At 40.9% G+C, this 56,048-nt stretch overlaps 2 protein-coding genes across 4 annotated transcripts; one reads left to right on the forward strand and one right to left on the reverse strand.

The window, feature by feature from the left end:
• The first annotated feature begins 21,436 nt into the window (after positions 1-21,436).
• On the forward strand, positions 21,437-38,588 carry LOC129733830 (ras-responsive element-binding protein 1-like). 3 transcript variants are annotated; one of them, XM_055695356.1, is made up of 4 exons: positions 21,437-21,707; positions 32,179-36,204; positions 36,285-37,218; positions 37,321-38,588. In XM_055695356.1, exons 1-4 carry the CDS (start codon positions 21,556-21,558, stop codon positions 37,744-37,746), a joined length of 5,538 nt encoding a protein of 1,845 aa, XP_055551331.1. In that variant the 5' UTR covers positions 21,437-21,555; the 3' UTR covers positions 37,747-38,588. The 3 variants fall into 3 exon arrangements, with proteins under 3 accessions (XP_055551331.1, XP_055551332.1, XP_055551333.1); XM_055695357.1 differs by having other exon boundaries at positions 36,288-37,218; XM_055695358.1 differs by having other exon boundaries at positions 36,285-37,229; positions 37,321-37,471.
• A 12,079-nt stretch (positions 38,589-50,667) lies between these two features.
• Positions 50,668-52,996, reverse strand: LOC129722642 (signal recognition particle subunit SRP54). Its single transcript, XM_055676254.1, has 5 exons — positions 52,589-52,996; positions 52,275-52,526; positions 51,758-52,212; positions 51,439-51,700; positions 50,668-51,375 (listed from the first exon to the last, which is right to left on the reverse strand). The coding sequence occupies exons 1-5, from the start codon at positions 52,664-52,666 to the stop codon at positions 50,908-50,910; spliced, it is 1,515 nt and encodes a 504-aa protein (XP_055532229.1). The 5' UTR covers positions 52,667-52,996; the 3' UTR covers positions 50,668-50,907.
• Between the last annotated feature and the right edge of the window lie 3,052 nt (positions 52,997-56,048).

Below are 56,048 nucleotides of genomic sequence, written 5' to 3' on the forward strand. Positions count from 1 at the left end.
AGGATGGCGAATTTCACAACGACGACGACGCCAACAAGGGAAATAGCAAAGAAAAATATGCGAAGGGGAAACCAGCTTTTCCGAGCGAAATTTATAACCCTGCGGCGGTTGTGTCACCGTGCGGAAACTCTCCCCCCAAGGGGAAAAACAGGGAAACTTTTCAAGGCATACACCACCACTCTCGTCGGTTACGCAATCCAACTCTTGGCCGTGATTGGCCTGATTTTCGAAGCCCATCAATTCCCAGTACCAGCACAGCACAAGGCACAGAATCATCCCATTGCCATGTTCCGTCCGGTTTTATCTTGCCCGGGCTCGAGCTCTACACACGATGTGAACTGGGGGGAGAAGACAGAGGGAGGAGAAAACCCAGCAAAGGAAAATCCATCGTCATCGCAAATGGGATTGAACACGCGATCCGACTACGAACTGAGGCGTACGTACGTAGCCCAGCCGAGCGAACTCCAGAGGAAAATCCATTATTCCCAGAAGACGGCTTCCTACGTCCTACCCCTTGTTACCACAGTCTTGTCCCTGTTTCTACTAGGTATGTATAATGAGATAAAAATTCTGCCGCTTTCAAATCTTGCGCGCGCATTGAAGCCGCCTCTGCGGATTGGAAAATTTTTGCACTGGCAAAGTAAGATGGCGTCCGGTCCGGTTCCTGGAAAATCATCACCTTTGATGTACACACACTCACACAAGCACAGTTCCCTCTAACCGTGCGTGGTGGCATTCGTTTCGAAACCACACCAAGGCTAATGATGATGAATGGATGAAACTTTTGGTCTGATTAATGGCCCTGCCAAAATTTATCACCACCAGTGCATGTAGTTTTCGGTCTTCGTTTTTCTCTTCCTACACATGGGCAGAGCCATGAAGCGGTCGGTGGTCGCGTCGACTGGTGAGGGGCCATCAGGGCCGCACCATATCGGAGATCAAAAATTGTTGATCATGTTCAGAGCGGGAAACTCACCAGAAGAGGTGACAATGTGCTTATTTTTACGCGCATCGTTTAGTACACAACCGTACCTCTCGCGTCCGCTTCCCCTCCCGATTGATAATTGCTATTGTTATAACACATTAAATCGTACACATACATACATTGGAACTTGGTTTGGTACTCAGCATCACCATTCACAGCAGCCATTAAATCGTGCGCACTGCCAAATCGGTGCGCCGTCAATTGCTTTTCATCATTTGATAATAATGGGGGATGCGCGAGCCGAAGCGGATAGAAGTGCACGAAACAACGAGAGAGCAGCAAAAAAAAATCACTGTTGCCACATGTGCGCCACCCGCATTCTCAGCCGCCAACAGCAGCAGCAGGCCATGGTGCGCAGTGTACGTGAGTGATTAGAAACGATCTTTGCGCCTTCCATGACGGATGAAGCTCAAGTAGCGTGCGCAGGTTTTTGAGGTGGAGGGTGAAATATTTGATTACTTTATTTGTTGATTAGCTTTTGCGTTTGGGATGTTGAGATGTTAGATTGAAGGTTTTATAAATTTGAAATTTAAAAGTTAAGCTTCTAGCTCCGTCAAATCTAATTAAAATCTCGGAAAAATCATCATTTCACCGTAATAAGTAATCATGTAAATTATAGTATTATAATCAAATTTCTATCAACAATCTTCTATACAAAAGCCTATAAAAAAAACTTTCAAAATTGCAAGAGTCTCTACTAACACCAATGTCGAAATTCCTCCAGAAAGACATCAGATAGGTAAATAACACATAAATACGCAATTACGCAACGCAATAAAAGTTCTAAGGAATCATCAAATTGAATTGAAATCAACCGCTGTGAAGTTAAGTGTTTCCAGCCAAGTCGGAAGTGCGTGAAGTTTTTAGAAACTTGAACGAAGTTTCCCCGTAAGCAAACGTAGAAGCGAAGAACCCGGTGAGAAATAACTCTGCAGCCATTTGACGCACTTCCAAGCTTGCTAGGAACACCAAAATGGTTGAAAAACTGTAATTTGTCATATTCTTCATAGTTAGGGCAACATTTTGTCGACTAGTGTAATTCATATAAAATAAAAGTAAACTTCAGAGAAGCCGCTGAGAATAATTGAAATGTTTCCAAAACTACCTCTTAGCGATACTAAAATGTAATTGGTAAACCGAAAAATGTATCGAAATAGAAAAATGTTATCAAACATAACTGATGATTAATGGAAAGGCAACTTTAGCGTTCATAAAAATAGACTCTCCAAATTTGAAAATATTTTTTTTCCACCAAGAAAACTCTCAAAAAAGTTTTTTTTCCTTATCAAAATATAGAAATTAATTTAATCAAGAAGTTAAAACTTTTCTACTAAAAATTATAATAAGTGAAAAAAAACTGAAAAGGTAGCAACAATTATTTAGTTACTCGATTATTTTGATTCGAAAAATTTTTAGTGTTGAAAAAACCATCACCAAAATTGTTTTCAGTATTATTTTTAAACCAAAAAAAAAATCTGAAAACGAGAAAAAAGGGCTCAGAACTAGAAAAGGCCAAATAATATCCAAAACTAAGCTTAAAATGGTAAAAAAACGCTTCTGAAGGCTAGTGAATCGCGTTTAAATTCCTAAAAAGGCAAAACATGATCCTTAACAGATCTCCGAACTGCGTAAAGAAAGCAAAAATGCGATCCTCCAAAGAACAGAAAAAAACACGACCAATAAAGCGCAAAGGCAAGAAGAGATCAATAGGGAAACAATTCTCAAATTGATCACAAAAAAAAAAACCCAAATTGACCTCAAAATGGTGGAAATCTGCTTCTGAAGGCTAAAAAAAACGAAAAATTGATCTCAGGCTCAGCTCAAAAAGCCGTAAAGGAAAAAAAACGTTCTTTGATACCGACTTAAACTCAGAAAAGTGAAAGTAAGGCCTGGAAATAGCAAAAATTCTGATCTCAAATAGAGCTCAGGATGGCGAAAAACTGCTAACAAAGGTCAGAAAAGAAAATAAAAAATGATTCCTAGAAGAACTCGGAAAAGGTGATTAAAAATTTAGCTCAAAGTAATGCAAAAACACTTCTTAAGGCCATTAAAAGTTCAACACGCAAAAAGAAGGCGAAATATATTCCAAATTAAGCCCAGAATGGGAATCATCTCTCCTCAAAATCGTTTTTTGTCTATAACTTTTTCTGTAACACATTTTATAAAACTGCGAAAAAATTTTGAATCATTAAATTCTAGATAAACATTTCAAAAGGTCCTATACTGCCGTTCCAAGCATAACTGTCCCAGAATACATAAGGTTTGTGTAGGACATGGGACAACTATGCTAGGAACGGCAGTATATGCTTTCATCGTTTTTCCGGAGCGTCCTCTCATTTTGGTAATGGTTTAACATTAATAACTCTCCCAAGCGTGGTTTTTGTTCAGAAGGTTAGAGGGATCCCTCCGCTATCAACTGGTGCAAATAACGTGTCATAAAAGGTGTTCAATGAATTGTGGAGGTCGAATGAAAGTGTCCGATTGAAAAATCGATCAAAGCAGATAGGACCTTTTGAAATGTTTCTCTAGAATTCCACCTTCTGTTTTTGGGTCCGGTTACATCGACGAACGCAAGATTTGTGAATGCATTTTCCAGTAATTTTTTTTTTTGTTGTTGCCAAATTCAAAATAATTTTATTCATTTTAACAAGTCACGAATCGAATTTTTTGATGTTGGGAGCGGGATTTTTGTCAATTTTCATGGTTTTTGCTCTGCACATAAATGGAAAGTCATGATCGACTTAAACTCACTTCGTATAGAGTATGATCATCGAGATGCACCGATTGAAAGCCGCTCTTTAGCTTTTTGCTGCTTCTGCTTCATGTGAACGTTAGAATAGCTTATGATTTGTAAATCCAACTTGGTATCACATCTTCTCTGCCTTATTCTGGTGTCGTTTTAATTTATGGTTTATCGGTGTTGTGGTCAATGTTTGTTTCGAGCTATTTTGACTTTTGGTTCTGGACCAAATTTGGAATCCTTTTTTGTCATTTATGATGGTTTTCTGATACCTCAAATCATTTTTGTGCAATTTTGGCCTAAATTTGAGATCATTGCTGCCATTTTTCTAATCAGTAAAAACGTTTTTGGCAATTCTAGGTTTAATTTAGAATCGTTTTTAATCCGAACTTTCACGACTTCTCATACCAATTTCGTTTTTTGTTTTGTTTTTGACCTTGGGATTTCTTTTGATATAGAATTCAATTTAGTATAATTTTTTTATTAACTTTCTCTGATAGTTGCCTATATTTTACCTTTTCTAGCTCTCAGAATTTTTTGACGGTCTCAAACTCGAGTTCTGGCCTATTTTGTCGTTGGAAGCCATTCTCTTTTCTAGCCTTACGTGTTGCTTTTTGCAGTACTAAATTTATTTTTTTTGTTTTTCTTAATATTATTCTACTATTTTTTCCTATTTTTCTGCCGTTCACAATAAGTGTTTAACATAAATTCTGGGCTTTCTTTTTAATTTTGAACTCCGCATCATTTTCCACATGCATTTTTCCGATAGTTTATAGTAAATTTCTAGCTTTTTGGGTCCTTCATAATTCTACCTTCTTTGTTTTCGTCTAATGAAATATTTTACCCTTTACGTGATCCTGTCTTCTTTTAAACACAAATTAACAATAGGTCGTCCAAAAAGGTCACGAGTCGAAATTTGTCGAAAGTTGGTGCAAGAAGCGGGATTTCCGTCAGTGATATTTTTTTTGTGAAATTCTAAAAATTTTTTGCTGTGCACAAAAATGGAACGACAATTTCAACTTCGAATCCAATTTGGGATTCTCCTCTTGTTTGGTCAGTTTTGTCGTCTTTGGTGCTATTTTTTTTATTCTCTAACCTTAAAAAGTGCTGCTTCTTGGCGTTCGGAGTTTAAATTGAAATTATTTTCTACACATGATTTTACAAGTTTTGCCCTGTTTTTGATGCTGGGTTTACTTTCTAGTTTTGATTTTCAGGAATTTTTGAACTGTTCCTCATAATTTTCTACCTGTTTTTTTTTAATTTTTGGGAAGGTTTATCACCAAATCTGATTTTTATTGACATTGAGAAGCGTTTTCTGGCTCAAATCAGACTTGACATACTAAAAGGCTAAAAGACAGTGGCTCTTTCAAGTTAATAGTGCTCTCCAAGATAAACGCTCCCAACTATTTTAAAAATGTAATTAGAAATAGAAGACACAATCAAAGACTTAAAGTTTGCTACAGAATAACGAAGTTGACATTTTACTTGTGTTCGTATTAAAGCTTTTTTGATGCCAGCAAAAGAATATTTTTTCACCGGTCCAAAGCTCTGCGCAGCCAAAAAAAGGGATTTTACCAAATGGCTAATGGTTGATAGTAAAATTCTAGTCCGTTTCACACAAATTAGCAATCATTTAATTTCAAGTCACAAATCTAAACTTGGTGGTTGGTACAGACTGTACATAAGCAGGACCTCTTGGTGCAGGAAGCGGGATTTTTGTGTGTAATATTTTTTTGTGAAATTTTTCTTTGCGCATTAGTGCAACGTTAAAATTGACACAAGCGGGCGGTGTATAGAATATTTTTAGCGCTGTGGGAGTATCGTTACCGGTTATCTAAAGTGCTGCTGCAGGAGGACCTTATAGGGTTGACCGCGTCGCCTGAACGTTCTGTTTGTTCTATGAAATATTTTTCGGTGATTTTGAGCTTATTTTGGATTATTCAATCGCTTTGAAACCCTTTGTTGATTTCTATATTCGTTTTTCAGGAGTTGGGACAAATTTGGAATCTTTTTTATGGCATTTTCTGACCTTTAGAAAAGTGTTTCGGCGTTTCAGGGTATAATTTGGGATCATTTCCTATTTTCATCTTCACTAATCGTTAGAACCATATTTGCATGATTCTATGCGCGATAAGGGGTTATATTAGGCAGCATCCATTAATTAGGTCACGCTAATAGGGGGGAGAGGGGTATCCTCGAGCGTTACGGTTTGTTACATGGGGGAGGGGGGAGATAAGATCAGCGTTACGTAACAATAAATATCTGGATAGACTCTCCGAAAACGAGCATTTGTATTAAGCAAATTCTTTTACAGCGTTGCGTAATGTTCATGAGGGGGTAGGTGTTGGCGTTACGTTTCGTTACAATAGAGGGGGAAGGGGTCGAAAAAGTTGGGTTTTTTGCGTTACGTAATTTATGGATGTCGCCTTGTTCCATTTTTTCTGTCTTTTAAACACAATTTTTGATTTCCTTTTTTTGCTTTTAGTTTGCGATTTCAATTTCAACTTGGGATCACATTTTATTCAGCATCAGGTCTTATTCAGCACGATAGAAGCAATGCCGAGCCGGATTTAGTATTTTTTACTAGTTTGTATCGGTTTTAAATTTTATTTGAGATCTTTTTTTATTTCAACCCTTCTAAATTTGAAAAGTGTTTTCCTGTCTTTCTGGACCCTGATTGAGAGTCTTTTTGGTTTTTGGAAGACTAGACTAGACTAGTAAGTTTGATTACCTTCTGCTTTGAAATTTTCTTAAACGGTAAACATTATTGTTCTATAGAACAGTGCAATTTTTGCCCTATTTCTACACCTCGAACGCACTGTGCGTCATCGTCACGGTCCTCACACAGAAAACAGTTGGAAAATGGGAAAACACGTCGCGGAGGTAAACATCAAGCAGCAGGCAGGCAGCGTAGGATTTTTCCGATCCCAACTTTGTGCGAGGGGTTGCCGGATAGACAGTTTGACTATAACACAACACCGTGTGGTGTGTGTAGTAAGGCTTCTCTTTTTCCGCCGAGACCGGCCGTGGGTGACCGGCGTGTGGGCGGGGAAATTCCAAACCCTCGTTCATACTCCCGGCCCAGGGCTGACAGGTGGAAAGAAACATTTCCTAGAGGGGTGATTTATTTCGCAAAAAAGGAAACCTGCTTCTTTTTGGCGAATCTCTTTGGCGCGGCTTTTCCACTGTGCTGTGGGGTTGGGTTTTTCCGAGAAAAGAAAATGCTCTGAACCGAGCATAAATTACTGTGTGTGTGTGGGGCAGGGGGGACGGGAAGTTGAGAAATTCAGGTCGTAAAAGTTAAGCACAGCAATCCTTGCTCCTGCTGCTGCTACTGCTGCATGACAACCTGCCACATGTATGTAGAAATCTGTATATGCGAGTTTGTGAATCGGTTGAAAAGTAGGCAGTGCCGCGCGCGGGTTTGGTATTTGTCGCCCCGTTCACTTGCTGAGGAGGAGTGAACACGAGAAAAACACGTTTCGATTCCTCAGCAGCAGAGGAAGAGCAGCACAAATAAAACTGGAATCGTAGTCATCAACGCTGGCCTGCTGCTACACACGCAAGAAGAGTCAGGTTTCTCACTGGTGCTGATGGAAAAACGTGACACCCAACGGCAGCAGCAGCAGAGGAGGAGAAGGAGGAGAACGAGGTGGAGGATTAGGGAGCGAACGAGATCCAGCGAGAGTGCTTCTTATTTATGTTTGCATATGTGTGCGCGTTTGTGTCTGTGAAAATACACATTCTCAGCTCAGCCAATGAAAGTTGAGTCGATTCGCAGATGAGGTCGAACGGAGGACACGACGAGGGAGTGAAAAACAAAATGGAGATTTCTTCTGCTGCGGCAACTGCGGTGGTGCGATACTGGGCCCGAGATAAATGGATTTCCCTATGTACAATTCAAACGCGTAATACTCCTTCTCCTGTCCGCTTCCTCCAGCGAGCAACGCGCGTTTCCACGTCAACCGGGTGAGTGTAGACAGTGCGCGCCTACTCTGGGATGGGGAAGCGATCCATTTTTCATGAAAACGAACAAAAAAAAAAAAACCGGGCCGAAATGCCACTGACAGCTACAACGGCGCAGCAGTTGAAGGATTTTCCGTCGATTCATTTCCGTCCGACGACAGGCAGCCAGAACCAGAAGTTATCTATAAACCATCTAAAACCCATTGACGGTGTTCTCTTTGAGGTTCGCAGAGCAGGCGTCTTGTCTATGTAAATTCGGCTGTCGTTTCGTCGTCGTCGTCGTCGTCGTTGGCGGACGGAGGACGACGCAGCCATCAGCGAAATTGAAATGCCCCAAACAAAACCAACAAAAAAAAAAAAAAACGTTGTAGTAGTAGAAGTAGAAGAAGTAGCTACGCTCCGGGAATAAACAAATGAAGAAACGGAACTTTCGATGAACAAAGAAGGTAAACATCGTCGTAGATGAGACGCGATTACGGCTAAAATGGCTAAAATAGTTTCAGTTTGACTCGCTGGTTGTTGGGGAGGAGGAGAAGGAGGAACCTTCAGAGATAATGGAAGAATGATAATATTGATCAAATTTCCGACGCTACTGAAAAAGTCTCGAACTAATCCTAGCATAAAACCATTACCAAGCTCGGAGACTGACAGCCAGAATAATCCCGGAAAACAAGTGGTAAAACCGTTAGGCGTCTCTAATTAGCATTCTGGCTAAGAAAAGTAACCAGAAACTGCTCTTCCTGAAAGCACAGGGCTACAGGTAGAAAAAAACAAGGCAGCTGTGTCTGAGAAGTACATTATGGGAAAATATTGATTTCTTTGGTCCTGTGCGACTTTACGACGAACGAGCTCCTCCGGGTAGGCGATAGGGTAATTAAGTCATAAACAAGCTTTTATGAGCGCCATATTCTGGGGCCCCCAGAATCCGTATCGTCGTCGCCGTTTTCGTTTATCGTCTGGCGTGGGATTTTCGAAACTGGAAATGTTTCGTATGCTAATGTCAAGAGAGAGAGAGAGAGAGAGAGCCAAGTAAGGAATTAATTGCTGTCGCTAGGCAAATATTTGTCTTTGCTTTGTTGACTGGCTGCTGTTAGCTTAGGGGCAGGTTGAAAGGGCACTTTCGAGTTGTTGTGGACGCGGAGAGGAGGGATTCATTTGTTTAGTGCATCGTTTCTGTTGGGTATGTGATGAAATGAACTTTAAAATTTATGTTCAGACGAATTTTCTCCTCAATGGGAGGTTCTCACAGAAGGAAAGATAAATCTCGAAGATATGTTAAATATCATAGAACATAATTTACTCAATTCAAGAAGGTTGCTGTTCATTAAATTTTTGACATTTTTTCACCTTGGTGTATTCCTAAAAGTACGAAATCTCTCTGATTTATGACTTTGTTTCCTCTTTTGACATTGTGACCCTTTTTAGTCAAGGGTCATAGGTTTAAGACAATGTTTCTTTAAACAATTTTGACATTCTTTGAAAAAATTTATTCTTATTTTTGGTTGCTTTTGAATGCTTGAAACTTGTTTCAAGCTCTATTTTTCGTTTTTGTTTTTATTGAATAATCTACGCTATTCGAATACTTTTTTCCGGAAAAAATAGCAGGTAAAAAATTTCGTCACACACATTGCAATTTATTCCAAAACTAGTTTATTTAGTCATTTTTTTATCTATGCGTTCAATATTCTGGCAGTTTAGGACGTTTGTTCTGATTCAATTTTGCTAGACTGTTTTGGAACTATTTTTGACATATTTCGAAATTTTTTTTCAGATTTCAAATATTTTTTTTAAATTTTTGAAAAATTATTGGTGATTTTTTCCATTTGACAGTGTTTGAGAATGTTTTCGGCTTATTAGTTTATAACATATTGTTAGAATATTACACTGGTCAACACAGATTGTGAACTAGAGCTCAAATTGAAAAAAAAAAGATTGTCGCACTCTAGCCGCCTTGGAGGTGTGTCGAGTCTTCAGAGACTTCAACAAAGTTTCTCCGTAAACAAATTTTTTTTGAAACGACGAACCCGGCGAGCAATTACGCTGTGGTCTTTTGATGCATTTCTTAGGCAACTAGGGGTCCCAAAATGCACAGGCACTGTTACAAAGCTGAAATCTTTCATTATTCACAGATTGAACTCTACTGCATTTTTTTCGTTTTTGTCGACCAATATTGGTAATCTTTTAAAACAATTTCATTTCTATCCGACACCTTTAACCTGTTTTAACATTTAGTTTCCTGCATAATGAATATTCATATTACAGAGCATCTTAATAATAATAGGACAAGCCTGACGATAAAAATACTAATACCCTATTTGACGCTCATTTTCAAAACAATACTGAGATATTTTAGACATTTTTAACAATCTTTTTAAATATTTCTGACATTTTTAACTTTTTTAATATGTTTGATAGTTTTTTTTAAACATTTTCTGCCGCTCTAGACACGTTTTTCCAGTTACGACGTTTTCAAATAATTTTAGAGACCTGTCTGTTATCAGTTGTTCAGTGGTGTGGTGGCTCTTTTGCTCTCTTTACAAGTTTACAGGCTTGGCTAACTCACAGTTTGTCCATCTTCTTCAATTTCTCTCCTGTTTCTGTCAACACCTTTTTCCTTTCCACCGTTAAACCTCCAAATGTTGAATTCAATATATGACCGGCCACCAGCGTGTCATCATTCCAGGCAGGTTTTTCTCGAAGAGCTCGACTTGTATTATTCGCCAGCCGAGTTCCACGAGAGGGTTATTTGAGTCGGCGTTTGGAAGGACCACGCATCAAATATGTCGAAGAAATTTGCTAATCAGCCTGCGTTATCGAACCGATTTTTCTCAAATACTCCGCCAATTATTTTGGCTTGAAAAAGTGCTACGCTGAAAAAAGATCTGAGAACCCCTGACCTAGAAGATGAAAAACCGGGGTTGCCGTTACATCCGCCCCCACTTCAGAATGGTGTGAGTCTTCTTGAAGAGAATAACTTACATCGACATGTTGCACTGTCTTTCTGGTTAATATCTTTTCATCAGTTCAAACCACTTTAGCAAATAATTCGTTGATAATAGAGTCAATTTAGCCTGCTTATTTAGCGCAATCATTTGACGCATTTTAGTATTCGTCCTCACGTTGTAGTTTCGTGTGTCAACCTCGACCTTAGTACTGCACCCAACCTTTTTTGACCGTCGACACCCGACCGTCCAACTTCCCCGCAACCGACTTTCTCTTCTTTGTGATATACTGGGATTCTATGATATTAGCCTTTCGTCTGCTTAAACTTATTAACTTTCTTGTACTTCTACTTAACTCTTTGCCCGTGTTCTGTGTTCTCGTTTTTTCAAGTTCGAAAAATTACTTTTTCTCAACTAAAATGTACACCGTGCTCGAAAAATTCGAATACAGTGTAACTAGCGGGCCAGTAGAGCCAGCAATGCTGAGACTCAATCAAACTTTTAAACATCATCTTCCACTTCCTTATTTTCTACTTCCTACCTCGTCTCTTCACTGCTTGTACTCTAGCCCCCTTTACCGACGTCTGTGTCTCCTTTCTCCCTTCACCACCGCTCAGCGATCGTTGCCACTTTCCTTCCCGGTGCCAAAGTATTTCCTGACGCTCTGTGGAACAGGTTCACTCTAACCGCCAAGTTGATTCTCAAAGTTATAGAGCTGGGCTCGAGCAGCTTTCATGAAGGAACCTGAGGTCCTGTGGTCCATTACAAAATAGTGTTTGGGCGTCGTTTGGAGGCTGCTTCTCTACGAAGCTACGAACCTGATCGATTAGTCTCTTTTTTTTCACGATGACTCCATTTCACTTTCCGAACTCTTTTCTCTTATTTTTATCTGCTTTTAACTTTTTTGTAACTTTGTTCCACAATGGGCAATATCGCTTCAACTTCAACTCAGTTTTCCGTACAACCCTTCTCCTCGAGTTTTTGTAGGTAAGTCAAATCCAAAGATGATTGGCGCTCTTCACCGGTTCACTCATTATTTCCGCCCCCATTCCCGAAGATTTTTCGGCTCTGCCTCCGTGGCCATTTCACTGAGTGCGTCCCCTTGTGGCGACTAGCTGCGTCTCCTAGATTCAAGGCTTACTTGACCGGTTTTTCATATCAACTAAATAATTATTCGCATTTTTGATCTGTCGGCAGTTTCACCTGTTTCAACAATTTTAAACATTTGATTCCCGAGTGTTTTTTATTGAATTTTTTTTTCATAATAATCTACAGCAGATGATTTGGAATAACTCCTCCTTTAGTCAGCTTCGCCGGCCGCAAACGCTTTCCATGGGATTCCATGGGTATTTCATTCCAGATTTTCCGGATAACCGCTCTAAACTTTTCCAAGTTGTACATCTTGTAATCAACAAGTTTTGTCATCATGCAGAACCAGAGAAAAAAATCTTTTGGATTCAGAGGATCAGAGAGAGGATCTTGGCGGCCATTTATTATTTCCGAAAAATCCGTCAAATTGTCCCTACACTAGCCTCAAACCAAGTTATGAGTTTGCGCTGGTGCACCGTCTTACTGCACAGTGGCAGGTCTCTGAACAAAAACCCAAAAGTCTTTTTGAAATGACTGGAAATTACATATTATTACAATTGCGGGGTGGTGAATTCATTTCTGATGTCAGAAAATGTTGAAAATAGCAATTAAGGCAACTAAAGTGCCGTAAGGCCTTTCTCATGATCAGATTTTTTTTTTGCTCCGATCATGCTTAAAATTCTAATTGAGAAACCGCTTTTTTATTCACATCAACAACTATATTAATTCCATTGCTCCTATTTTTCCAATTTACTGTAGAATTTCCTTTTTTTTTAAATGAAAGTGATTTTAATTTCACCTCTCGATTCAGTTCAGTAAGTAAAGAGCGATAAGAAGAGCGATGAGAAGTATATAGGGGCTAGGATAAATATCGAAGTGGTTCCCTTACTTGTTCCTCATCGAAAAACTTTAGATTTGTGTTTTTTGCTTGGTTTTTAGGGTACTCTTTTATGAATTAGGGTGGCCCAATAATCGACATATTTGAATTTATTTTATTTTGAAAAATTTGTAGCTTTCAAGCCGTTTGACCAATTCAAGATCTTTCTACGACAAATTTAAGGTCTTTTAAAGAAAACTATGAGGCCGTATGGTAGTTTATTTTGACGTCATTTAAAATATAAAAAAGACGCAAAATATATAAGATATTTTTTTTCTCATCAATTAAATTTTCCTCTCTTCATACATCTTGTATTACTAAAGCAGTTTACAAATCTATATGAAAATGCTTGAGACTACTGGAAAAACTACATGTATACTTCCCAGTCAGACATTTTGTTTAAATATACGAAACTGAATATTTTTCAACTGACCATCATACGTCTCCATAGTTTTTATTTTTCAAAATATCTCCCTATTAGCAACGCTGTGCCAAACGGGACCCAAAAATCTGGAAAGTACAGTAAATTTCCCATTGGCTGGTGGTTATCCGATCGTTCCGAACCGTTTCACAAGAAATGAAATAAGAAAGTCATGTTTTTTGGCTTCCCTACAATATGTTTTACCTGGATTGAGAAATTGGTTGTTTTTTTGGCAAGTCTTGAAAATCTACCAAAAAGTACATAAATTTCTCTTCAAAATGAAACTGGTTGTATAAAAATCGGATCATGACTATGTGAGTTACAGGTATTTGCAGTTAGGCTAAAAATTGTGATTTTCGAACATGAAAATCGTCGAAATTACCTCACATAGCAACATTCAACCAAGAATTGATATCTCAACCAATTGTCATAAAAATTTGGGCAAACGTCATTCACTGTTTGAGAAACTTCGGAAAAATGCAAAACATCAAAAATAGTGACATGAAAAATCGAGGATTTTTCCGGCCTCCGATCACTGTGTGTTGGAACGAAAAGTGGTCAACTCCGATGTTTTTTCGAAGACTCGCAATAGCAAATCTCTCAAAAACATCTCTTTTGATATTGTTGTGATTTTAACGCCTTTCACAAAACGACCTGCGGTTTGCTTTCGATGGTTTTATAAGCGAGCTTTCTCTCATTTTTTTCAATGACTTCATCGATTTACAAAAAAAAACTCCCCTCTCTCAAACCTGTGCAGAGTACGAATCCCACCGCTAACACCACACTTTGTAGCAACATTCTCCGATTGCACTGGTCGACAAAAGCGGAAAAATATTATCCTAAGGTTAAAAATAGTTGACCTCGAAAGATTTAAACTATTCCTGTGAAACGAGGTGCCTCTAGCGTCAACTTACTTCAATGTGTCGCATAGTAATTCCTCGGCGAGTTTGTCGCTTCAACGTTATGCTTACGAGAAAAATCATTTAAGTCTCTGAAAAAAAAGGTGGTGAGGGGCATCAAAATTTTCAGGAATGTTTCATTTTTCCTCTTTTTTCAGTTTGATTTATAGGACCGCACCTGTGTTGTAATCCATTTATGGTTGCACGATGATTTTGGAAGTACTATAATGTTAACTTTTGGGTCACAATTTAAAAGTAAAAAAATACTTAAGTCACTGTTATTTCACTCCAAACCCGCTACTAGTGCTGTGATTATACATAGTTACTCAATAGCTACATCGACAAAAACTCATTCTCTTAACACCCGTACGGGGTACGTATATCACCGCTGTCACCACACGTGTAGCCACTTCCTCCGATTTTCTCTAAATTTATATTTCTACGGGATGTTCAAAAATTGTTACTTTTGATATCTCCGCCGTGGCATTTTTTCTGGATAAAAAAAACTGTTTTAGAAATATTTTGAGCACGGTTTTAAATAATCCTACATCTCCTCTTGTGTTGTTATTGTATTCTCAACATATTTTAAATAGTTTTACAGTTTTAACAGATTAGTTACATTTGACATTTTCTACATATTTTTGGTAAATTTTCAAATAATTTAAGCATTTATTTAAAATATGTTTGAATAACTTCAGACATTTTTAACACAATTCATATAGTGTTTGGGCATTTTTGATTGAGTTTTACATCAGAACAATTTCCCAAAAAATGAACAACCATTTTAATCGACTGTTTTTGATCTTGCACAGATGTTACTATGAGCTGAAGATGTCATTTCGTGATATTAGTATTTTATTTTTGAATCACGATTAATTTTTGATAAGGGTTCCTTTAGAAAGGGTAATAATGGTTACACATATTTCTAGAGCTAGAACAGTTTGTTTGATCGGTGTCACATATTCAGCAAAATTGGAGATAATTAAACAAAAAACATAAAAAAAACAAATTAAAATCAATTATCTCAAAAAGCTATATATTTTTTTTTTCATAAAAACTACCAGAAGTAAGCTAAATAATGATGGCTGTTCGATGATGGAGAAATGAGAAATAAAAATGATTTTTTGTCCGTTTGCGTGTATGGAAATCTCCCATAGTACAATCCCGCCGCTGTCACCACACATGGTGCCACTTCCTCCGGTTATCTGCGTATCTTTTCAAAGAAAGATCTTCAAACCTACAATTCTGCGGGGTTCATATTCAAACACGAGTGTTTAACACTTTTAATCTCGTGGCATTTTTTATTAACAATAAATATTCTCATGAAAAACATGATGATTTTTCTCCTGTCACTGGTTTGCCAAATATCGTTTCTCATGATTTTTTATAGTTTTCGTCATAGTTTTAACATATATTCAAAATGATTTTGAACTAGTTTAGACATTTTCAGCACACATTGAAAACATTTTGGGCCAATAACTTTTAAGGTTAATAAAATAATTTATTAATAAGATCTTTCCCAAGACATGCTATTTAAAACAGTATTTCGTTCAGAACGAATTTAGTTTCCAATATAACCACCATTATTATGAAGCACTTTATGCAATTTTTTGGGCATACCAATACCTGACACGTTTTCGATTGTATTGAATACCATTCTTTCTGCACTTCCTCCCAAAATTTATCCTTGCTAGAGACAAACTGTCCTGAAAGTTTTTCTTCAACTCATTCTATTGGGTTTAGATCTGGAGACTGGCTTAGCCAAGGAAGAACTACTATTTCATTTGAATTAAACCACGATTTTAGCAGCTTCGATGTATGCTTGTTGTCGTTATCTTGCTGAAAGGCCATTTAAAACGCATATTTTTCTCTGCGTAAGGAAGCATCACCTCCTCCATAATTGTGTTCCTAATTCGGGATATACTGCCCATAAAAGCATAAGAGTCCCATATGACTTTTAGGCGAATTTAAGTTTATCCTGTCAATGAATCTAATTTTGTTCAAACTTTAGTATGGCTTGATGAAATTTTAAGGTTTGTTCTGAAAATTACTGGAAAAATACCAAACCTTGCCTCTCCCATATTGAAAATAAAGGCATACGAGTCCCAGCCTAAGTATATATTTAATTGACATTAAAAATAACATTTCACATATGTTATCAGTTAAAGAAAAAGTGTTCACATCAAAATATCATTGGCTTGAGTCATTTAAAACACAGTTCATGTTTGCAAAGTTCAATTATAAATAGGCTAGAGACATACGAACTGATTAAAACTTATGTCTATTTTCGAAGAAAATCGCAAAATAAAGTAAAGTTTGTCTGGAAACTGTTTCCAGAAATCCTTCTTAACATCTGGGATGTGTGAAAGTAAAGTGTTTAAGAGTGTGACCTTACAGTCTGCATCAATTTCGCGTGGGCTTTTTTAGAAGTTTCATTGTAGACCTTATGTAGAACGAGCTTTCGTCTATCAGCTGTGGTTGCTCTGTGATAAAAACATGCACTTATTCATGTTGCAATCCGTTGAAACCAAATCGCTATATTGCAACTCGTATGATCGTTCACATGACAGACACAATAAGGAATAACCCAGTGGTGGGCACCGCTAACCGAAAATTTAGCGACGCTTATCGCTAAGCCGCTAACCAGAGATTTTAGCTCGATAATCGCTAAAGCTAAACGCTAAACCCACATTAGCGGAACTTTCGCTAATCGATAATCGCTAACTTTTCAATATGTGAATAGTCATATCGCTATATTTATTGCTCGTGTTTTGTAAGATTTGGACCACTTTGATCTTTTTTGGTAAAACAAACGAAAACAATTACTTTTTAAAGCTATTTACAATAAGAGGTTAACGAAACGGTATTCATACTTGATTTTGTTAAAACAAGAATATCAAAAGTAATTTAGCTTGCATTAAAAAAAGATACTCTTTGGGATGTTTTCATAAAAATTCAATTATTATCTGAATCGAAAAAGTAAAACCAAAGTTGTCTAAATTTCAAGCGCATTGCAATTTACAAAAGTTCTTGGTGTGCCGAAAATTCAATCTAGACCTTGAGCTTGTTCTCCAAAATGCTCATGGGGCTTGTACGATAACTGGAACTCCATTCTAGGGTAAAAAGACTGACAAAAGTAACTTTTCGCAGTAAAGTATGTCCTTCTTTCGAAGCAACTGACGATTAGGGGAGCTCCGTAGCCGCAAGGTTGCAGAGTCCGCTTTGGTAAGCGGGTGGTCGTGGGTTCGAAGCTTAGTAGAATCAGGCCATTTGGTTGTCAAAGGACTTTAAGCATGGGTTTATTCTCAGGCTCCCCACCACGTACCCTTCCTTCAATCTGGATTCTACAGTACCCCTGTTGACTCTCCTCCTAATAAAAATAAGTCCCTATTATAATAAAACTGGTGTGAGTAACATATAAAAGTTCTCTCCAGGGAATTGTAACTAGGCGATATTGTTAGGATGGACAGAGGCTCGGTATAGTAGAGCAGTAAGCTTGAAACGGAAAGGTAATAGTTACACAAAAGCACTGATATGAATGATAAGCGTATCACTTGCTTCAATAGTGTTACTGCTAATATGAAGTGCGGAGTACAGAAAACACCTGGGCAATATCACAATAGATCTAAGCTCTGGTCGCAGTGATAAGTCCACACAGGAAAAAAAAAAACAATTTACGTACGCCATCAGCAATTCACAGTTTTTCTAAATATTTCTATTGTCGCTTCTCTACAAAATTTAGCGAATTAGCGATTAGCGTTTCGAAAGCCAAAATTTTAGCGACGCTAACAGTTTTGCTAACCAGCTCAAAATTTAGCGAAATCGCTAAACCGCTAACTGAATTTTAGCGTCGCTAATTAGCGATTAGCGAATTAGCGGAATGGTGCCCACCACTGTAAATACCTTCGCCATTATAGAATTGGTAAAGACTGATATGCTTTTATTTTTTGTGTATAGAGAGAAAATAAAGGCAAACGAGTCCCATCGTTTATTTCCAAGCGACGAATTCATGCAAAAGCATTAGAACTCATGGAACTATACAATGTTCCACCTCATGAACATACAGTTGAATAAAACCTACTTTTAGTTAAATCATAGTTATTTTACCTAAAATTCAAAATTAGAACTTCATTTGTAATTTTCTCATTTGTGAGCATTTCCATATGGGACTCTTATGCTTTTATGGGCAGTATAGGACAAACACAATACCAGGAAGAACAATCCCAAATCCTGACATTGTCCCCGCCGTTGGTCTGTTCTCGGTGTTGTTTTCCTAGGTTTGCCACGCATTTCAGTCAATTTTGCTGGCTTCAGGGCGTTGGTGTCGAAATTTTCAGATCGTCCTAGCTTTTAGAACCAAACATACACCTATTATGTTAATCATCAAAAACTATACTGGTGATGAAAATGGCGTCAGTTGCAGTTCACTTGACACCATCAGATGAAATGCCGCACACAGTGAAAAAAATCAAGAATGGATGCATGTTGTTCTGAACAACTTTGCTGAAGACCTCATCTTTCTAGGAATCGCGAAATAAGTTAACATCCAAATAAGAATAATTACGTTCACACTAGTGCCACGAGCCACAGCTTTTTGATGCAAATTCGTGTCCAAGCCCAGCCTACTCTGATCCATTGATCGAAACAAAACTGACAGCATGACGAATTCCCTTTCCTCCCGCACAAAGCCATCTACGATGAGGTTTTTGATTTTTGGTTTTTCTGAAAATCATTGTCTTCCTCCTTCCGCATCTGTGTTGCGATTATCATCATGGCGTGAATATAACTTCACCCACACTCTCGCGTTCACACACACGTCCTGTGACACAGGTGAAAGAACGAAAACCGGTGTGTTTCACAACCAAGAATCACAAACCTCCCCGATCCATTATATAATCATTCAACCGTACAACAAAAGGGAACCGGAAAGAAAGAAAGAAAGTAGAAAACACATCCACTTCCCCATATTCGAGTTGGGCTGCTGGTAAAACACATCCAGCAGCAAGTCCGCCGCAGCTTCGAGAGACAGCAGAACAAAGCCCAGAGTAGTGTTCAACCCCCGGTGGCCATTTCCTGCTTGGCTGCTCAGTTCAGTTCTGGTTTCGGAAGGGTGGCTGCTGCTGCTGTTGGTGGTGACACATACGACCCCTTGTCGAAGCTGTACATGTGCTCCTCGAAAAAAAAAACCCTCGCGTCTGTTGAGGGGTCGACAGCAGCTTGCGCCGTTGGAAATGATTCGGAAATAACCTGAATCCGAGAAACACACAACACCTGAACATGCATTATTTTCTGTTGTTATCACAGAGCTTTGTTTGGTTGATTTGTTTCTGTGTCCGAAGGGGGGTAAAAACCGGGGGGAGGAAGGGGTACGATAGACAGCTCTTCTAAAACAGATAACAGATAGAACAATTTTTCGGAACGTCAGCACGAAATCAGGGAGGGAAAAAAATCTGCTTTCGCGTGATTTTGAGCCCTCTTCTCATGCCCCCACCGTCTCTGTTGGCTGTCTCGTATAGAGCAAACACACGCGCTTGACGGGGCTTCAGCCGAAATCCTATTATCGAGCGCACGGAAGATACGAGGGAGAGAACGGAAAAAGCAGCCACCGCCGACGCCGCCGCCAACGCCATCGATCGGTACACACTCTCATGGGGGGACGGCAGTTCGGCGTCCGTGTCGTGATATCATGATATGTCAATATATCTTCCGTTGTCAGCTCTGCCAAACAACTCTCGGGGCCAGAAAATAGGCACACTTTTTTCCCCCTACGACGACGGTTTCAGAACGTTTTCGGCTAGAGCGCCTTTGGTCTTTGTAGTGCTGCTGCAGGGTGGCATGATGGCGGCAGACAGAAGAGGGAAGCCCCAAATGCTCTGACGTCCGTACGGGATCGGCTCTTCCAAAGGACAGCATTCCCACATGGGAAGGGAAAAAACTTCCAAACACTAATTGAATTAAATGATTAGTAGACCAAGTTGACGGGAAAAAAACAATCCACTAAGAGAGCAGGCATGTTGTGATCTTGTTGTTCCGTGCGACAGCAGAAAAAAAGCTGCTGTCGCAGCAGGCGGATATTGATTTTCTCATTCTGCGCAAAAGGAATACCTGGAAAAAATCCGCTGTCACCTCACCTCGCCTCTGTTGTGATGTTGTTGTGAGTGGGCATATAACGGGAGAAACCGATGCCCCACAAGTTTCTCGGAACGTCATGGTGGAATTATTGTGTGCTGGCCCGCTCCGAGGAATCACACCCGAGCTCACCTCGGATGAAATGGAACCTGACGGAACCGTCAGGGCTTAGATGCCACCTTAGAATCGGCGGGGATTAGCTGGAAGCAGCTTGTTCAAGGGAAAAATAGGATTAGCGCTTACGTGGTCTTCGAACGTCTTCTCGTTTACCAGGGGGACTAGCGAACCTATACATTAGAGAAATGACAAGACACTCACCGTTAAGGCAACTGTCACATCAAAACGGATAACGGCAATGCAAAATGATACAACTCGCCCGTTTTGGTGTTGACAGTTGCCTTAACGGTGAGTGTCTTGTCATTTCTCTAATGTATAGGTTCGCTAAGGGGGACGCTATCTTCTTGCTTTTCTCGTAAACCAATCCCAGCAGGCCACATCCAAGCGTGTGCCATCCATTTTATGTGGTGACCCGAGCCTTTTCCATGGCAACGGATCAATAGATTTCCACGAAACCAAACCGAAGCGTGTTTTCCTCCCCCCACGGGACGACGAGGTGCAGAAGAACTCGAGCGAAAAAAGAACCTCCCCCCTCCCGGCCCAGCCCGGATACCCGACAGCTCCCCCAAGCTGGAGAGAGATTTATTACGCCACCATCACACACAGCTTTCCAGCAAGGTCTCCCTGTCCTCCTGTGTGTCAGGTCGGTCACCAGTAAAACGACAAGCCGCAGTTTCGTTGCGCAGAGCACATCCGTGTTCTTGGTGTGCGTGCTGTTTTTCCTCTTGTTGTAGGGCTGCTGCTGCTGCTGCAAAGCACGGACAATTTTACGATCCATCATCAACAGCAACAACAACAGCAGCAGCAGCACACGGCACACACTAAAACGCTAACTGCCGTTCGAATACAGAGGGGGACGTCGTTTTCTCTTTCCGCTGTCTTCTTCCTGTATGAGATATGGGGGCGTTCGAGGTCATAGCAGGCGCAGGGAGCACCGGGTCGGAAAGGTGCTTTTGCGTTATGTAGCCGTTGTTGTGTGCGCCCTTCCTTTTCCGACTCCGCGCTACCACCGCGGTCTCGGTCTCGGTCTCAGTAGGCGGATGGCTGGCAGGTGTATCTTTTTCCCAGTTCAGTTCTCTTGCTTCCTTTTTCTAACAACTGCTGATGGTGCTGCTGCTGCTGCTGGCTGTACATGTGTGAGTTTTACGTTCCCTCCACACAGGAGGAGGAAAATTCTGGCTCTTCTCTTTTGCTCTGTGTATCAGGCGAGCTCCCTGCGACGGCGACGACGACGACTCGAGCTCGAGAGATGAGGTCAGTTGCAAAGATCTCACCGGTGGGATCAAACGTGTTTTGCTTTCGCTCCTCCGTGCTTTGAAGTACACATACAATATACAGTTGATAGCAGAGAGAAGTGTTGGTGTGAGTGTTTGTGATTACCCTTTAATGGATGCCATTCTGCGCATCATCCCATTCGATGTCGAGAAGATCTAGTAGGCGCAGCACCCCCAGCAACAAGGGGGGCGCCATCAATCGTTCCAAAGCTGGCACCGATGTCATAGCAACCATCGACAAACAAAGCCATCGCAAATCGAATCCCAGGTAAGTGATGGGGGGAGCAGCTCCAGCTTTCGGCAGCGCCGAAGACAGATATCATCTCCGATTATTTTAATTTTTGCTCGAAACGACGCGAGGGAGCTCTCCCAGCCGCGCTGTCAGACTACGTAGGAAAGGAAAAACACGATAAAACGAAAAATTCGATTGCGTGACTGCTATTAATTTTCTATGCCACTTCAATCATTTTCCATTTGTGCTTTCTTGTTCGACTCCCGTCCCCCCGACCTACCCGTACTGGACGGGGGGCTTCAATCGCGGCTAAAAGCTGTGTTCTTCGGACGAACAATTTAACAGAAACATAAAGGAAATGACCTCTCTCCTGCGCCGCCCCTAAGAACGCGATTAATTGCGAATCTTCTGCTCTCGCTGCCGAAATTCTTGCGGCCATTGTACCCTCCCGAACGGCGGCGGCAGTGGCGGCGAAATTAGCCAACCTTGAACCTTGCGATCAAACAAAGACAACGCTTTTCACGTCGCGCCAAAGTGGAGCCGAATTTCCCACATTACCGTGACTCATCACGCCGCAGGTTGCCGCGCAGCGGCTCGCTAATTTGTCGCGCTCATAACAGCAGCCTCCGCACTCGGACCGTCAATTATAGCGGGCGGGGGCAGCAGCTTCCGGTGGACGGTGAAATATGGTTTTGTGTTTAATATTTAAATCGGTTAGTTGGATAAAACTAACACCTTCTCCATTATGAAAGAAATAGGAATTATAATGAAGTTATGAGTTTATTCGAGTGAGAGGCTGCGAGATGCGTCGGAATCTTAGTTTAAAGAAATGAAGAGAAAGACAGTGTGAAGCGATGTTTTGTAAGGATCGCGATAAGATCGAAATCGGTACGAGGATGTACCGATGAAAGTGGTAAGATTTATGATGTGATGGTTTTATTGCCTTTTGTCAAGCGTTTCCGGTAGTTTTACAGCCGTCTGCTATTTATTTTTTGAGAGCCCTGGAAGGTTTGCGATCTCTTTTCACTTCAAACTGTAAGCCTTTGAGATTTGTTTTAGCAGTGGAACCAATATAGGAAGACTCTTACTGCCCACAACAGCAAGTTAAGAAAATCCAAGAGAAAAAACTGGAGGTCATATTATGAAAGGTTGTGATGATGCAAAACTACAGGAAAAAATATTTCTAAGGGATCATGTAAATGGTCAGGGAAATATTAGAAAACCTGAAGAAATTTTACATAAAGTTTTTAGTATCATGTAAAGATATGGAGAACACAGAAGGCCAACAAAGACTACAGAAATGGCTTAAGGGGCATAGTTCATACCATTTTTACAAAATCTTAAAATTATTAAGCAATGACTTCATTAGAACCATTCAAATCACCTTTAACCCATTCCCGGCGGAGAGAAATCAGTGTTTACGGTTATGATGAGACCCAAAACAACATATGCTGTCCTAGTAAAAGCAAAGCCTTGGTGCTACATTCCGATTCGGAACTTGACCTTCTGTTTACTATACACAGACTTCGCAGCCAACCATTAAGTGTACAGGACAATTGCGGGGCTAGCGCTTAGATACCTTCATCACACCAATATGTACAGATGGAAGTTGAAAAGAGTGATAAGGCTGAAAAGGACAAACTACTATTTAGAAGGACATCTAGGTAAACTGAAAGTTTTTGAAATTAATCCACTTGTAGACAACAAAGACTGGATGGAATTTAGGCTTAACCTTGATATGCAATACGGGATGATTGAAACAGATCATCAAATATAACTACTCCACCAGAATCGATAATCTATTATACAAACCTCAGAGTCGTCTGAAGCTCCGCTGAATATTATCTTTGCAGGTGACACATCCGACATGCACGCTACGTGGCCAGCCCACTGTAGCCTGCCGTGTTTCACCAGCTTGACAATATCAGCGTATTTGTTTACTGATTATCAAACGCAGGATTTTACGCTTGGTCTCTTTACACGTCGACAAATCATGTCCGTGGGGCGCCACCAGGGGAATCAGTGTCATGTGGAGCTTTTTTGTCGTGCGTGTACTTAGTTTTGGTAGTGTTTATGGTGAGTCTATTTCTCGCAGCTTCCCTTCTGAGAGCAGTACAGAGCTTTCTCCCCAGTACGTCGTTCTCTGTCCTTCGTATTACACACCCCAAGGCTATCTACTTGCAAGTTCTAAAGCCCGTCTCTTTGCTTTGTATGTTTTATTTGAAACCGTCAATTTGCTATAGGTTGCTGGGTTTCATTGAATCGTACGCCGTCTTGAAGTCATGGCTTCCTGCAGCGGCCTTAGTCTGGAACAGGATGCGAGAAAGCATTCTCATGAAATTGAGGAGGGTTATGCCTTGATATTTGCTACAGTTGAGTCTATGTCCCTTCTTATAGATGGGGCAGAAGAATTCTGCTATGGGGGATCCCGATTGGTAACCTTACAGGTTGTTCCCGTTGTGATCACCGATCAGGTAACCTAGGCTCCACACTACAAACGCCCATCCACAGAACCCTCACACGTTCTCTCAATCCATCGATCGACAGTTACAGTTCTGGAAGACCAGGTCAAACAACTTTTTACAAATAATGTTGTCGCAGTTTTTCTACGCGTTGCGTATCCCCCCATGAAAAGCGAATCGAATATACCCAGAGTAATAATTATAATAATTTATAATAATTAGAGTAATAATTTATAATAATAACACGTAAGTCCTCGAAATTTAAAACAATCTGGGAGACTTAGAGAAGATTGATAAAATGTGGCGGCAAAGTTGCCAGTAAATATTAAATGTTACATATCTGACTTCAAAAGTATTCAAAAAATTGTCAAAAGTTGCGAAAAGCTACACAAAATTATTTTAGAAAAATGAACCCGAAACTCGTCAGCCGAAGCAAAACAAAATTGTTCAGGAAGGCATTTTTCTGACGCCGAAACTTGTCTAAATTCGCCTAAGTTTTTTTTCGATCTTCTTTTAAATGAATTATTCTTAGTAGACTTTCCTGGTAATTTGGACACTTTTTTGTTCATCTCAAGTAATATTTTCGATGATTGTTCTTCTTCATTTCGGTAGTTTTTTTATGAATAAAAATTTGATTTTTTTTTGGAAAATTTGAGTCAATATTTTAAACGTTTTTATAACTTTTTTGTCGCGTGCTTGAATATTTGCTAGGTTTTCATTCACATTCATTGCCAGTTGTATCCTAATTCTGTACAGTGCTTTTTCGCTTTTATCAACAGTCGCTTTAATCACTACTCGCCAAATTCACGCTCGATTTTCTCACGGTTTTTTTTTCGTTTTTATCACGCTTTGAAAAAAAACTTTAAATCAAGAATAATTTACTTCCAGTTGCAGAAAAGGTATTTGAAAAATCATTTTCACTTGTGCCCTCTGTCCTTGCATTTGTATAGTTTTATGAACTCAATTTATTTGATCAATTTTCTGAGGCAACCAAGTGTCATATCTGTTACAAATTATTTGTGTCATAATTTTGAAAAAATGAACTGTGAAATACGTATTTCATTGACTTTGAAGCAAAAATTACGTATTATTCGAGCAGTTGAGAAAGAAGATCTGAAGAAGAATAACCCTACAGTTTAGTCTTGATAGAGCGTGGATTTAAAAATTATAAAAACTAGCGTTTTCACAATTTCACATAAACAAGTATTAGACTCTGCTAGCTATGCTAAGCCATGAACAGTACAAATCATATTGATATAGCATGTATAACAGCCGTGAAAAAGTCCGCGAAAATTCAATGGAGAAAAATATCATAAACTAACCTTTTCTTGTTTATTCATTTGTATCTTGAAGTTATACTCCATTCAACTATAAAAGTGCATCATTTTACTCAAAAAATCATAAATTTCAATTGAATCCAACAAAAAAAATCAATTTTTATCATTTCGTTAAATTCACGGTTTCGCCAAATTCACGGTAAAATTTTTTTTGACCATGATAAAATCGAAAAAGCACTGTATTGATGTTCTATTCATTCCGATGTACATACGTTGCACGTTTTATGTAATAGTTTTTAGAGTTTCGCGCTTATATACTTATGTTTCATTTTTTGACGTAGGACTACGTCTCACTATAATAAGGTGGCATGCTGTGGTTACACCATCCACACTGGAATGGATTTTGAATGTCAACATCTCAATCGAAAAGTGAAGATTGTCCCAAACGGGTATAATAATTGGCATGACTTTTATACCTAGTTAATTAAACGAAAGTTGAGTTGAAAATCTACAGTTCCTTTTCAGTTCCGCAACATCTGAACTGAAAAATAATAATCGGTATTAACTCAAAAAAAAATGCGAAGGACGGCAAAACAATCTAAAATTTTTTTTTGAGACTCGTCACACGGCGCAAAACAGAGAAAATTGTTCAATGGTACAACTTTCAAGTGTTTCCAAAGACGTTGAAAATTTCGTTAAATCTGATTTTTGTTTTTAAACCACAAATCTTGCTATTTATTTTTCGGTTGTTTGATACGTGTCAGAAAGCAGTAAAAAAGTTTTTTAGATTTATTTATGAGTTCTATGTCTCTGTTTGATCCTTTTGATTGTAAATTGTACCGGCTTTGGAATTTCCAGATGTCAAAAAATGTATAAAACATCTTTCTTTAAACGTCATCAAAATATTATTAGGAGCTGCGAAAAGCAACTTAAAATTTCAAAACTCGTTAAAAGAGGAAACATATTAAAACTGTTTACAAGACATTTTCAGGTGATTTCATAACTGTCGAAAATTATATAGAAATTACAGCAATTAAAAAAACAAGCCGTTTTGATTGTTCTTTCAACAAACATGCTTTCTGTTTATTATTGCTTCTCCATTTTTTGGGATTTTCATTACTGTTCTGTTACAGAAAATGACTAATGCAAATGTCTCGAGTTGTTAGGCCGATGCCAGATCCGACCAGAACACCGCATCTTCACCCTTATGGTATTTCTTGATAAACGACGCAACTTCCGGCTCTGAATTTCCTCGTTCACGGTCAGTCTGCAGCGAAAGAAGAGTGGATTTAACATCCGCTTTTCGCTGATTGTCAGCCACAGCAGCACCTTCTTGGGGAACTTGGTGTGAGAAATGAGCATCACCTCGGAGTTCACTTTCTTTGTGGGAGAAGTAAAATACGAAGTGCCTTGCCAGTCGTTGCCATCCGAAGTGAGATAGGGCTCGTCATCCATCCTAGGAATTTTATTTCAATATTTTTGATGTTTAATATTTCTCCGGGGTGAGAAACCACACTTAACAACCTTTTCCCGAAGTTTCATAAGAATCTGTTGATATATCGATTTTTGGCAGCACTTTGAATGTTGCTGTGTGATTCAATTTATATAATTTTACTCACGAAAATCACTATATTATGCTTAACTTCAAATACCTGTAATTCCTTTGATTTTGATCCGATTTTGGATCAACAAGTTACATTTTGAACTTAAATTTGTATAATTTTTTTGTCATTTCCCAACGTTTGCCAAAAATACAACCAGTTTTTAAATCAAGTTTAAACACATTGCCGAAAGGCCAAAAAATTTGTATTTCAGAGCTCATGTGTACCGTACAGTCAGGTTTGCACATCGTTGCTCCAAAGCCTGAATAATGATTAATCAGTAATCCGTAAAACTCCGATTCCGAACGTACTATGAAGTATAATTTTCAATTTTGAAAAGCCTAAAAATTACTTTTAATCAGCCTTGGCATCAAAAGATTTTAAATCGGTCAAACGGCTGAAAAGTTACAAATTTTTTGAAGAAAAAAATATCTTTTTTGCACATCCCTAATTTTAAAAGGAGCACTTTAAAGACCAAACAAAAAAGTTTTTCGATAAAGAACAAGTATACTAATTTTTGAGCATGATCTGAACAAAAAAGAAATATGTTAATAGGAGAGGTCTAGCAGCATTTTAGGTGAACGACAATTTTTGCCATCAGAAATGAGTTCAGCACCCTGAAATTGGCATTTTCAGACAGGTAGTTTTTCACTATTTGGCCAGTTGCACCGACCTCCCGGCCAAGCACACGCAGCGATGTAGCCCCTTTTCCTTCGGTCTCGGTACTGCTCATTGAACGCGCACACTTCTTAATGGTGTAGCTTTAGAGTAGTGAAGGGCAAAAGCAACAGAACTATTGCAAACAATTACAAAATTCGGTTTTGTTTTTAAGCGGTACATGAACCTTTCGCCTTCAAAATGTATTACCAGAGTTTTTCGAATTTGTGTATTTATTACACTATGCTTTAAAAATTTATTTGCTTTTCGCTGGTTTTGCACTGATTCTTTTTAGCTGCGTTAGAGCGGTGCCCCGAAACAACTAAAAACGGTTGAATACCACCCAATACTGGTATTTTCGGAATCGAATTGAGGCTCTGAGATCAAAAATCAACTTCAGACGTTATTTTTAAATTAAAGATGGTGACTTCCGATTTGCGGTAAACAGTAAAAATTGACCAAATACCACCTTCCGGTTTTCGGAACATAACCTAAAATGACCGAATGAGTATTTCACGAATCGGGATGATGCACAGACACCAGAAATAAACTCCAAACGCGATTTTTAAATTTAAGATGGTGACTCTCGGTTTCCGGAAAACATCCAAAATTGACCAAATACTATCGCATATGAGTATGATCTAGAGTATGTATCTAGAATTTGAAAATGGCGTCTGAAGTTTTCTCAGGGCGTCATTTAATTTAAAGATTTACACATATTGGGGGGTACTCGACCATTCTGGGTTGTTTTTCTAGAAACCGGAAGTCGACATCTTGAGATCCAAAATGGCGTCTGGGGTTATTTAATGGTCTCAGAGCTTCATCCCGATTCTGAAAATACTCATATTGCCTAGTATTCGATCACATTTTGTTGTTTTCCAGAAATCGGAAGTCGCCTTTTGAAATCCAAAATTGTGTCTGGGTCGTTATCCAGTCTCTGGACATCATCTCGATTACGGAAATTCACATATTGTAGGGTATTCGACCATCTTAGGTTGCTTTCTAGAAACCGCAAGTCGCCATCTTGAAATTCGGAATGGCGTCTGGGCCATTTTCCGATCTGTGGACATCATCCCAGTTGCGAAAATAAATATTGGATGGTATTTGGTCTTGTATTTTTCATTGTTTCTTTGGCTTCTAGAAGCCCCTTTTTTTTCTAAAGGGACCATTTTGAAAGCATTTTAGGAAAACTATCGAAATGGTTGTAAGATTCCATTTAAAAAATCATGAAACCATAATATTCCTCAGTTTCGGAGCACATCCGCATATTACTAGTTATTTTTGAGTAATTTATGTACAAAAACATCGTTATTAAACACATTTTTTCATTACGGTTAATGGCACTTAGTGCGTACTTTTGCCCCAAAATGAGTTTTCCAACTGGTTTGGGTTTTATGATAAACATAAAAAAATTTTTGGTGAAACAAATTCACCTTACAAACCACAATTACACAAGAGTTTGTTGGGCTCTGTTGTTTTAGAGTTTCTGTGGTTTCCGAATAGGTCAATCATAGTTCCCAAAACTAAGAAAATTGGATCAAGACAGCTCAAAACACTTTCCTCATAGCTTCGCCCCATTTAAACGGAATCTTATGTGTTTACATGTTTCATTAACTGACGTTATAATACTGCAAATTCATACAATGTTGCCAGTTTATTTTGCTCGTATACTTCGAAAAGGCCAGTGCGTACTTTTACCCCGTGCGTACTTTTGCTCCTCACAACTCTACTGTTTTCGCCATCACGGTTAGAGTTCGATTGATATAGCTGTACAATTTTTACTGCTGACTCATAGGTTACTATGATTGGATAGTTTCGTCAGTGCGTGTGAAAATGAGCCCATCAAAATATTATCGTATGCTTGATTTTTTTTATTCAATTTGGTAGTCAAAAATGTTCTTTTGTATAATTTTTCGATTTCAAGTTCTTGTCTGTTAGTTTTATGTATAAATGTCTTACTTCTGCTTATTTATCAAACGAGCAGCAGAATTTGATAACATAAAAATAGATTATCTACAAAAAAAATCTTCTATTTAAATGTCTTCAAAAATAAATAACTTTAAAATCTAATAAAACTTCATCAAAATTGATACAAAAACAGCTTTTCTTATATTATTGGGAGTTTTCAAAACATACAAAAGTATTCTCTTTTGTTTCTTTTTTTTTTCGAGCCATTTTCAACCCCTACCAGTAGTTGCCTCCTAGCTGGTAGCCCCGCAATAGTATCTAAGTATCTGAGCTTTGCTTTGTACTTAACAATAATTGTTCAATACGTATTAGAGAGCCTTCAAACAAATCATCAACTGTAAGGATTTCAAATTACCCTTTATTGCTCACTTAAAAGTTCAATTCTTCGCTAAACAATGCTGGGAATATTAAACACTTATTACCTTCTTTATATAATTTAAAGTCATGAAAAAATGTTGAGATTTCTGACCTCAACCATTGCTAGACGTTAGAGAAGCAATGAAAAATTGTCAAACATGTTATAGAAGGATTGTTAATTGGTGTGAAATATTGAAAATTGTTCAAAAAGACATTTTTTGGGTGATTCCAAATTATTTAAAACCATGTGAGATTTTTTTTTACTTTTTTGTTATTTCATCTTATCACGTTTCATACGTTTACTAAAATTTTTTCTACGTGTTTTTTCGTCTGCATTTTTCATTATCTTATTATCTTGAATCATTTTTCCTGATTTCTTATTTGTTCCATTTATTTCGTTGCGTCCCTTGTCTCCATAACTCTGCTTTTATAAATTTATGTTTTATATTTTTGTACCTTATTTTACTCCTTCTTTCTAGTTTTCTAGTTATTTTCCATTTATTCTGTATATGTTTTTTATTTTCATCATCGAAAAATTTTCTTTTAATCTATTGACTCTAAACTGTCAGCTTTTTGAATGTCTAAGTTTGTCAAAATTTTATAAATTTTTTTTTGATTTAAGGGATTTAGAGGAAAACGCCATAATTACATAAGACAGAATCGTTATTTGTAGTTTAGAACGATGGCATCCTGCATATTACATGGTTTTTGGACATTTTTGCTTTTTTATTTTCATTGTAGTTTTTTGTTGTGACGAAAATTGATTGATTTGAACCTTATGGGTTCCGTTTTCAAATGGTCGGAATTTTGTATATTTTATTTACGGGATTTTCGAATTCATGTATATTCATTTTTTTAAGATGAGAAATTTCGATTGAATATACCAGATTCACAAAAGAATGCCAAAAATATTGAAAAGACATTTTTAAAGGCAGAATAACCAAGAAAACTGAATAATACCAGAGGCATAATTGTTCAGAAATATAGAATACAAAATTGCGAAAGACACGAAAATTAGAATTATGATCGACGACAGACAAAATTGTGGTATGGAGGTCCCGTTGAGAGTACAAAATTTCCTTTCAAGTTCGCGGTTCATATTTATTATATCGTAAAAGATGACGAAGCCTCCAAATTTAGCACAGTTAATAAACAGGTTGTTAAATTACCGAAGACTAATATAAATCGCGTTGCGAGATAAGTAACATTTCAAAAATAAGTTGAAACATCACTTTCGAAAATTTCGATTCCCAAGATAGCCCCACGGGTCATGTGAGCCCGAAGCCTGCCAGCCCCAAGATAAGATGATTGATTTATGGGATATGTACTGATGGCCACAGATAATTTTAGATGGATTAGATAAACAACAACGGAAAATTAAAAAAAAAAAAGAAAAACAACGACAAGCGACGACCACTCACGTGATTTCTGGTTGAACAGCTGCGTTTTCGAAAGAGAAAAAATTATCGTCCGATAAAACACAAATTAAAATTTTATCATCCGCTAATTTTCGGGGTTCGGTTCTGACGCGCATCCGGGATGCGCACGCATCGGTTTTTCCAACACCCAGCTCAGAGTCAGTCTGACTGCTGAGGGTAAAGATGAATCAGCTCTGCCTCCTATCTATCGGTTCTTGTTTACCCATCGGTTATCTCCACCAACCCATCCATCGGTGCGTCGTCGTTGTCACTGAGGTGCAAACAAAGGTGTGAGGAGTGGTGATCTAAATTTTTACAATCTCTTCCGTCCCGCGATGATGATGATGATGATGGTGATGGCGATGGTGGGGCGGCCCTTTGATCTCTCGTTGTTGCGCATTATTCACTGTCGGAACGGAACCCACCCCACAACGGCAGAGGGACAAAGATTGCAACAACTCTCGCTCTCGGTTCGCTCTTATCGCGCAGGCAGGCGAAGGCTTTTAAGCCTTCGCGCGAACTGATAAATGATTGATCACAGGAGAGAAACCAAAAATGTAGCACAAATCAAGTGGGAGGGAGGCGGGATGGAAGGCTAGGGAAACGTCTCTCATTATCTGCCCTCATGTTAGTAGACGCGTTAGCGATTGATGATAATGCGATCGACGGATGTCACTCCGCGCGGTCGGAGCAAACACGATTGATGGATGGATGAGTTTTTGACAGTGGATATATCTTTTTTTTTTTCTTTCTGTTATCTTCCGCAGATCGCAACCCGCGATGGATCGCCGTCGCCTGTCAGCGCATTCCGATTCGTCCCAGGAACCGATGGATATAAGTTCCTCCAACCGGACGGCGAGCAGCACCGATACGAACAATTCTTCCCTGAACAATAACAACAACAGCAGTCGGTTGTTGAGTAAAACCGCAGCCTCGGTAAGTGCGGATTCGGATAATGTTGATTCGGATGAGGACCAGCGTCGTTCGATGCAGCATCTGTTCCAGGCCCGTCACAACGCGCGAAGCGAAAATCTGCATCAGGTGATGGACAACATGCTGAGGCGTAAATTTCATAGTCTCAATAATAACAACTACAGCGGAAAGCACCTCCCAGCTTCGGTGGGTACAACGCTACTGCAGCAGCATCTGGCGGCAGCGGCTAATGATAACAACCTAACCGAGATGGAGGGTAAGAAATATGTGTGCCCAATTTGCGATATAGTTTCGGTGACGAAGCACGATTTTACCGAGCACATCCGGTCACACAACAACAGCAAATCATCGTCTGGCGATCGGGACAATGGCGAGGGTGGCCAGTTTGTGTGTAAAATCTGCTCGAAAGTCCTATCGTCCGCTTCCTCGCTGGATAGGCACGTCCTGGTGCACACCGGCGAGCGGCCCTTCAACTGTAAGTACTGCAATCTGACGTTCACGACAAATGGAAATATGCATCGACATATGCGAACCCACAAGCAGTCCGAGCGGGAGAGTTACGAGAGTGATGGGTCCACCGATAGTGGTGGGAGTAGTGCGGCTAGTAGTGGGATGTCTAACAATAACAACAATAGCTACAATAACAACTACGATGGTGAGGGTAAGCGGAAGAATGCGGATGAGAATGTCCACTACAAGCGCAAGATACGCACGAATAATAATAACAACATTCTGGACGGAAGTGTCACAGAAGGGGTGCAGAAGTTCTGCTGCCCGGTTTGCGTCCGGAACGATTTCTCCAGCATGATCAGTTTGGAGAACCACATGGACCGCGAGCATCCGCAAATTCCAGCCAAATGTCGCCACTGCGAGATGGTTTTTAAGACCTATAAAGCCTTGAATGCCCATCGCTGTGGTAACAACAACTACCAGAATATTACCCCCGGGTTTAAGGACCTAACCTTTGTGGACTTTTCCAGCGAAAAGTTCCCCCTGATAGCGAAGAGTGTCTGCGAGCAGAGCATCCGGACGCCGGTTACGAGTCAGAAGTTTGAATGCTCTAAATGCTATCGAGCGTTTCCCTGCTCGAAGACGCTCGATATGCACGTGCGAGATTGTGGCGTGTCGGATTACAGCTCCAGCGGAGGTGGTGGCGAGAAGCGTAAGTGGAAAACCAGCGAAGCTTCCTCGGAGGACGACCTGAAGCGGGACGATTTCTTTGCCAATCTTGACCTGCAGAACAAATCCATGTCGACGAACATCTCTTCGAACGTTTCGGAAGCCCCCACCACGCCATCCTCCCTGGACAAGTCGTTCTCCTCGCCGATCATGGCCAGGGAGATTAAACAGGAGCCAAACTATTACCACCACAGCGGTGCCAACTATCCGCCCCAGCAGGATACCAAAGATCTCGCCGACATCCAGTCGATCATCAATGTCACCTCGTCCGGGGGATTCTTCCGACAGCTGGACAAAGACCCCTACCCACCCATGAAGGACGAAGAGGAAGCTCAGGATGCGTTCACCGCCGAGTTCCGCAAGATGAAACTTCGGGGTGAGTTTCCTTGCCGTCTGTGTACTGCTGTTTTTCCAAACCTGCGAGCCTTGAAAGGTCACAATCGCATTCACGTCTCGGCAGCCGGTTTGGGGCCCTATCGTTGCAACATGTGCCCGTACGTGATCAACGACAAAGCGACTTTGATTCGGCATATGCGATCGCACAACGGAGATCGGCCGTACGAATGTGCCCTCTGCAATTACGCCTTCACCACCAAAGCCAACTGCGAACGCCATCTCCGCAATCGTCATGGTCGGGCCACACGGGAGGAAGTCAAGCGCGCCATCATCTATCATCCCTCGGAGGATTCCTCCTGCGAGGATCCGCTCAAGAAAATGCAAATGTTCAACACCCCTCCGGGGGATTTTGATCGTGACGTGGACGTCGATCACCCCTCGGGTCGCAGCACACCGGTGTCCCATCTGAAGGAGATGCTGATGCCCATCCCGATGAGTCTAGTCACCAAAATCGATAGCACTCCGATTCCCACGACGCCAGCCAAAATTCAGGTCAAAAGCTTGGAGAAACTCAATCAATTAACGCCTCCCCAGGATCAGGACTACGAGAAGGAAGCTCCGCAAACTCCCATCTCTCAACCAACTCCAGATACGGCTCGTCCCATGGATCTTAGCATGGATGCGTTAGATTTGAGTAAGAAACCTGAACCGATCATTCGTCGAGAGCATGATGCCGACTCTGATCATCCTCGATCGGACGCCGAAGATGACGAAGAAGATCGCGTCGACGATGACGACGCTGAAGATGAAGACGAAGAGGAACAGCAGCCGGCCAAAATTCCCAAACTGGATCTCTCGCTGCTGGAGAAAAACCAACAACAAATCCAACTCATGCAGCAGAAGCTCTTCAGTGAAGCTCTCTCCAAACTGGACCCCGCTCACTATTTCCAGCTTAGCCAGCTGTACAGCCGCTTCAGCTTCCCGGCGGCAGCGGCCTTTCCCCTGCATCCACTATTCCTCCAAAACCCTCTACTGTGCGCTCCGGGCGCCCTCGGTGACCTGAAAAACTTCTTCCCCAAAGAGTTCCCCATATTGCCACAAATGTCCGGCGGAAGTCTCATCGGAAATCCATTCCACTCGCCAGCCGAATCACCGAAAAGCACTTCGGACACAACGCCGGTTAAACACGCTCAACAACTCTCACCCCAAGCCATGCCAAATCCTCCTCCTCCTGCGCAGCAGCAGCAGAAGCCGCAATCACAAATCCTTCCACCGCATGCGGTGCATTCGCACCATCAAGCCCCACCACCACCACCCCCACTACCACCGTCCTCTTCGGCTAACTCCTCCCCGATGTCAGCGATCCCCCTCGGCAACGGGCCCGTCAAAATGGTCATCAAAAATGGAGTCCTAATGCCAAAACAGAAGCAACGCCGCTACCGAACCGAGCGTCCCTTCGCCTGTGAACACTGTTCGGCCCGATTTACGTTACGCTCGAACATGGAGCGCCACATCAAACAGCAGCATCCCCAATTTTGGTCCCAGCGACAGCGTGGCGGACATCATATGATGAGAGGTCGTGGTCACTCGGTTTCCTCAATGGCTTCGAACGTTAGTCCAAGTTTGTCCCACCCCCATCCGCATCATCATCATCATTCGCAACAGCAGCAGCAGCAGCAACAACAACAGCAACACCATCACCACCAATCGATGGCCGCAGCAGCAGCTGCTGCGGCAGCTTTTGGTGGAATCTCCGACCAGGTTAAGTACGCCATTTTGGCTCAACAGTCGGGTAAAGCTGCGGCCCATCATCGGCCCCCAGTTGCTGCGGATGCTGCCAGCACCATGCTGCAAAACATCATTGCTCAAGGACAGAATCCGTTTGGGTCGCATCATTCGATGCCACAGCATCAAGAGCATCAACATTCCAGCCGGGGATCGAGTGCCAATCATCATGCCGCCAACAATGGTCACCACGGGCTCGACGACGAGGAAGAGGAAGACGAACGGGAACTGGTGATCGATGAGGAGTTCCAACCGGAAGACCTCAGCAAGGGCAATGAATCCGATCAGGAGCTGCCGCAACCGGTGGTTGCTCGGAATCAGGAGAGTCCCGTTTTTCAGCATAAAATTTTGAAGCAAAAGCTGGAGGAAAGTAAGGAACAACGGCAGCAGGCAGCGAAAGCCGTTGCCGAAGGAATTCTCGAGCAGGCAATGCGTCAACGTAAGGAAGTGGAGAAAGAGAAGGAACCCAGCGCCCCTAAGGGGGCGGACGAGAGCGATCTGGTGTCCGTCTCAAAGCTGGTGGACAACGCAACGAACGTCGCCTTCGAGAACTATTTTAGGTAAATTTCCCCTTGATCACCAATACTGTAGACTAGGCTAAGACCGTTGGAATATTATTAATGAAAGGTTTCTCTTACAGCAGACCTGACGTGCCGCTGTCCCAGGATCAAAGCGACGAGGAGGGTCTGGTGGCGTCCGGCTCGGCTTCCGAGAGCAACAACTCCGGTACCGATGATCCGAACCCATCCACGCTGCAGCAGAAGAAAAAATCCGCCTACAGTTTAGCACCGAACCGGGTCAGCTGTCCGTACTGCCAGCGGATGTTCCCCTGGTCGAGTTCCCTACGGCGTCACATCCTCACCCACACCGGCCAGAAACCGTTCAAATGCTCGCAGTGCACGCTACTTTTCACCACCAAATCCAACTGCGATCGTCATCTGCTCCGGAAGCATGGCGACGTCGAGTCGGCCATGTCCATCCCCGTGCCGATCGACGATCTGCTGGATCCGAAGCCGGAACCGATTCCGGTTGCCGTTGCCGAAGCCATTGCCAAATCGAAAAGCACACCACCAACTTCTCGACCGGCCAGTCCGAAGCCGCCACAAATCACTGCTCAACCGCCTCCCACAGCGACGAAAGATGACGAATCCGAACCTCCGATCAAATCCAAACCAGAAAAAGTACCCCCACCAGCAGCACCAGCTGCAGCTGAAGAGGAAGAGGACGACGACGAGGAAGACCAATTCGAACCGATCCCCTCCCCGGAACCATCTTCGATGGTTAAAGTCAAAGAAGAACCACAAGCTCCGGCGGACGAAAACTCCTCGCTGCCGGCCATCAATTCGGATCTTCCCTTTAAGTGTCACCTATGCGAGGGCTCCTTCGCGGATCGGGTTTCCTGTCTGGATCACATCAAGCAGAACCACGTCCAGGAGTTTGCCCTGCTCATGAACAAGGTAACACTCGAGACGGAAAGCGAAGCACCCTCGGCCTCACCGGATGACGACGAAAGCGGTAACAATGGCGAGGGTTGTGGCCGGGGTGGAAAGTATCCCGACTACGCCAATCGGAAGGTAGGTCGCAGGTCAGTTGGGACGCCCGAAAACCACCAGTCTACCGGAGGGAACGTCATTCACTAATTCAATTTTTTTTCTCTCCCTCTCTATTTGCTACAGGTAATTTGCGCCTTCTGTCTGCGTCGCTTCTGGTCGACGGAAGATCTGAGACGGCACATGCGAACGCATTCCGGCGAGCGTCCGTTCCAGTGCGACGTCTGCCGCCGCCGGTTCACCCTGAAACACAGCATGCTGCGCCACCAGCGCAAACACAAATGTTCCCGCCTGAATGGTTCCACGACGACCAACGGAAAAACCTTTGTCGCTTCGTCCGATTTCAGCGATGATGAACCGGAGGTGGCAGCGCCACCCCCAGCAGCAGCAGCAGCCTGCACTCGATCCAAGACACAACACCAACAGCTGTTTGGCAGCAATTCGGCTGACCTGATCGGTAACCTGCTGGGCATCAGCGACCAGGGTATCCTCAACCGGATGCTGCTCGGGTCCGCCTCGGAAGCGGCCAAACTTCTTGGCGTGGAAAAGTGAACAACAGCTTTAGCAGCGTCTCAACCCCCCCAATTCTAGTCATACGTTCTAGAAGTTGTTACGATTTGAACAGAACAGAACAACGATTGCAGGATTTCCAATTGTTTTTTTTCGCTTAACGAAACAATTGATCTACACAGCAGGCCTTTAACATTGTAAATAGATTTCCCGTTTTTTTTTTTTTTTTGAACCACAAGTACTGATTAGTTGTGCAAGGAGCAGTAAGTAGGCGCCGCCAGATTTGAATCATTTTTTTGAAGTAAGTTAGTCTTAAGAGCATCCAAGCAAACGACGTGTTGCCTGACAGAGAGAAGAAGTTGACAAGATTTCATTCAAGTGCTTTTTTTTCGGGTTAGTTTTTTTCTCGAATAGTAACGGAAAAAGTGGTGTGACAATTTACGAGCATAGATTTACGAAGCAAAAATCAAAACTAAAGGTAGGTTAAAATCCACAACCCCCCAAAAACCGAAAAAAAACCTGTATAATATGAACAAAGCGAGGGCTTTTCAAACCAAAACAACCAAACCGAAGTGGCTTAAAAGTGAGTAGCGCGTGTGTGTAACTTTATCTACTTAAGTGTAATCAAACACACACAATGCCTTAAGCGAGAGAATCAAAAAATCTTATTCTGTCCTTTTTTTCCTACGTTAAAATGTGCTATTTTGTTTTAAGTTTGTTGCCATTCTTTTGTTTTTGTTAGGTTTTTATTCTATCTTCTCCCCCTCCCCCTTTTTATGACGTCCCTAATCTTAGGCCAATATTCGAAAGACTGTTTATTTCCTTCTGGTTGTTTTTAATTTCGATCATTCCTAATCTAGTTTTAATTAAAAAAAAAAAACAAATCAACTGTTTACTTAGTATTTATTACCTAAGCTGAGAACTTCTCTGACATGACTAAAAACTAGAAACCAAACAACGCTTGTTTTTTTTTATTATACGAACTGCTTATTTTATTGCATATTTTAGTTTAGTTTATGTTAGTGTAAGAAAAAGGAATGAACACAAAGTGCGACTTATAATATATTATACAAAAAAAAACGCTAGCCTCTGGAGAGAAGAGACAACTTTTTTTAAAACAAACCTATTTTAGCAATAAACAAACAAACGAAAGCGAATGTGCCTCTTGTAAAAAAACGAAACGGAAAGATTTTTATCAGCCTATAATTATTACCCTCTTTAACGTAAAAACAATAGTGAGTAAGACAAGCTTCTGTTCGGTTCTGGTTCGTTATTATCAAACTTAGCAGCAAAGCCATCGTCAAGCGAACCCAACTGAATGAAGAAGAATCGAGTAGAACTAGTAACTTTTACTTCAAACATGAAAGCACCCTTTTATTAGGATTAGGATTTTTTTTAGTTTGATTTTTGTTTTTTTTAGGGAGCACCGTTTATTATTTTTTCGTTTTTGATTTTATAGAATTATACATTTTATCAACCCGGGAGACGAAGCGGATAATTGAAAAATACAGCAGATAACCAAAGTGTTAAAATCCAGAGAATAAAAGGCAGAGGCAGCCTTGCTGCCTTTGTCCTTCTACCACTTTGTGATGCTCGTTTTTCGATTCATAAAAGCAAAGCGAAGTGGTAGAGAAATAAGGGAAAAAATATACAAAAAAAAAAACATTTACGAGTGCAATGTGTAACGTTTAACGAAAAAAACTAAAGACAAAAGAAAACATCAACATAAGCATATGATAGCAGCTTTGCTCCCAAAGAATTCTAGTAAAAGTAAACAAGTCAACAAGAAAAAAGCAAAACAAAATGCGATCAATCGATAGACTCATCAAAACGAAAAAAAAAACGTAAAAAAAATGAAGTGCCATCTGATAGCGTGGATGCGATATGAAAAACAAAACTAACTCTACAACTAAGTGACGTTTGCTCAACCACGCCACTTTGTCAAAGGAAAAAAAAACACATTTTTAATGTTTAATTAGTCGGGCAAAAACATCTTCGCACATGAAAAATTCACATTCCAAAACTTACACATACACAAAAGACAGTCTATTGGAGTCGACCGCAGAGAAAGGCTTTTTTTCGTTCGTGTACAGTAGGAAAGTAGTATGTAATAGACGTAGTAGTGTACTAGTAGAAGCAAGCAGTTTTGGGTAGAGTTCTTGAAAAAAAAACGCATCCTTACGTCCGTCTAGTTCGATCGGAGGCCGCGAAGACAGCGAAGAAGAGAAAATACATAACTTATTACTATTATAAATATTATTGATAATATTATTACTATTAATAAAATTATTGCTATTCTTATTTCAAAAAACACTACGGCAGAAAACAGCAAAAGACAAAACTTGAGACATAAAACAAAAACACCTAAAAACATAGTTACTTATATATTATATATATGAATAAACGAGATCTATGATTGAAATATATCAATAAACTTTTGAAAAAATTAACGCGTCGCGTTTCCAAACTGCCGAAAAAAATCCGGAAGCATCAGTGAAGTTATGGCAGTCTAGATCCAAAATTCAAACTTGTCCCAAAAAGTTACTTAACGTGATGTTTGCCTTTTCGTCTTCAAAACCCTTTTCACGATTTTATGGTCTTCATTGTTTTTTTATTTCGAACCATCTTCTTTTTTTTTTATCTTTTCTGGTGTACGCGCAGCAGCTGGAAGCAGCATTATCAACGTATACGAGCAGCTTGGCGCAGCTACTCTTGAGGATGGCTGGAGGGATATTCGATCAGCCATAGGTAGAACTTCTGTAGCACTGGGTTCCTAACAGGAGAAACGACTGGTTTGACAACAAGGGTAAACAGTTAGACGAAGAGAAGAATGCAGCACGAGCGAAAATGCAGCAAAACCGAACGAGAGCGAACGTGGAGCGCTACCGACGCGCACGGAACAGGTTAAACTCGGTCTTACGGAAAAAGAAGCGCCAGTAGGAAGATCGAGTTTGCGAGACGATGGAGGAACTGTACTGCCTATAAATGCATGTCAGTCCCAATAGCAAATACGTGCAGGCGAGAAAAGCGTAGTTTGATGCGCTGACTTTTTTCCTTTTTCAAAGAGTCAATTTCAAAGTGAAACTAGCGTGTATGCATCCTAATGCTTGAAATAAGCATGAAAGAATACTTTTACAAAAAATATTTTAAAACATGTTTGAAACAACACTCAAAACCTTGTGTGAATACTGAGGTGACTAACATGCGTTTATTCGTGATCGTTTGAACAAGAATAAACGCATAAGAGTCACAGGTTGCTGTGATCGTTTGGCAATGTCAACGGCTCTGTGTTTTCACGTTGATGTCAAAAAAACACAGTCTTTATGTTGTTTCAAGGGTTCACGTGCGCGGATAGTTTGTTGTGCGAAATGTCTGTACTTGAATATTTGAGAAGTAACGGAAGTTGCGATTCTGAAGACGACGCCGAGAAGGGAGTTTCGTATTCGATTGCTTATGAAGAATTGGATCAGGAAGACTTAATATCGAAAAACGAGTTTCCCGGATTTGATGAAACCGAAGAACAATTTCCAGCTAACGAATCTTCTGCATCGCGGATGGCCTATTTGAAATTCTTTGAGGACCCTGAGGACAAACATAGTGACATTGATTCTGATGGAAGCTTTACTGCCCTTGGTGAATCTCCCAAAAAAGGAAGCTAACGGAAAAACAAATAAAAGCTAACAGCATTGCAAAAAAAAGGTCGCTTTTCACATCAATTAAAGTTTGATGAATGTGGTTGTAGGTTGAAATGCGGATCGAACATATCCAAAGACGATCGCATGCAACTGAATGCGATGTTTTGGACCCTCGACCAAGAAAACCAGAAAAGCTACTTCCGCCAAAGCGTGCAGCAAGTGGATATTAAACAACGTCGTCGGTACAGGTTCGAGGAAGATGAACCAAGGAAAGTACACGGTTATTGTTTTCAACTCGCGGCCGCAAATGGTTCTTCTGTAGAAGTGTGTAAAAATGTTTTTTTAAACACCTTTGATCATAATGACAACTGTGGGTTAGTATATTTAAATTTGTTCTGTTCCTAATCAACCGAATATTTACATATCTACATAAATATTTGTACAGTAACATCATTTATCGATGTGTTGGGAGAGATCAACTGAAAAAATCGCAACGAGGGAGGTATGTACGAAGCACCGCAAAACGTGACGCCATGCTCCTAGAAGGTTATACCTTCCGTCAGATCTAACTGAGAAACTAATGCACCAACACTTTAAAAACACGCATGAGCTGGAAGTTACTTATGCTCTTTATTGCAAGAAAATCCAGGAAATGAATATTTCACTAGTGAAATTGGGAAAAGAAGAGTGAGGTATGTGTTCTGTCAGCACAACACCGTAAAGACAGCGGACATTCAGAACCGATAACCGTGAGTACTTGCTCGACTTGCACTCGGTATGATGAGCACTTAAGGTAAAACCTCATTGAATCCAAAAATGGCTGACATCGAGTCACCACTTCGAATTTTCAAAAGCACAAGACTCGGAAATACTCATTGCGTTCCCTATGAAAATTCTATTTTATGTTTGCTTCACCACAGCAAACATAAAATAGCATTTTCACAGGGAACGCATTAACTATTTCCGAGTTTTGTGCTTTCGAAAATTCGAAGTGGTGACTCGAAGTTGGCCATTTTTGGATTCAATGAGGTTTCACGTTAATGATTGCCAAAACGTCACGTGCTGCTTATCGTGAAGACGGAGAGACTATGCTATCGGATATAATTGTTTTAGCTGTAGACCTTCAGAAGGTAATGTTATCCATTGTTGTGGTTAACCTTTTTGTATTTTTTTTGCTAAAATTACAGGTAGTACAGCTGCCTTGACTCGATGGATTGAAAACCCTCATCTTTTCTCGACGCCTCCTAGCGTTCAACCAGGCGTTCGCTCCTGTTGGCAAATATACGAAGGCCTTGCCTGTTGTAGCTTGCGCTTGGGACTAAACAACGGCTGGTCGGTCTTCGAACGACATTATGAGCACATTTTTACGGGTTATCCAACGATACAAAGACACAAAATACATTGTTCTGTGGCTGGATAATTATGCTGCCCAGAACAAAAACTGGGGTTTGTTTCTCCATTTAATATTACTGATGAACTCAAGTGACATTAATGTGGAAAAACTTACATTTAAGTTTTTTAAGTCTGGCCATACATTCATGGCAGCGAATAGTTACCATGCAGCCGTAGAAAGAGCAATGAAACCCAAACCACCAGTAACATTCCTCGATTTCAAGGATGTTCTGCAAGTGGCGCAATCTAATGTTGAAGTATTGGACATGCATCTTCAGCATTTTTTTAAAAAGGAACTGCAAGTTTTCCAATATACACTGAATAAAATGAACCCTCGTCCTTATATGGACTAAATTAAGACAGTCATATTCCGCAAAGGAAGCTTTATGATGACAATACGGAGATTCAATGGAAGCTGGTGATTTGATCAGATGTATGATTTTCATTTGGGTGTTAAACTGGATGCAGCGCTATCGTTTAAACCGCAATATAATGAAATTATATTGAAGGCAAATCGGCAACTTGGATTTATCTTCAAGATAGCATCGGAATTTCGTGACCCACTGTGTCTTCGTTCGTTGTTCTACTCTCTGGTACGATCAGTTCTGGAAACTTATTGTGTAGTGTGGTGTCCTTACAACGCAAACTGGATTGCAAGAATAGGATCCGTGCAGCGGAAATTTGTATGCTATGCCTTACGTTTTTTCCAGTGGCGAGATCCGCAACAGTTACCGGCGTATGCTGATCGCTGCCAACTTCTAGGTATGGAAACACTGCAGCAAAGACGGTTCGAAGCACTGACACTGTAAATTTTAACTGGTGGAACTGATGCCCCGAGAATTTTGCAGCAGCTAAATGTGTATGCTCCGGAAAGGCCACTAAGACAAAGGAACTTTCTCTCTCTGCCATATCGCAATGCATTATATGGGCAACACGACCCCATACGCTCTATGTCAGCCAGCTTCAACGACGTAGCAGCACTATTTGACTTCAACATGTCGATAACAATGTTCAGGCGACTCCTCCGTCGACGACAAACCTTAGTGCTTTGTTTGTTAATATTTGTATTAGCCTTAATATAATACAAAAATGACGTGGCACTGTTATGCGTTTATGAGCAGTGTACCGTGTGAATGATACACAAAAGTTTCAGAGAAGCTGAACAGTTCCCGCAAAAGGCTACAAGCCGACATGTGCAGGGACCTGGACGACAAGCTACTTACGAACAAGTATGACGTGTTTGAAAGGTGGAAGCAGTACTGCAACGAGCACCTTAATGGCGGAGTCGCAGACGGCGACGACGAAGTGGTAGTAGATCTTGGTGTACGCGCAGATGACAGAATTCCAGCTCTGACCTCCAGGAGGTTGAGGAGGTGATCGGCCGTCTGAAAAACAACTAAGCAGCAGCTGGAGCCGACCAACTTCTCAGTGAGCTGGTGAAACACGGTGGCGAATCAAGGTACTCTCTCAAATTCTTCACCGTCGACTATCACCGTTTGCGAGGGAGTTCGTTGAGCAATACCCGCGCCCACACATCATTTGTTTGATTTTTAATCGGCGTACGGCAGAATTGATCGAGATCAGCTATAGCAGATTATGCACGATTACGGTTTCCCAGATAAACTGACACGGTTGGTCAAGTCGACGGCGGATCGGGTGGTGTACGTAGTTCGAGCTTCGCGGATACTTTCGAGTTCCTTCGAATCTCGAAGCGGGTTACGGCACGGTGATGGAATATTGTGCTTGCTATTTAACGTCGTTTAGGAAGGTGTGATACGTGAGACGAGTGGCACAATATTTAGGAAGCTTCCCCGATGACATTGATATTGTAGCACGAACCCTTGAGATGACGACGGAGACGTACATCAGATTAAAGGCTGAAACCGGATGAATTGGACTGGCCATTAACGCATCAAAGACTAAGTACAGGAGAGGAAGAGGTTCCAGAGAAGACAGGATCAACCACTCAATACAAATTTATATTAACGGTGATGGAATTGAGGTGGGAGATAAGTTCGTGTACCTGCTGCTAACAACGATACCAGCAGAGAAATTCGTCGACACCTTACGGCGGGAAATCGTGCCCACTTTAGACTCCGGAGGACGCTCAGCTCGAATAAAATGCGCCGCCGCACGAAGTTGACCATCTACGAAGCACTGATCAGACCAGTAGTCCTCTATGGCCACGAAAGACCACAAAAGATCAAAACAACGGTCGCAGTGGTCCAAATCCTACAAAAATGACCAAAAAACTTGGACCATGCTCGTGAAGAACCAACGCGGCCTTTAGGTTTTTCAAAGGGAAGGTGCTGCGTACCATCTGTGTGGAGTGCAGATGGAAAATGGATCATGGCGGAGGCGGATGAACCCCGAGCTGCAACAGCTGCTGGGAGAACCACTCATCATTCAAACGGTGAAAATCGGGAGACTACGGTCGGCAAGGCGTGTCGTAAGTATGTCGAACAATAACCCGGTGGAAATATATTAACTTCAGATCGAGCGTCTTGATAGAATACCTACAGTACACGTTACACTTTTTATCCACTTTCACTATTTAATTCTATTAGAGGTGGGCAATCCGCTCACGAACTGATCTAAAGAGCTGGTTCTTCAAAGTGAGTGAGTGATCTATCGTTCTTTTTTAAAGAGCGGTAACTCACCCCTTACTTCAAGCAAAAAGCTGAAGCCGATTTTGTTGTTTAGACAAAGCGGCGTGCGACACTGCAATAGAACTCCCAGAAAATAGCTACCGCCGGCTGCCTGCTCTCCTATGCATAACCATCCACCCGCCGTGGGAATAAAAAATAAAATCTACTTGCCACAGTTCACACACAGCACACGGGCTGGCTTACGCCGGGACGCAAACGAAAAGTGGAACGAAAAGAGCGAAAAAACTGGTTCACTGATCTTTTGAATCTATGCAGACAACCCGCTCCCGAGCTGATCAGAAAATCAGTTTTTTAAAAGATCGAAATCTTCTGATCGCGAGCGGATTACCAGCGAGCTGAACAAAAGAGTCATCGGAAGAACCAGTTCTTCTGAAAGCGAAAGATTTCGCTCTTTCAAAGAACTGAATCTTTTGATCAGCCTGCGAGCGGATTGCCAGATCAGTGAATCAGTTCTTTCGTTCTTTTCGTTCCACATCCATTCGTGTGCGTACTCGGCGTTAGTCAACCCGTGTACCTGTGTATGGACTGTTGCAAGTTGTTTTTTTTTGCATGCTCTTGCGGCTGGCTGGTGGCTGGGTGATGAAAAATGCAAGTCATGCATATCAGGGCAGACGTTTGGTTGCAGCTTGTTTCTGGGAGTTCTATTGTAATTTTGCGCGCGACCTTGCGCTTGGCAAATCGGGTGTAAAGCTTTCACCTGGCTCTCGCTTGCGGTGTCTGATAATTAGCTACACTGATAAAAACCAAAAATTATGTAGGAACGAAAAGAGCGAGTGAGCTGTTAAAAAGAACTAGTTCATCTTAGTGAGCGGAACCGCTCTGATCCGCTCACTATAGTGAACCATTTTTCCCACCTCTAAATTCTATCACTTTTCACTTATCACTTGCATATACGTATTTCAACGCTTACTTAGCGCCTTCGTCAGTGCTTATTTGGACTGTGGAGGAAATAGCGAAGCCCCTAAATTTTTATACCTAAGTAGGTAAACGAATGGGGCAAATTATAACTCAGAGAACGTGAACAACTAGAGTTAGGTAGAAAAATGTGCGGCCTGGTGGTCAATGCCTTGTCTCTATCAAGGAGCTGGGTTTTGTTTGAAAATTTCTAAACTTTCTGCGACATCTAATTTCCAAGGGGATGTTACTGATCGTTGTCGGTAGTCAAAGCGTGATCTTCATGAAAAATATATATACCAACATCTAGAAGGACTTTTGCGCATATGATTATTTGACGGCTGGTAACGCATTCATTCTACGAATTCGCCATTTGCGTTGGCTACTTCTCCATGTTGCAATCGAAAGTGGCGAATAAAGTGCTCGGGATCAGGGGCGGCGGTTCATGTGGGTAGTAGAACCCATTCGGAAAATGTCTCTGTGGTTATTTACCCACACGGAATTATCCCCTCAATCGCTTACTACCCACTCAGGAAAATAATGTGACGCCGGCCCTGCTCGGAATCGTACTTGACCTGCTTGTAAATGCAATCACTATTTTGTTCCATAATACACACAGCATTTGTGCCGTCGCGAGAAATGAAAGATGACGCGATATCAATTAATGAGCGTTTGGTGTTTTTCCGAAAACAAAAACATTTTCTAGACCATACTAATCATCGATGGAACTGACGAATTATCGGGATCCGTCTTATGGCGATAGGTCGATAGGACCATAGCCGTCCGAGTGGAATCGCTCAATGGGGCAAGTTGCATGGTCTCTTGAGATTTTCACTGCTTACCTTTAATAACGTTTGCATTAAAACAAATGGACAAAAATTGTCTATGTTTCATGCATTTACCTTCACACGCACTGACGAAACTACTCATGCAGCAGCACTCATAGTAACCCATGAGTTAGCAGAACAAATTCAACAGCTCTAACTCTAATCGTGATGGCGAAACAGTGAAGCTGCTTCGTTCAGAAGTGCGCGCGTAAGAAGAAGCGTCGAAAACGGACATCATGCGGCACTTTGTGGACGCCAGATAAGCCCGTTCCGGCATCTACAACATCTTGACACTGTTGGACAACAATCAGAGCATTGAAAGAAATCCCAGTACCGGACGGCTTGCGACCCTGAGCGACAAGAAGCTTGAAAGCATGCTGAAGCGGAGGACCGAGGGAAAAGTGGCTACATCGCTGCGTGCGCTTGGGCGGACGGTCAGTGCAACCGGCCAAACAGTGAAAAAGTACTTGGTGAACGTGGACATACATGTCAGAAAGCGGCAATCCCGTCCACTGGTCTCGGAGGCAATGATGCAGCGGAAGCGGCTGAATAAGATAGTAAGGTAGATTATCCCGGTGAATCGCGACGTGGCGGTGATGATGGACGATGAGACCTTTCTCACTCGGATGGCAACGACAGCAGGGTATTTTTTATTTTACTTTACATACTTTACGAAGGAAGTGAACTTCAAGACGAAGTTCATTTCACACACCAAGTTCCCCAAGAAGTTGCTGCTGTGGCAAAAAGGGAATATCAAAGCCTCTCTTCTCTTCTCAGGCAGGGCTTTGAAAAATCCTTTTCTATAAAGACGCTTGAACGTTTTCTCGGTCAGTTACAAGCTTTCCTTTTTGTGCGATCCTTCGCTCAATTTCAACTTGTACCTGCAGCACGTTCAGCGAATAAGAAACGAGCTGCGGGCAACGTTGCTTTCCGCAAAAGGACTGTCTTCTGTCGGCAGTCACGTACCATTTTTCGTTTGCGTTCATGATCGACCGAAAAAACAGTCAATCAGTTTGAAGCATTCTTACATTTGAGGCTCATGTGCTGGTGGTATACTGTTGCACCTACAGTGCCAATTTTTACTAACCGGGACCTCATTCGTAATGAATTAACCAACGCTTACTTCAATCATCTGCGTCGAATATCGCTTAGCAATAGAGTTTGTGAGTAATATTCAATATAGTCATCGTTCAAGCCACGTGGTAATGGCTTTATGAGTAAGATAGTTTTCCTCACAACATCGGCGGGGAAGAAGATAGGGTAGAACAGGGCTAGTTGGTTACGGGGTTAGTTGGCCAATGAGGATTACATCAAACCAACGCATCGAAAAAACTGTGTTTTATTTTCACATATCATTTATATAAAAAAATTGTGTTATATGGGTGATATAATCAGATAAGCAAAGAAACTAAATGACAAAACAAAGTGCAGCTGTGCAAATTGTGATTTAAAAAAATGTTTATCGTTGTCCGTCGGTTTTTAAATGAAGAATAATAAACACCCGTTTTCAAATGACAATTCGCTCATTAACAGATTTTGAGCAGGTTTGAGCAAGAACTAAATTAAAAAAACGAAGGACAACGATAAAAATTTCTCAAAAACCACGTTTTGCTCAGAAAATTACTCTCTTTCAGCAGATCTATAACAATCAGAAAACCATAAAAACTTTAGAATTGCGGAATCGGTTCGAGTTCAATTTACCACGTGTTTCCTTTGATCAAGTGTCCATTTAAACCATCAATGTAATTTCAACGTATACACCAAAGTCGCTTTTTACGCGGGGGATACGTGCCGCGTAGAAAGAAACCGCGTAAATTCCTGAACCTACGTGAAAAAACGCGTAAATTCCGGATTCCGAAAAGAAAAAATACGGAATCCGCGTAAGATAAAAACACCGCGTAAATTCCGGAATCTACGTAAAAAACCGCGTAATTTCCGGAATCCGCGTAAAAATGACCACATAAAAAAAAACCTGCGTAAAAAACTGTAAAAAAAGGCGACCTTAGTGAACTTTTCGTCAAGCAAGGGAGAGTAACACTTTTTCAGCTTTTGCGAACGTCTAAGCGAAAAACTGAAAACGATTTGACTTCCGCATAAATACTACAGACTGCCGTTAATGCATTGGTGGAGGAAAACTGAATTGTCCTTTCGAAATAAAAGTTGTCACTTTACCCCACTCGCTGATCAACTTCTACCCTACCTGAGGAGCTAATTGGCCAATCTGTCAACCGCTCAAAAAAGATAAAATACACTGAAGCCTTTTAACGCGTATTACGGAATTTACGCAGATTTCAGAACTTACGCTGTTTTTTATGCAAATTTCAGAATTTACGCGTTTTTAACGCGGATTTCGGAATTTACACGTTTTTTTTACCCCAATTTACGATTTCAGAATTTTCACGGTTTTTTTACCCGAATTTCGGTATTAATCCACGGGGTTTTTTACTCGGACTTCGGAATTTACGCGGTTTTCGGAAATTTCTCGTTTTTTACGCGAATTTTGGAAATCACCAGTTTATTTACTCAGACTTCGGAATTCACGTGAAGTTTTACGCAGATCTTACAATTAACGCCATTTTTTACCCGGATTTCGGAACTTACATGTTTTTCACGCGGATTTTCTCCGCGCTACGTGTCTCCTCGTAAAAAAAAAACTTTAGTGTATCCGCAAAATTGCGAGCTGTAGTTCATATTTTCGCATAATACAGCCATACCTCGGTAGAAGGCAACCTCGATTCAACGTAACTCGGTATAACGTAACTTTTACTTCGATATAACGTAACTTTTTAAGATGTATTGATATTGAATATAAATGATATAGCAACTGTTTTTGGAGTACAAATTGCTTCGAAAATATGTAGTAAGTTTTGAAACCAATGAAACCAATGCGAAAGTCCCAAATGGGCATAAGAAAGGTTTTGAAATACTAATGGGTGATGGGATTAGGTTTCCACGCATCCTTCAGTAACAATTCACAGTCTTGCATCAACTATTTTTCTTTGTTTGTTGAAATTTTCTCTAAAGAAAAGCATAAGAAAGGTTTCAAATTACTGGTAGGTGCTGTAGGGCTAAATCTCCAGAAAACGTGACGGCCGGCCTTTGTCATTGGGTCGTATGAATAAAAGCGTTTGCTTTACTCATCCCCTGCAAATCTAATGGAAGAAGCAGAGTAAACTCTTTCATTCATACGGCTCATTTTCTTGACCGACATCAACTTTTCTCGCAGGTTTGGGACTAGCGAACCGTTATTGACTGTGAACTACAACACACGTTGGTCACTTAAAGCGTTGATTGTTCCTCTCTTCTCAGCTCTCATAGCTTGGTTTTCTTTCGCAACTCTGATGTGTTAAGCTCCTCTGCTAATAGCTTTTGCTTGACGAATTCCCGAGTTTGCTCTTTCTCAATAACATCTTCCAGAACCATTACAAACGGGTCGTATGTGTCTGGCAGAGTTAAGAAGAGTTGCGAGACTAAATCTGCTGGCATTCATTTTTAAAGAAGTACTTTTGCCATCTTCAAAACTATGATCCTAATCTGAAGCATCAGTTAAAGTCTTATTGATTCGACCTAGATCTTTATTATGCCGAAGAATTGTTCACTTCTTCTTCTATGTACTTCATCACTATATCAAACAATGTAAGAATACTCATACAACAACATAAACTATCAAGATTGGATTTATAAAAATAAAATTAAAAAGAACGAAACCCCAACAGCGACCAACAGCGATTGGCCACGGAGCAAACCAGTGCCATAAATTTCCCGAAACACGCACCTCGTCACACTTTAAGACTTACCGAAACCGCCCATCAGATTCCCGAGTCCACCAGCGCCCTGCTGCAGCTGTCGCATCATATTTTGCAGACCACTCATACCACCCATCTGCTGGAACATCCGTGGATCAATCATCTTCGCCATCTGTTGGTTGAGCTTTGCCATTTGCGTCGGGTTAACGTTTTTCGCCATATCACCACTCTTGAACAGTCCCTTGATGCCGCCCATCTTCTTGATGACCGCTGCAAATTTAGTGTACTGCGAAATTAGGTCGCGCACTTCGCGCTCCGTCACTCCGGAACCTTGCGCCACCCGAATCACCCGACTCGGTTGCTTGCTGAACAGCTTGGCACCGTCCTTATTATCCAACTCCCCATCGGACATCGAATCCATCATCGTCATCAGCCGCTTGATGCGGGCCATCGATTCCTGCTCACCGCCTTTGGTCATAAAATCTTGCGAGAAACCAGGAATCATACCCTGCAATTATAAAGCAATTCTCGTTAAACCGTTCCGACTTATAAAGAAAGCTCACAAACCAACCATAATTTGCGAGAATGGTCCCATTTTCATAATATTCTGAAACTGCTCGTACATGTCCCGTATCGTAAATTGGCCGTGTTTGATTTTATCGATCAGCTCTTCGTTGTCGTCCAAGTTTAGCTCGTTCACTTTGTCAATGAGACCCTCGATGTCTCCCATTCCAAGCAGTTTGCTAATAAAGGGCTTCGTTTTGAATGGTTCCAAATCGTCGATATGCTCACCCGTTCCGATGAAAATTATTGGCGAATTGGTAGCGGCCACACTGTGGTAGAAAGTATAAAATTAGTTCTAGCAACTTGGTAGAATAATCGACACCTACGCTGATAGAGCACCGCCTCCTTTGGCATGGCCATCCAACTTGGTAATGATAACAGAACCAATATCAACCTTCCCCTTAAAAGCCTTAGCTTGCGCCTCGCAAGCCTGTCCGATAGTGGCATCCATCACGAAGATGATGTTGTCCGGCTTGATGGCCGTCGCCACCGCCAACATCTCCTCGAACAGTGACTCTTCCTGTTTGTGCCGACCGCTCGTATCGACGATGATGAACTCGAAACCTTCCTTCTTGAACATTTCCACCCCGTCCTGGGCGATCACGACCGGATCCACCTCGGTGTAGCTTCCGTAGAACGGAATTCTCGCCTTGGTGGCATTCTGCTTGATCTGATCGTACGCACCGGCACGGAACGTATCCGCGCACACCAGACAGGACTTCCAGTTCTTTTTCTGATAATGATAGGCAAGCTTGGTACAGGTGGTGGTCTTTCCTGATCCCTACAACGGAAGAACAAACCTCTTAGCGCCAAGTTCAATTGTGTTAAAATCACTCAACCAACCTGCAAACCGACAAACATGATAATATTAGGCCGACCCTTGACAGGCTGGAAGGGTTTTACACCCGGATCGACCAGCTTGACCAGCTCCTTAAAAACGGCCGACTGGATCATGCGACGTTTGTTCAGCCCACCCGCCATTTCGTCGAAGTCAATCACCGACTTCACATTTTCGCGCAGCTTCTTCACCAGCCGTATGTTGACGTCCGCCTCCAGTAGAGCCGTGACGATCTCCTTGAGCATGGCATCTAGAACCTACGGTGAAACGAGTAATTAAACCTCCCACTCCTAGATTGCTTAGTCTGGAAACAACAAACCTCCTCATTGATGATTGTGGCTTTGCTCAGCGAATGCAAAGCATTCGTGATTTTCCGACCCAAATCCGCTAAAACCATTTTGGCAAACTGTACTGCTCAGCTTTGCGTTCTCGATTTGAAACCTTTATTTGCTGTATTTTGCCCCTGCTTTTTCTACTCAACCTGCAGTCCTTGTTCTTGTGATTATTGTGACCGATTGCGAAACTACCATTCCACGCCTGGACTCGATCAAATAGACACGGATAACAAAAGAAACCTTTACACGTGACACTTTTCTTTTTACGCTACAATTTTTCACACTTTTCAACCCAATTTCAGCAGGCAATCGCACAAGGAAAATCTGTTTGTGTGGCGAGAAAAACTAGACAACACAACGCTCGCTGTAAGGAAAGAAGGCAGCGACGACAGCCAAAGAAATGTCACAAAAAAGAGGAAAGAAAAACTTGCCCGTTCTTCGTCAAGCGTGATTTGGCAGTGTGGAAGTGTCGGCTACGCTGCTGAAAAGCACGGTTTTTCTTTTTGACTCTAAACTGAGTAATATCTATTCATAGAGATATCTTCTCTCGTTTTCTCAGGCCAGTGGGTCTAAAAGCTATTTTTTTTTTTATTTTTATTTCAATACAAAAACGCCTGCCAATCTAACGAGCCTCCTTATTGGTGTTCCTGGAATTTTTATGAACAAAAACAAGTTGGTTCGTGAATTTCCGAGGGGCAAGACATCTTTTATTTGAGTTAATCTTATGCTTGGGAGTAACTCTAATTTGCTCAATATTACTCAAAAATGCTCAGATGATTCACATCTTTGAGTACCTTGAGATCAAGATAAATATCTGAAAAGTGAGACTGAGTAACATTCATGTTTATATTCGCGGTGGGGAAAAAGTTCAAGGATGTATATTCAGAGACACGAGTATTACTCAGATATGCTCTTTCAGGGTGGCGACTACCGGGAAAACCCGGGAGAATCAAAAATATCAGGGATTTAATTTTTCGATAAGGGAATATCAGAGAATTTAACAAGGCATCAGGGAAAATTTTAAAGGCTTGGGATTTTTTTACGGAATTTGCTCTGAATTAGATTTATTTCAATGCATTTTATGTAAACGGTCCCCAGCAACCCTACAACAGCACTCAATAATAATTTATTCCAGGTAGAAGAATTCTCCTGGAAAGTAATTTTCTAGAAGAACGCATCTATTTTAGCAAAGGCTTTATTTAACCCCATCACCGCGGTTTTCCTCGAACTTTTCTCAGCAACATGCACAATTTGCATAAACTCTACTGTAAATTAAAGGTCGATTTGTTTTCAACCGTTTAAAATGGTTCCATCGTTAAAAATTTCAAGTATATTTGGAATTAAAGTTTAAATTTTAGTTACATTCCCGTGGGAATGGATTAGAGTATTGTAGCACTGATGATACCCTGTACAGGGCTCAAAACGGTTAGACAATGTAACTGTAGTGACTTTAGTGACCAAGATGTCAAGAAATAGAATTAAATTTTTTGGAAAGTATCCAAATAGCTACTAACAAGTCATCAAGTAGTGCGCGAATTTTATGCTAATTACTACGCTTTTTTTTTTATAAAAACCAGTGGTTAGACGAGATTTTTTTCTTCAGTTCTAGCAATTACTCCCAAACTATTAACGCACCTTCTAACATTGTCTGAGCCAGCTTCACCATCGCCATTGTCATAGTCCAGTACACTAAGGTCGCTTTTGACGCGGTTTTTTCACGCGGCTTTTTTTAGGCGGATTCCGGAGTTTAAGTATAGTTTACAAAAATTTGACAAGTGAAAAAGCGTAAATTTTCGCTTGCGAAATCTGTCGTGAAAACCCGTTTGTGGAACACGCAGGTATTTCACCAGCCTGCAGTTTACAGTTCAAGTGAAGCGAAGTTCACGAGTTTACACTCCGAGCGAAGTGAAAATTGGCTGCAACTGACTAAATAGAAACGCACGCAAGTTTTCGCTTGCTACTGCTTTTTTCACTAGCGTTTGCAGGCGTGAGAAAAAAATAAACCCAAGTGAAAAAGATGAGATCCACAACCTTCGATTTCGCTGGATCGAATTTGTTTACAGTTCCAAGCGAAGTGAAATTTTAGCAGGTTGCATTTTTCACGAACGTGAAAAAATGAACATTTTGTATGAGATTTTCATTTCGCTTGAAACTCTAAATAGGGCTTTACGCGGATTCCGGAATTTAAGCGGGTTTTTACGTGGCACGTATCCCCCGCGTAAAAAGCGACTTTAGTGTAATTAAAAATGGTGATGGACTTCCTTGCAACCAATTAACAGAAAGCTCAAAGACTTGCTTAGTAGCTTGAGTGTGTTCATAACTCGAAATATAGTGAGTGAGTAGTGAGTCAATGTTATCAAATTTCTACCCCGGAGTTTTACCAGCAGGATTAATTGAAACTAACTTAAATGGGAATAAATCTATCATTGAAATTTTCAAAAGTATAAAAGCACCTCGTCACGATGGAATTTTGAACATTTTAATTAAAGTTCTTGAGAAATTCTCAGGAATTGCTTTAAAATGAATATTTAAAATACTCAAATTTTAAAACCGGATAAGAAACTAGCTGAGGTTTAAGTTGTCAAGCAATTATTTTGTGATGATACGAGCTAATAAATCTGGAGGTTATTCAAGTGGAGCTGCTCTTCCATACATAATTTGTATGGAATTTGAATTTGTTAATTTCTAATATTTTACTTTTTACAATCAAGAATTCAAAACAATTATTTAACTGATCCAACCAAAACTCCAGATCTGAAAGCAGGTTAAAGTTAATTGATAACACTGTTCCTGGGAATTTTGGTGCCCCTAGACGTTTCGGAAATGCCTCAAGTCTTCAGAGCAAGCAAACGGAAAAACGACGAACACGGCGAACAATAGAGGGGTTTAAATTTGAAAAAATACCTGCTTTTTCTTATACTAATCGATAACCGACCTTTCAGAAGGCATTACGTTATTTGTCTAAAATCTCTACGAGTGTTCTTTGATTTTAAAATTGAAAAATTATATTTGTTTTAAATTTTCACTAGCTGGCAAGTAGTGCACAGAGTGACATTGCTGTTGCTGGCTTTTAGGGAATATAACCCTGATAGTAAGCAAAGTGACATTTCCGTTGCTGGCTTGTGGAAAAAATAACCCTGGTTCACGTGTTATGACAGGGATGCCAGACGTGAAGACATGTCTTAATATTGAAAACATTTGAGCGCATGTGAATAAGTGGAAGCCTAATAGTCGGTTCATTAACCGCACTCGATTTAATGTGGCACTGGAAGTTTTGTAAACATTCAACGGGGACCGTGTTTACAGATTTCCTATGTATAAAAACATTGTTTTGTGGAGTGTGAAGATATTTGAAAAATGACCTGGCCTCCCTGTGTTATGATTTCTTGACGGTAGGGTATGTCTTGAAACCACTTACAGTTGTTAAAATTCGAAATCGATTTT

Source organism: Wyeomyia smithii, chromosome 1, assembly GCF_029784165.1.
Source record: "Wyeomyia smithii strain HCP4-BCI-WySm-NY-G18 chromosome 1, ASM2978416v1, whole genome shotgun sequence".
Taxonomy (NCBI): Eukaryota; Metazoa; Arthropoda; class Insecta; order Diptera; family Culicidae; genus Wyeomyia; species Wyeomyia smithii.

What these genes read in the sequence shown, in the direction of transcription:
- LOC129733830 (XM_055695356.1), top strand. Translation starts at nt 21,556, where the DNA reads ATGCCATTCTGCGCATCATCCCATTCGATGTCGAGAAGATCTAGTAGG. An exon ending in CATCGCAAATCGAATCCCAG is followed by an intron (nt 21,708 to 32,178) that starts GTAAGTGATGGG and finishes TATCTTCCGCAG; the next exon opens with ATCGCAACCCGCGATGGATC. An exon ending in CCGACTACGCCAATCGGAAG is followed by an intron (nt 37,219 to 37,320) that starts GTAGGTCGCAGG and finishes TATTTGCTACAG; the next exon opens with GTAATTTGCGCCTTCTGTCT.
- LOC129722642 (XM_055676254.1), bottom strand. Translation starts at nt 52,666, where the DNA reads ATGGTTTTAGCGGATTTGGGTCGGAAAATCACGAATGCTTTGCATTCG. An exon ending in CCACAATCATCAATGAGGAG is followed by an intron (nt 52,527 to 52,588) that starts GTTTGTTGTTTC and finishes GTTTCACCGTAG; the next exon opens with GTTCTAGATGCCATGCTCAA. An exon ending in GGAGGCGGTGCTCTATCAGC is followed by an intron (nt 51,701 to 51,757) that starts GTAGGTGTCGAT and finishes TTTCTACCACAG; the next exon opens with TGTGGCCGCTACCAATTCGC.